This window comes from Physcomitrium patens, chromosome 10, assembly GCF_059467195.1.
Source record: "Physcomitrium patens ecotype Gransden chromosome 10, ASM5946719v1, whole genome shotgun sequence".
Lineage (NCBI taxonomy): Eukaryota > Viridiplantae > Streptophyta > Bryopsida > Funariales > Funariaceae > Physcomitrium > Physcomitrium patens.
The window spans coordinates 6,918,566-6,990,654 of record NC_143419.1 but is presented as its reverse complement, the minus strand read 5'-3'; the positions used below and the strand labels follow the sequence as shown (position 1 = coordinate 6,990,654).

The window sequence follows — 72,089 nt, the reverse complement described above, 5'->3', positions numbered from 1 at the left end:
AAGAATCATAACAAAATAATTGCTGTTGTTGAAGTATTTATTGAATGTATGATGATATGAATATATGACCAATGGATATAATCCAAATTAAAGACTTCTGTTATACATAAATTATGAGTTTCTATACATATTTCTCTATATATATACACACACACATGCACACACCCTCCCACCTACACTTTGTTTGAATGCTACAAATAAAATTGTCTTCCTACATGGGACATATAAACTCTAAAAATATTCAATTCCATGTGTTGCATATGTGTATGCATAACATCAGCACCAAACATACAAAAGATTCCAACTTTTATATAGATAGATAGATAGAGGGTTGTTGTTGTTGTTGTTTTTTCTGTTCTTTTTATTTTTAAATTTAATTTAATGTAACCAATTTAACCCCAAGTGATTGTTGTAAGTGAAATTGTTTCCAAGTATAAAATCAAATGTGGTCTGAAACAAAAGTGAAACAAAAAACAAGGAACATCTATGTGCAATTGAAACTTTTCTATGTTTCTATATATATTCCTTTATACATATAGAGAAATATATATAGAAACTATGTGCATGTGTGTGTGTATATATATAGAAAAAACAAGGAACATCTATGTGCAATTGAAACTTTTCTGCATAGGAAACAAAGCTGCAATATCTCTACACACAACCCAAGTACAAAATGTCATTAGTTTAATGTTTCTAAAGGTCACAACTAATGATGGAAAATTTAACATGTTTACATGTTTATTCAAAGACTCAACTGTAGACCAATTTGCAGTCAAGAACATCCAACACAAGTTTCAATTCCTCAAAACAAATTGGACAAGAAATTAGGTTATTTGGTCCTTGCAAACAGCCACAGACAAGTTCCATCCACAGGTGAGAAGCTGGTTAATCCTGCCCCAGCCAATGCTGCTTTCTTCTGTGTGCAGCTGCATAGGAAGTTGAGCCCACACTCTAAGAAATCAATGCCTGCTGCAATTACTGACTTTTAGACAAAGACTCTATTTACACCACAATCTAGCTCTATTCCACTGTCCAGATCTTCAACAATTAGCATGGCATCATATTATACCCTACTCTTTGCTTTGAATGAACATGGATAATGTGGGCCAATGTTGTAGATTTTGTTATGTTTTAATATGAGTTGGCAATTCACTTATTGAAAGCAAGGTGGGGAGGGAGAGACAAGGCACATTGTGTGATTCAGGCTTGTTACCTATTCTGTGTGGTAAAAATAGTTCAAATCATCAGATACTTTATTCTTTCCCTAAAAGAAAACAAGAAAAAATTATGAGCTATTTCTGGGGCTTTTTTTAAACTAAAATTTACACCAAGAATTGTGTGTTTGTGTGTGTGGAAGGCCTTGAGGTGGAGTATTCTGGAACCTATAATGGTGCTTGGAGTTTAACATACCCTTCTAAGAAGCACAATCCAAGGACAGGCATGTCAACAACATGAAGACTAAGCTTTGCTTTTATCTAGTCACCAAGAGGACCTTTCTAGAGCTCCTTTGCAGAGTCACATGGGAACACTGTTGCCATGACATAAAACATGATTTGAAAATGGCTTCCTATAGAAGTTTTTTTTTTTTTTTTTTTTTTTTTTTTTCCTATCATGAGGCTTTCTAGACAGCCACTTCCATTATGGTCAAATAGGTGCAATCGTGTTTGCTATCTGGGATTCCTTGAGATTATTTTTTCATGCATATTAATAATTAAATAAAAAATAGAGTATGGTTGGTATGGGGGACAGAGACCTACTGCTGGTTATGATGGTGGGGTCAAAATAACATCAAGTAAAGTTGATTTAATATTTTTCTTAATGTGTTGCAGAAGTTAATATGTATGGTTGAATATTTTAGATCTTTAAAATAAAAAATAAAAAATAAAAAATTGTAGATGCAATGGTGTACATCAAAGCATACCACTAATAATATTTGATATTACAAAAAACATGGTACAGTAACAAAATAATTCAGTAAAAATTAATAAAATAAAATAAAACCACAATAAATTAAAATGTAAATAATAATAGAACTTCATTAGATTGCTACAAATGAATATTTTTTAGAATCTTAGAAGGTTTCTATATTACTCGTAGTTTAAATGATATTAGTATTTCTTAAAAGATATATATTTGAAATAATATTTTAAAATTATTTTACTTATAAAATATAAAATATTTATATTTTAATATGCTTGGAACAGATTAAAAATTTAATTAATTAATTAATTAATTAATTAATTAATTATTTTAAAATTCAGTTTTTAAACCACAAAATATAAATAGCACAATTATAAATTTAAAAGACACAGCATTTTATTTAAAAACTCTATACATAAATATAGTTTTAGATTCATCTTAAATTTTATATTTAAATGATAATGGGTTTTCTTACAAGGATATCATTGTATCGATTTTAGTTTGACTTAATTATTTACAAATAACTTCACAAAACACTATCAAACAAGAATTCTACCATAAAGTCTCTTGAGTAGTCAAACATGCTTGTTTCCTAAAACAATTCCTTCTTAAATAAATATCAGAATGTTATACTGTTGCATCACTTATTTGGATAGGGTAAAGAATAATATTCAGTTTCTCTACGAGTTAAAAAATAATAATTTTTTCAACATGATTTCCTTTTATTTGAAATTTAATAATTTAGCATTATATTACAATACGTTTCTTATATATTTTTTTTCTAATTTTATTTTCTTTAAAAAATATAATAATTGATATAGGATTATTAAATTAATTATGGTAAAATTATAATTAAAAAATAATACCTAAATTTTAAGCTATTTAAATTATTTAAATTATTTAAATTCTTATCAGCTCATTTCTTGTTTCTAGTCTAATTTAAAGAGTCTCCAATTTATAATAACCATTATATTTATATTTATATTTTTTTAATATAATTATTTATTTATTTATTTATATTTATTTATTTTTAAAAAAATACTCATTTATTTACTTTTATTCTTTGAATTCTTATCCTTGATAATTAATAGATTAATAAGATTTAAATATATAATAAGATATTTTTATCTAAAAGCTTTCAACATAGATATCAAATTAATATTAAAAATATATAAAATCAATAAAGTTATCTTATTATATATATATTTTTTAATCTTATAATAAAATTAATGATTATATATATATATATATATATATATATATAAGATTTAATAAATTGTAGAAATTAAAAATATTATTAGTCAATGAATTAAATAAAAAACAATTTTAAATAGATTCAAGATTATCCTAATCATCATTAAAAAAAAAAAAAAAAAAAAAAAAAAACTCTAGATTTATCTTCTATTGCCAAATGTACAATCAATAAAAACCAACTACATTCATCATGATTACCATATTCTCCATTATAATTACAATTAATGTCACATGTCACAAATATGTATATTTACTTCAATAATTACATATATGATTAAATAGAAATAGATAAAAATTGATTAATTTCATAATATCTTTTAGAAAAGCTTTTTAGAAGCTTTATAGATACTACTTTGACTTTATACATGTTTGTAGTTAATTGATAGGTTAAAAATTTGATCAACAAATTAACTAAATATCATATATATTGATAGCTTATAGAACAAGCTAATTATGTGGCACACATATAGAAAACTTGCCTTGTAATTTAAAACATGTATATAGCAAAGTCAACATGTGTTAGAGCTCCTATAGAACATTGCTATATACTTCTTAGTTAAATAGTATATATGAAGGCAAGAGTGAAGCCTTCTTTACTTTTGTCAGCTCTTTTTTTGCTTCTAGTTTAGTTTTAAGAGTTTCTAATTTTTTAGCTTTTAATAAAAGTCATTGTAGTTTTTTATTTTATATATATATATATATATATATATATATAATTTATCATATTTTTTTGATTTATTTCTTAGTTTTTTAAGTATCTCTTTTGAGTTATTATCTTTGATAGATTGATAAGAATACTAATTCATTGTTCTTGCTTTGTGTTTTAAAAGTGAATGGATTACTCTACTTTCATTGTTGTATTTCAAAAGTTGTAGACTATATACTTTAAACTAATATTTAATTTTTCATATTAAATTTTTTTATAAAAATAACGGATTATTTTTCTTTGTAGAAATTTTTATTTAATATTAGATATTATAAACTATTGTATTCTAATTTGATTTGTAGTTTTATTAAGTTATTTGAAATAGAAGGAAAAAATCATTGATGCTACATTTGGTAAAAGTGAGAATAGATTTGAAATATTGAAGATCTTCATAAGATTGTTAACACTCTCAGGATAGAAATTTCATGCATCACCAATTTCAATTATAGAAACACTATTCCTATATATATGAAAGAAGTCTAGAGTCTACACTAAGAAGTTATGAATTGTAAAAAAATAAGTAGATTGACCTCACAACAAAATCTATAAGATATCATGGACATACACATGTAAACCAATAATTACCTATATGATTAGATAAAAGTAGATTAATTCCATAATATCTTTTATAGAAGATTTCTAAAAGCTTCATAGATAGTGCTTTGACTTTATACATATCTATAATTAAATTTTTAAATTAAAAACATGGTCAACAAGTTGGTTATGTACCATACATGTTGATAGCTTGAAGAAGAAGCTAACTATATAGCCCATATGTACAAAAATTGCATTATAAGCTAAAACATGTGTCCTGCAAAGTCAACACATATGAGAAGTCCCATAGAACATCACTATATAGTTCCTAATTAGATAGTATATATAGAGGCAAGAGAAAAATCTTATTCACTTCTATCAGCTTTTTTCTTGCTTCTAGTCCATATTTAAGAGTCTCTAGTTTCCTTGTCTTTTGGCAATAGCCATTCTAGTTTCTTTTCAATATACATACTACTTTATTGCTATTTTGTCACTTTTCTTTTAATATAGATTTTTTAGTTCATGTCCTTGACAGATTGATAAGAATACACTTATAATAATAGAGCTTTATTTTTTCTTAATTAAGAGTGGATTACTTCTTTTTCTTGATTAGACATAAGCATATTAGAAGTTGGAGATTATCCACTTTCAAACTAATATTGTTCTTAGTATCTTCTTTGTTCTTAAGTCCCCTCTTTTGCTTCTCTTGAGCAATATTAGACATTTATTTTTTAAATATTATCATGGCAGAGCTTGTTGAAATAAAGAATGCAATGGTCCAAATACAAGAACAATTGAGAAAGTTAATGCTTGGAATGCATCAACTTAGTTTACCACCACAAGGAGCAACAAGAATGGCAGGAAGTGAAGATGTAGATATGATTGAAGCTGCTTCAACATCTGCATCCAATCATATTCCTTTTATTATGATGGAACATCCTTCTGATACTAGAGAATCAAAAATTACCATGCTTAAGAAGTTTGATGGCGTAAGATCTAAGTTTTGAAGATTTATCAATCAAGTACAATTTATGATTGAACTTCAATCCCGAAGCTATCCAATTCCAAAATCAAAAATTAGATTCATTGGTACACTTCTTTCAAATTCAATATTATTACGATTTTTCATCTTTTTTTAAATAATAAAATCTAATATTAGATAATTTAGAAGTTTTTTTTAGAAAAGTTTTGATTAATGTATGAAAAACATGATGCAACTTGTGTTGCAACCAATAAGATCCATATATTACAATAAGATAATTGATCCATAATATTATATGCTTCACAATTTTAACAACTTGTAATTCATATCAAGTAGGATGATACTGCACTTATTAACCAATTTTTTTATGGATTATAATATAAAGTAAAGAAATTGATGCTCAACTTACTTGATCTTCAAATATTAAATAAAACAATTGACTTTGCTATGAAGTATGACAATTGACTTTTTAAATTTCAATCTGAGAGTCAAACAAGTAGGCCTCAATAATATTATATTTTAATGGCAACACCAATGCCTCTTCAGTATATATATTTAGAAGTAGAGGATATACAAATTGATGCAGTACATTTCAAACTTCTTACTAAGTAATAAAAGACTGGTCACTATTAAGAAGGATTTTTCTTATATTGTGTAGAAATTAAGTACACTACTCAATATTATCTAAAGAAGTGACACAATTATAAAATGAGAAATATAAATGTTAAAGAAGATAATATATCAAAAAATGAGTTTGTCCAGTTATAATAGAGATTGTACAATTAAAATCTTATACAATATCTAATGAAGGTCATATCATCTCTTCAGAACCATTTCTTTGTTTTATATTAAATATTATTTTAAGACCTAAACATTACAAAGCCTCTACTTTTTTTAGATTTAGGAGCCTCAATGTATCTCTTAGATAAAGAATTTGCTAAAAGACTTAACATAATTTTAGTAAAAAAAACTAAATTTATTCACGTAGAAGTCATAGATAGTCATCCATTATCTTTTGAAGATGCTACTTATGAAATCCTTCATATAAAAGTAATAACTAATGATCATGATAGCTTTGTGGTATTTAATATTATTAAATCTTACTCTAATCTAATCATTATAGGTTTATCGTGGCTAGTAAAATACAATCCTTGAGTAGATTGGATTTCTTGTATTTTTGACTTTCTTAAAAGTATAACTAAGAGTATAGTTAATCAAGTAAAAAATCACAAGTCTAGTACAATTAAACCTATGTTTGTAGATGCAAGAGTTTTCTTGCATGTTGAAAAAGAGGGATCACCTTGTGTCATTTATGCCACACCCATTTCTAATAGTATAAAGACTTCAAGTAGTATTCCAAGCTAATATCCAAATTTTTAAGATGTATTTGAAAAAAAAAATGTGGATACTCTTCTAGAATATTGTCCTTATGACTATTCAATTGACCTTCAAGAAGGAGCACAACCACCATTTGGACTAATTTATAATTTATCACAAAATGAATTGGTCAAATTCAAGGAGTATATTAAAGAAAATCTAGCTAAGAACTTCATATGCTATTCCAAATCTCCAATAGGAGTCCCAATTCTATTTGTGAAGAAAAAAGATGGATCATTGCAGATGTGTGTTGATTATCAAGGAACCAACAAGATCACCATCAAGACATGTACATACTACCTTTAATATCTAAACTTTTTGATCAGTTGAATCAAGCTAAGATCTATATAAAAATAGATCTATGAAGAACATATAACTTGGTACGCATTAAAAAAAGAGATGAATGGAAGACTATATTTTGAACCAAGTATAGACATTTTGAATATAATGTCATACTTTTTGGACTTACAAATGTACGAAGAACTTTTCAACATCTTATGAATGATTTTTTTTGAGAGTTTTTAGATGATTTTATTGTCTATTATTTAGACGATATCTTGAACTATTTCAAGAATATAAAAGAACATAAATTCCATGTTCATCATGTATTACAAAAGTTAAGAGATACAGGATTTTATTCCAAGTTAGAAAAGTATATATTTCATATTAGTCAAGTTGACTTTTTATGTTACATCATTTGAAATGATGGACTTATGATAAATCGTAAGAAAATTCAAACTATTATGGATTGGAAGATTTCAAAAACGATATGAGATGTATAATGTTTTTTAGAATTTACCAATTACTATTGGATCTTCATCAAGGACTTCTCTTAAATTGCAACTCTACTTATACGTTTGACTTGTAAAGACAAACTTCTATGAAATCAAGAAGTAGAAGTAGTATTTGAAGTTTTAAAGGCAGTCTTTCTTTTTGCATCAATCTTGTATTGTATTGACTTCTCCAAGGCATTCTTTATGGAAACAGATGCATCAGTCTTTACTTTGGGTGTCGTATTATCACAAATAGGAATAGATGATAAACTTCATATAATAGCTTTTCATTCTAGGAAACTTTTAGCAGCAAAGATTAACTATGAAGTCTACAACAAAGAACTTCTTACAATTGTAGATTCTTTTAAAAAATGATGACATTATTTAGAAGGCGCTTCCAATCCAGTCATTGTATATATGGATTATAAGAACCTTGAATATTTCATATCGGCTCGTGTTTTGAATTGTTGCCTAGTTTGTTGGAGCATGTCTTTGTCAAGATTTGAATTCAATATCATTTATCGATCAGTAAAATAATAAGATTTATCCTTTTTAGATAATGTCCTTTTTAAAATTTTTTATTTTGCATCTAAAGAAGGACATCCAACTTTGGATCAAGAAAGGATAATTTTATTGAAGCCAAAATAATTTCATCTTTGAGTAGTGAAATCAACATTGATTGTTGATTCAACTTTTTTCAAACAAATTCAATCAAATATGTCTTCTGATCTTCTTGTTCATGATATTAAGAATACTTCTTCTAAGTCTTTTCATATTTCTAAGTTTGAGTTCAAGAACAACCTACTTTATTTCAAAGGATGTTTATATGTGCCAAAAAAAAAACGTACATTTATGTGTTCTTCAACCATGTCACAACTTTCTAATAGTATGACATTTTGGATACAAGAAGACTCTAGAGCTAATATCTAGAGATTTTTGATGGCCGCAAATATAAAAGGATATAAAAGTCTTTGTTCAATCATAAGACATTTGTTCAAGATCATAACCTCTTCGACATTGACCTTATAGACTTCTTCAACCATTACCTATTTTAAAACAACCATGGTCTTTTATTTCTATGGATTTTATTACGGATCTTTCAATCTCAAGATTATATAATTCTATATTTGTGATGGTAGATTATTTCACCAAAATGGCACCTTTTGTACGATACATAAAATCTATCACAAGTGAAGAAATTGCTAAACTTTTTTTTTATAATATCTATCAATATCATGGATTGCCAAAAGATATTCTATCAGATAGGGTGATTCAATTTGTATCAAGATTTTGGAGAACTCTTTTTAAGATTTTAAAAGTGGACATTAAGCTTTCTTTGGCCTTTCATCCTCAAACTGATGGACAAACAAATCATGCTAACCAAGTTTTGGAGCAATACTTAAGATGTACCATCAATTATCAACAAGACGATTGGAGAACCCTCTTGCCATTGGAAAAGTTTTTTTTTATAATAATACAATGTGTTCTTCTATGCAAAAACACATTTTTATGCCAATTATGGTTACTATCCATGACTTTATACTTTTGAATTTTAAGAAGTTGATAATCTTGCTGCAAAAGGTTTGGTAAATCATTTGTCAAAACTACATGAAATAATAAAGGTGTAATTAAAGAAAATTCAAGAACGACAAAAGATCAATGTGGATGTCTATTGAAAGGAACAATTCAATGTAAGTGATAAAGTATGGTTGCTTAGTTATAATATCAAGACTACTAAACTTTGTGATAAGTTGGACTATTGTTACGGACATAGTTCTTAGAACCTTCTAGAGACAAGTTTCTAGAACCTTCTAGAAGCAAGTCTTTGGAACCTTCTAGAAGCTTCTTAGTTAATAAAAGATGTTAGGAACACAGTCCTTAGAACCTTCTAGAGATAAGTTTCTAGAACCTTCTAAAAGCAAGTCTCTAGAACCTTCTAGAAGCTTCCTAATTGGTAGAAGTTGCTTGAGAAGCTTCCTAAATAGGAGTATATATTGGAATCGAGGCTAAAGAGTTCTTCAGTTTCAACAACACATCTCTTGGAGCTCTAGCTCACCTCTTTGGTGTTATTCTTGTATTCATCTGATTAGTCTAGTTCTTGCCAGTTCTTCTTGAACTTCTTGTTAGATCTCGAGTCTGTATTTCTGTGTCCATGATAGTTTGTCGAGACTTCACTCACCTCAGATATCAGAGTTAGTTTCTTCCTCGTTAGAGTGCGGATTATTCCTCTGCTTGGAAGTGTACTAGCATTTTAGAGGTTGCGGATTACCCTCCTCTAAACTGATACTTCTTTTGTTACAATATTGGAGTCTTATTCTTCTTGGAGAGAGTGGATTATCCCTTTTTTTGAAGCTCTTAAGGCATTTTAGAGGTTGTGGAGTACCCTCCTCTAAACCAATATTGTCTTTTTGTAGAGTCATTTCTATCCTTCTCTTAGAATGGCCAGAGGCAAAGACATTAGTATGACGGAAAGTTCAGAGTCCAAGTTGGATGCTATCATGAATGCCCTCACTACGTTATTGCAAAGAACTGTAGAAATTGAAGGAGTCGTGGCAAGGCTTCATAATGATGGAGCATTTGGGATGGCACAATCTAGGTTGCACCAGCCTCAAACTTCTACACTTGGAGAAGTAACTTTGCCTCAAGTTCGACAAGCACAGCAGGTTATACAACATAAGGAGCCCCGAGTTAGCCTTCCGAACAAGTTTGATGGTACGCGTTCCAAGTTTCGAGGATTCTTCAATCAAATCAGGTTGATAACAGTTTTATAGCCCAAATGCTATCCAATGGAGGAGTCACGTGTTGAGCTTGTTGGAACCTTACTTATAGGGCAAGCTCTATCATGGTTTGCTCCTTTGTTTGAGAAACGATCGTCCATACTAAACAACTTTGAAACCTTTTTGGAGGTGTTTGCGGAAGCATTTGGTGAACACGACAAGGTTCGATTGGCTACAACAAAGATCGGATCACTACGACAAGAGATGCGCTCTACATCAGTCTATGCATTGGACTTCAGGTAATTAGCATGCGACATCAATTGGGACGAAGAAGCGTTGATGAGTCAATTCTATTGGAATTTAAGGGATGATATGAAGGATTTGCTGTTAATTCTTCTTGATCCACAAATGTTCAACGAAGCTATTAGCAAAGCTATGAAGTGCAATAATCGCTTATTCCAAAGCTGCTAAGACCAATGTTTAAGACAAAATACGATTCGTCACGTCCCAACTATGTTAGCAAGCAGCATGAATTCATATTCAGAGGTAGAAGATATGCAAATTGATGCGGTATGTGTCAAATCCCTTACCCTAGAAGAAAAAAAGCGGCGTATGGAAGAAGGTCTATGCTTGTATTATGATGAAGAAGGCCACAAAGTTAAAAACTGTCCCAAAAAATAAAATCGATGTATTGTCAAGACTAGGGGCACGTTTGTTCATGAAAACGAGGATGCCCAGCGACAATAGGAATCGTGCGACTGGACAGTGAAATATCGCAATAACAACCAGGTTCCTTTCTTTTCGCTTAACATGTCCTTTGCTTTACAATCCCTTTGCTTATTGGCCCTCAGAAACTGAGAACCTTAGCATTATTAGATTCAAGAGCATCTGCTTGTTTCTTAGACGAAGAATTTGCGAAGTGTCATAAGATCCCTTTAGTACAAAAATCCAAACCTGTTAACGTTGAGGTCATAGATGGGCGACCTTTATTATTTGGTAGTGTCACCCATGAATCAAAACCTATAGAAGTGACGTTTAAGGGCCATAGTAGTCATATTATTTTCAATATTATTAGAACCCCATCAAATCTTGTTATTCTTGATCTTTCTTGGTTGGAAAAGCATAATCCATCCATAGATTGGAAGTTGCGGAAGCTGACCTTTCCCACAAAACCACCCAAGAGCAAGCCTAGTAGAAAACTCCGAATAGAGAAATCCTTAATCATTGGAGCAAGAGCGTTTATAAGATTGTCCAAGGAAGGCACACCGTTTGTCATTTATGCGACTCCAACTACTAGAAAGAAGACCTCGACAATAAGTATACCTGGGCAGGATTTTAAAGACGTGTTTCAAAAGAAGAATGCCGACATGCTATCAGAACACTGACCATATGATTACGCCATAGACTTGTACAAAGGAGCACAACCGCCTTTTGGCCCAATTTATAATCTATCACAGACGGAGTTGGCAGAGTTGCGGAAGTACATCGACGAGAATCTAGCCAAAAACTTCATCCATCATTCAAAATCGTCAACTGGAGCACCCATCTTATTTGTGAAGAAGAAAGATGGCTCGTTGCAGATGTGCATCGACTATCGAGGCCTCAACAAGGTAACAAAGAAGAATCGTTATCCGTTACTCTTGATTTTTTGTCTCTTAGAACAACTTGGACGTGCAAGGATCTTTACAAAAATTGATCTAAGGGGAGCTTACAACCTCGTACGAATCAAGGAAGGAGATGAGTGGAAGACAGCGTTGTCATGTTGTAACACGAGTACACCGTGAAAATATAAAGAAAGGGGACTTTTATTAATGTTCACTTACCTCAAATATTGAGAAGAACGACCAATTCCAGTGCAAATACTGAGAGGCTAGGTTCAATCACCCCGTTACAGTCATCCGGGGATACTGAATTGCTCCGTTCGATTCCAATAACAGGAGTCAGCAGGAAGAGAAAGGACCCATTCAATGACGGGTGAGCCTGGTTTGAAGAGGCAATTGGATCCAATTTCAAGACATCCAATCCAGGTTTTATCCAATATGAGACCTGAATTGGTCGGGCAATCCAATGCGGTCCAACTACGGGAACATCTAAGTCTTACTACAGGCATCTTAGCCAGTATGAGACCTGAATTGGTCGGGCGACTCAATGTGGTCCCGATTACGGGGATTTTGATTCTGTTTTAGATTGTTCCGTCTTTTGTGCCATTTCGGGAACGTCCTTTCGGTAAAAGGATCTCTTAAAGGTAAAAACGGAGGAGAAAGCTCTGATGACGGAGCCAATTTTGGATCCAAGATGGAAGATTGAAGAAATTCAGAGGCTAGGGTTTGAAAGAGGAGAGAATTAGGCTTAAAGGGGAGGATAGGTTAAGAAATAGGAGGGGAGAGAGAATAAGTTTTTTTTTTTTTTTTTTTTTTTTTTTTTTTTTTTTTTTTTTTTTTTTTTTAAGAAGCATCAGAGAGTGAGCTTCATGCTTTGGGAAGGGGAAAAAAGATAGAGAATTGGGTTTTTTTTCATAGGGTTTTGGGAAGACTGAGGCAATCATTGCTGAAGTTAGTGTTGTAATGGTGAATCGGGATTTTTAATGAAGTGGGTGTGATTACTCTTGACTATTTTGTGAAATCAAAGTTACGTCTGTGATTGAAGAATTAAAAGGGTGTCTATAGGATTGAGTATGCAGAGTAAATGAAATTTGTTGGATTAATCTAACGAGACAGTCAGTGCATACAAGATCGTGAGTATAAAGCGATATCAAAGATTAGCAGTTTGGGATGTTCGGGGTTCTCTGTAATGTCTAGAGACCTACCGGCAGGTGCAAAAAGGACTTCGGCGAGCAGTTGAAGGGCATTCATATAGATTTACGGTGTATTCTTGCAGTCGTTTATATTCCAACAGTCAAAAACCGATAGACTGCTGGAATATTAGCGAATCTCCATACTACCTTCTATAGGTAGACGTCCGGCGCGTTCTCGAGCAGGAAAGCACGTAATACGACAAAAGTGGTGAACCCGACGAGAAAGCTTAAGGTGGAAAGTATTGGATTTCATTTGATTTTAGTTTTATTTTATGAAAAACGAAAATAAAAATTTTGAAGGATCTTCGGAAGGAGTTTCTGGTGGGGGTTCTTCTAAAGGACAAGGTATGCACATGGATCTGTCTATTGCTAGTATGTTTCAAGCCTTTTCATTATCAATGCAGCAACAGCAAAGCAATGATCGAAAGGAAGATTTGGCAACCAAAGCATTCCAAGTAGTGGTCAATAAAATTGATCAATTTGATGGGAGGAATATTTCAAGGTATTTAAGATGTTATGTTCGTGAAATGGAATTAAATCGGGTTTCTGAGAAGAAAATGGTTGAACTATTTGGACTTGCCACGATACCGGAGATAAGAGACCATATTACATCGATTACGGATCGTTATGGGAATTCATAGGAGGTTTTTTCACATGCATTGAAAGACGAATATTTCTTGCAAGATGCTAATCACGTTACTAAGAAGCTGTTTCTGGAATGGATTGAACGGTCCAATAAGAATTTGCAAGCAACAGAGCTACTAAGGAAATTTGAGAGGCAATACTCTTAATTGTCGAAGGTAGAAAAATTGACATTGGAGCCAAACAAAGTTGATCTATTTCTTCAAGCTGCTGATGGAGAATTGTAAGGGATATTAGAACTCCTTCTTGAAGACAAAGAAGAAGATGAAGGATTGACAACAAAGTGGAAGAACGTTGAAGATGCGATGGGGTTGCTTGCCAAAAGAAAAAGGAGGAAGGATAGGAGCAATATTCTGAAAACAGTACAAGCAACCAAAGCTCCAATACGTACAACACCACCAACAATGCCTAGAGTTCAACCTTTGACATCCTTATCAAAGAAAGTAGATATGGAGATGGAAGAAATTATACGAGGAATGCGAGATCTTCAAATCAAATTGGCAAGACTTGAAGAGAATACTTCTACAAATAATTTAAAGAAGGTTTCAAAACAAGGATATGTACAAAGATGCATTTGGTGTGATGATGCTTCACACACTAGAAAAGATTGCAATGAATTTAATAATATGATACAGCAAGGAATTATTTGCTGGAAAGATGAGAAGATAGCATTAAAAGATAGGAAGGATCTTCTTCAAACCAATTTTTGCAAGGGAGGAATGAGAGCATTGGTTCAAGATTACCTAAAAGAGCATGAAACAACAGCACGAGAAAGTGCAAGTTATGGTGCTAGAGTAGATGATGACCTTGGTAGAAGTACGGAAACTAGTGAGTTTTGGGCTTCTGTTGTTTCTACAATGAAAGAAGGAAAATTACCTCGAGAAGCATTATTGAGGACTGCAGCTACAATACGAGGTGCAACAGGTTGGAAGGATCCTGTTGAGTCTCTTTCAGTTCATGCATATATTGCTAAGAGCCAACATGAAGCTTTGATGGAAGAAAAGAGACGAGGAAATTTTGATGATACTAGAGAAGGGAATTCTTTTAAGAAACAAACTCGAGGAGACAAGGCTCAGGGGACAGCTTCACAAGAATTGCTTGTAAAAGATACCTCAGCATCATTGGAAGAAAAAACAAGGGAGACAAAAGATAAGGACAAATCAATTGCTTATAAGCTACTTTTTGACATTGAAGCGGCAACAAATTTGAAAGGGATGTTGGAAGAACATATATTAAACATTAAGGTAGAATTCACATTGAAAGAAGTTTTGGGAATTGCAAAGAAGGAGTTTCATGATGTTATCATTGACAACATTAAGCAAAAGAGGCAATTAATGGGCAAAACTGGAATGAGTCATGCTATTGATGCAAGAATATATAAAGATGAAGAAGAGGTTGATATTGGTTACAAGCAACCAACAAATGAAAAGAATGGGTATAATCAACGAGTACGTTTTGAAGATTATAGTGACAAGGAAATAGAAACTTTGAGCCATTATACTCGAAAGCATTGGGCAAGAGCAACTACTGAGGTATTGGTGAAAGTAGGAGATATAGAAGAACCAATTGTTGCTTTAGTCGACCATGGTTCTGAAATAAATCTCATCTCTAAGATCTTTATAAGAAGCAAAAATGGCCAATTGATATGGAACATGGATGGACAATTCGTGCAGCTAATAACACACGGGGCGAATTATATGGAGCTTGTCCAGATGTCTAAATTCGGATTGGGGATGTTGGGACGGAGCAACATTTCTTTATTCAAGTTACTATGTCTTATCCATTGATTTTAGGACAACCTTATATCACGGCAACATGGATGGAAACAAAAGTACTTGACGATGGTTCTGATTATGCAAGGAACGCTGTACAATTTCTAACAGTACTTCCTAACGATGAACGGAATTGAGATAAGTTGAAGGAGAAACCATTGCCAAAGATTGTTGAAGGATTTAAGGATTTTAGGGAGGTACCACTATAAAGCGAGATTATGGAGGTACAAAAGAAGAGGTACTCTCGCGAGATGAAGGTTCCTTTGATGCAAGTTTTATGGGTATTTTGGAGAATGGAAATATTATGTATAAGAAAGTTGATGATTTTAAAAGAAAAGAAAGAAAAAGATTATATAATATTGAAGGAGAATTACGCAAGTTAGGTACATTGCAAGATGATGAGAAGATTTTAGGTATTTATGAAGAAAATGGACTGGAAGATTCATTGGAATTGATTACATCTATTGAGTTAGGGGATAATGATAAGATTGTTGAGATTCATTCAAGAGAGGTTTATACCATACTTGAATCTTTTCAAGCATCAGAAGGCACTGTAGAGACGAGATATAAAATGGCAGATAAGAAGGTAAAGCCTGTTGCCGGACCAAAAGATTCTAAAGAACAAATGGGAGAAGCATCAAAAGAAGCAAGTTTAAGAGATCCAATGAGTATTGGACATCAATTTACTAAAGAGACTTGTGAAGAATTGATGATTGGTTCTAATGGTTCTTTATTGCCGGAGGAAATTACTTGCTTCTAAAAGATGTTGGCTAAACAAGGTAGATCGTTTACCTTCGAATCTCATGAAATTGGGTGTGTGGATCCAAATATTATAACACCTATGGTTATCTTCACTGTACTGCATGTACCTTGGATTCTAAGACCGATTCCACTATCGAAGGCACATTTACCTAAATTGGTGGAACTATTAAAAGAAAAGATGAAGATAAAAATATTGGAACCTTCATTTGCGCCGTATTCTAGTCGATGGTTTACGGTACCTAAGAAGAATGGGTCACTACGGTTTATTCAAGACATGCAATCGGTGAATGCATAACTGTCAAGAATGCAGGAATTGGACCTATTGTGGATGAATTTGTTGAGGCGTTTGCAGGAAGGGCGATCTATTCAATGGATGACTTGTATTCAGGTTATGATCAATTTCAACTTGCCAAAGGAAGTAGAGATATGACAACGATGAGGACACCACTTGGATTGGTTAGAATGTGCACTCTTCCTTAAGGCACGACCAACTCAGTTGTGCATATGATGAATGGGATGAATAAGGTATTGAGAGATTTTATTCAGGAAAAGACTATCCTTTTTTTGGATGATGTTCCTATAAAAAGGTATAGAGAAGGAGACAAGGATGAAACTTTAGATATAAAGGGGTGTCGTAAATATGTTGTTGATCATATACAAGATTGTGAAAAGATTTTAACTTGACTTCGAGAAGTTCATCTTACATTATCGGGTATGAAGTCCATATTTAGAATATAAGAGGTTGTGATTGTTGGACATTTATGTGGATCTTACGGAAGAAAACCAGATCCGACTAAAGTTGATGCAATTGGAAGGATGAAAGAGGATTGTGATTCTTTAATAGAGGTTCGCAGGTTTTTAGGTGCATGTGTATTTTATCGAATCTCGATCCCTCATTATGCTCACATAGCGGATCCATTATATGAACTGTTACGTAAGGGCTATCGATTTAAATGGGAAGAAAGGCATATTCAAGCAATGCAAAGTTTGAAGAAATTATTGATGTCACCTCCAATATTGAAGAAGGTTGATTATAAATACAATAGACTAGTGATTCTTACTGTGGACGGTAGTCCAATTGCCATTGGATGGGCTGTGGGTCAAGATGATTGAAGTGGGAATAGATTTTCAGTTCAATTTGGAGCTAAAGTTTTAAGTATTCGTCAGTGTCCATATTTGCAAGTGAAAAGAGAACCTTGGGGAGTTGTTTCGGCTATGAAAGCTGAAATATAGATTTTTGCTTCGAGATGGATTCTTATAGAAGAGACCGAAGAAAGGAATTGAGATGCCTCAACGAGTGATAGGCAAAAAGGAAGAAAAACTAAAATTATTAAAGGAGTTTCATGATAGTTTATGGACAAGGCATAGAGGAGTCTGGGCTACTTTTGCTAAACTCAAGGAACGATATTGGTGGAAAAATATGTATCGTTATATGCTCTCATTTGTAGAGTCATGTGAAATCTGTCAATCGTATTCTAATATCCGACATCGAGATAGTCTTCATCCTACGTATCCTCTCGCTATCATTTTAAATGGGTTGTTGATTTGGTTATTATGCCAGTTGGGTTATGGCAGATGAGATATTTGGTTTTAGCTCGTGAAGATTTATCAAATCAAGTAGAAGGAAGAGCATTGAGGACAAAATCTACAGAGGGGATTTGTAGGTTTTTTCTTGAAGATGTCATTTGCCGCTACAGATGCGTAGGAAAAATCACTGCTGATCTTGAAGAATTAAATGCACAAGAAGCTCGTAAGTTCTTTGAAAGATGTGGAGTCAAACTATCACTGACTACTGCTTATAATCTGAAAGGGAATGTAAAAAGCGAACGTGGTCATCCACCGATTGTGAAAGCATTAGTTAAAGCTTGTAATGAAAAAGTTAGAGAGTGGCCACGACTTTTGTCATTTGCATTATGGGCTGATCAAACAACACATAGTTCGGTGACAGGATATATGCTAGTAGAACTTATGACAGGTCGAAACCCAATTATGCCGATTGAAGAAAAGGTACTTACTTGGAGTATGCTACCGTGGGAAGATGGATTGACAAGAGAAGAACTTCTGGCTATTAGGATTTGACAATTGGAGCAAAGATCGGAAGATGTGTAGATAGCATTGGAAAGGTTAAAAAGAGCAAGGTTACAAAACAAGGCGCGATTCGATAAGCAACATCGATTGAGACCTAAAGCAATCAAGGAAGGTGACTAGGTACTTGTTTATGACAATAGTCTAGATAATTAACATAGTACTTTGCGGAAATTTTTAAAACGTTGGTTTGGACCATATGTAGTAACAACTCTTCACGATAATGCGACTTACTCATTACGGGAGTTAGATGGTACAAAATTGAAAATACCAATTGCAGGGAAGCGAGTAAAAATATTTAAACAAATATACGCGGAGATGAATATGGAAGACCTTAATGAAGGTATAGAAATTCCGCAGCAAGAAGATGAAAGTGATTTGGATAATGAAGGTGACGAAGACGAACTGGACAAAGACGTAGAGAATATATTCTAAATCAAACAGCAATTGGGTAAATTGGTACATACCGAAGGATGCATCGGTTCAGAGGGGGTGGATGTCATTTTGTAATACGAGTATACCGTGAAAATATAAAGAAAGGGGACTTTTATTAATGTTCACTTACCTCAAATATTAGGAAGAACGACCAATTCCAGTGCAAATACTGAGAGGCTAGGTTCAATCACCCCGTTACAGTCATCCGGGGATACTGAATTGCTCCGTTCGATTCCAATAACAGGAGTCAGCAGGAAGAGAAAGGACCCATTCAATGACGGGTGAGCCTGATTTGAAGAGGCAATTGGATCCAATTTCAAGACATCCAATCCAGGTTTTATCCAATATGAGACCTGAATTGGTCGGGCAATCCAATGCGGTCCAACTACGGGAACATCTAAGTCTTACTACAGGCATCTTAGCCAGTATGAGACCTGAATTGGTCGGGCGACTCAATGTGGTCCCGATTACGGGGATTTTGATTCTGTTTTAGATTGTTCCGTCTTTTGTGCCATTTCGGGAACGTCCTTTCGGTAAAAGGATCTCTTAAAGGTAAAAACGGAGGAGAAAGCTCTGATGACGGAGCCAATTTTGGATCCAAGACGGAAGATTGAAGAAATTCAGAGGCTAGGGTTTGAAAGAGGAGAGAATTAGGCTTAAAGGGGAGGATAGGTTAAGAAATGGGAGAGGGGAGAGAATAAGTTTTTTTTTTTTTTTTAATAAGAATCGGAGAGCGAGCTTCATGCTTTGGGAAGGGGAAAAAAGATAGAGAATTGGGTTTTTTTTCATAGGGTTTTGGGAAGACTGAGGCAATCATTGCTGAAGTTAGTGTTGTAATGGTGAATCGGGATTTTTAATGAAGTGGGTCTGATTACTCTTGACTGTTTTGTGAAATCGAAGTTACGTCTGTGATTGAAGAATTAAAAGGATGTCTATAGGATTGAGTATGTAGAGTGAATGAAATTTGTTGGGTTAATCTAATGAGATAGTGAGTGGATACAATATCGTGGGTATAAAGCGGTATCTAAGATTAGCAGTTTGGGATGTTCGGGGTTCTCTGTAACGTCTAGAGACCTACCGACTGGGATAAAAAGGACTTTAGTGAGTAGTTGAAGGGCATCCATATAGATTTACGGTGTATTCTTGTAATTGTTTTTATTCCAACAGTCAAAAATCGATAGACTGCTTGAATATTGGCGAATCTCCATACTACCTTCTACAGCTAGACGCCCAACACGTTTTCGAGCAGGAAAGCACGTAATACGACAGTGTTTCGTACAAGGTATGGCCATTTTGAGTATAATATCATGCCCTTTGGTCTTATCAATACTCCAGCGCTCTTTTAACATATGATGAATGACATTTTCTGAGAGCACCTTGACGATTTTGTTGTCAGCTATTTGGATGATATTTTGATATTCTCCAAAAATAAGGAAGAGCATGAAAAATATGTTTATTTGGTCTTGGAGAAATTATGCGAGTGAGGACTATATGCCAAGTTGGAGAAGTGTTTATTTTATCAAATAGAGATGGAGTTTCTAGGATTCGTTGCGACTTTGGAAGGCTTGAAGATGGATCCCAAAAAGATAGAAGCAATTGTGTCCTAGGAGGTTCCATAGACGGTTAGAGACGTACAATGCTTTCTTGATTTTACCAACTTCTATCTGATCTTCATCAATAATTACTCTCAAGTTGTTGCCCTTCTCACTCGCTTGACATGCAAGGATAAGCTGGAATGGGGACATCTAGCGGAGAAGGCGTTTCAAGACCTGAAGACCACATTTACTACGGCTCGAATCTTGGTACATCCAGACTTTACAAAGGCCTTTTATTTAGAAACTGATGCTTCAGATTTTGCTTTGGGAGCTGTATTTTTATAAATTGGAGAAGATAAGAAGCTCCATCCGGTTGCATTCTATTCTCAAAAGTTTTCTGTTGCGTAAATCAATTATGAGATCCACAATAAGGAACTTCTTGCTATAAGGGATTCTTTCCAAGAATGGCATCACTTTCTTGAAGGAGCTGTACACTCAGTGACCGTATACACAGATCATAAGAATTTGGAGTATTTCATGTCGGCTCGAGTTCTAAATTGACGTCAAGTTCGGTGGAGTATGTTGCTATCTAGGTTCGATTTTATTATCACTTATCGACGTAGAAAGCAGCAAGGACTATCTGATGCCTTATCGAGGAGATCGTATCTTACACCAAAGATTGAAGAAGCAGCGTTTCATCAACAATGTACGACATTGTTGAAGCCAAAGCAATTTCAGCTTTGGACTACTACTGTGCCAATTGATGCTGACTTCTTGAATCAGATACATGACATAACCATTGAAGATTCAGTAGCCATTGATATTAAGCAGCATGCCAATGACGACAAGTTCAAAGTGGAAGGAGATCTTTTATACTTTGAGGAGCGGTTATATATCCCAAAAAGACCAATACGACTCCGAATTCTTCAATCTCGCCATAATTTTTCAGCTGCGGGACATTTTGGATTCAATAAGACCTTGGAGTTTATTTCTCGAGATTTTTAGTGGCTCTAAATGTGGAAGGATGTGAAAGGTTTTGTCCTCTCCTGCGACATCTATTCAAGATTCAAGAATCTTCGGCATCGCCCTTATGAACTCCTATAGCCATTATCGATTCCACGTCGATCATGGTCTTCAATTTCCATGGACTTCATCACGGACCTGCCATCATCGAACTCATTTGATAACATCTTTGTAGTGGTAGATCGGCTTACAAAGATAGTGCACTTTGTCCCTTGCAAGAAGACATCGTCCAGTGAAGTCACAGCAAGGCTCTTTCTCGATAATGTGTATCGATATCATGGACTACTAGATGATATCGTATCAGATCGAGGAATCCAGTTCATATCGAAGTTTTGGAGATCTCTCTTTGAGATACTGAAGGTGGATATCAAGCTTTCTTCAGCTTTTCATCCTCAAACTAATGGTCAAACAAATCAGATGAACTAAGTCTTGGAACAATACTTACGATGCAGCATCAACTATCAGCAAGACGATTGGACTACATATCTGCCGCTAGCCGAGTTTGCATATAACAACATCCTCCATGCGTCGACTCAATACATACCATTCTTTTTCAACTATGGGTATCATCCAAAGCTTGATTTATTGAGTCCGTCAACAAATAATAATCCAACAGTTGAAGAATTTGCGAAACAACTATCAGAGCTTCAAAATACGTTGAAGCTTCAATTACAATCCGCTCAAGAATCCTACAAGGCGTCTGTAGATAGATTTCGGAATCAAGCACCTACTTTCAAAATTGGAGATAAAGCATGGCTTCTTCGACGGAATATCAAGACCAAGCGACCATGTGATAAGTTGGACTATCGAAGATTGGGACCATTTATCATCCAAAAGCAAATCAATCCAGTGGCGTACCATCTGGAATTACCGGCTTCTATGAAGGTACATCCACTCTTTCATGTTTCTTTGTTGGAGTCTTATCGAGAGTCATCTTTTCTTGGAAGAGTGCAATGTCTTCCACCTAGTATTGAGATCGAGAACCACGAGGAATACGAGGTTGAAAAGTTGCTGGATTCACGGCAAAGGTGGAGTAAGTTGGAGTATCTTGTTCATTGGTGCGACTACAACATTAATGAGCGAACGTGGGAGCCAGTTGAAAATCTCACCAATGCACCACAAAAGGTACAAGAGTTTCATCAACAACATCCTCATAAACCTAAGCCGGTTCGACGATAGCTTCCTTCTGAAGCTTGCTCACCCAAGAATATAAGAAAGGGAGAGAGCACCACCAAAATTCGTAGTTGATGTAGTTATTTTTTCCAAGATAAAATAGAATTTTTTCAGTAGCCATAGTTTGGTCTTCTGATATGAATAGCCAAGAGATAGATACTATGCCAGTCAGATTATGTCAACCGATTAGTTTACGAAGGCGACCTCGAGATGAAGAACTACCTACACCACGAAGACGACGGAGGATACCAAGTAACCGATCACTGGTGATTGTATTTCAGTCCGAGCCTACTTATGATGGTCAGCCAGAAGACCTGTTTGCAGGATAATTTCACAATGAGGACATGGAAGTTCATGCTTGGTCAGAAGTTGAAGGAGTAGGCCACTACCATTGGCTTCAAGGACCGATGAATCACTTGCCTCGTGAACAACAGTTAGAATTTATAGTAGATATTATGCAATAGATCTTCATTTTCTTGTGTTGGTACTGATTAACAACAACATTGCTTCTCAATAACCTCAAAGCTAAAAGAGGGGGTGATGTTAGGAACATAGTTTTTAGAACCTTCTAGAGACAAGTTTCTAGAACCCTCTAGAAGTAAGTCTTTGGAACCTTCTAGAAGCTTCTTAGATGGTAGAAGTTACTTGAGAAGCTTCCTAAATAGGAGTATATATTGGAATCGATGTTGAAGAGTTCTTCAGTTTCAACAACACATCTCTTGGAGATCTAGCTCACCTCTCTGGTGTTGTTCTTGTATTCATCTGATTAATCTAGTTCTTGCTAATTCTTCTTGAACTTCTTGTTAGATCTCGAGTCTGTATTTATGTGTTAGTGACAACTATCGTAAGCTTGGACCTTTTCTTATTTGTAGAAAAATCAATCTATTTGCTTATCGATTACATCTACCGAAAGCAATAAAGATCCATCCTATCTTTCATGTATCTCTTCTTGAACCATATAAGACTATGAACATATCAAGAAGAAGATAAGTTCGACTTCTTTCTAAAGAAGTGGAAAATAATGAAGAATTCAAAGTGGAAGAAGTTCTAGAATCAAAGCAATGCTGAAATAAATTAGAATATCTTGTCCATTGGTGCAGATATAATATTAGTGAATGCATATAAAAATCAGTGAAAAATCTTATAGATGTAGCAAATGTGATGGAGGCTTTTCATTGACAACATCCATCCAATTAAGATAAAGAATATTAAGTCTTTATTATAAAAGAAACAAGGTCCAGAAAAGATTGCATTCTATCTTCTATCTTTCTTTGTAGTTTTTGTGTATTTGTGATGCTAAAGAGATGGAGAACCAACAACCAAGAGATTTAATTCAAGCGCTTTAATTTGAGAACTTATCAAAGAAGATATTATGATTGTTACAATCTTCAAGACAACAAAATTGAAATGAAGATCCTCAAGAATGACATATCTTTCCTCAAATAGATGATAAGATACAACTTATTTGATATTAAGGCTTTAGAAGAGACTTTCAATGTTTGGTGATTTTATTAGATGTAGAAGAAATTCTTGATGATATTCTAAATATTTTATTTGAAAGAAGTTACGAAGGTCTCAACAATGATCAAATAACGAGATCATCTTCTTGCCTTGATATAGAATACTATCGATAGTTGAGAGGACCTATCAACTATCTTCAAAGAGAACAAAGATCAGAGTATGTGGCAAGTATAATTTGCCATATCTTAGATTTTTTCAACATATGAAGATTGTGTCTCATAGAGCTTATTTCTAGAAATGGAGGTAATATCATGGATATATACATATAAACTAATAATTACCTATATTATTAGATAAAAGTAAGTAAAAATAAATTAATTCCATAATATCTTCTATAAAAGCTTTATAGAAGCTTCATAAACATCACTTTGATTTTATAGGTCTATATAGTTGATTTTTTAGATTAAAAACGTGGTTAATAAGTTGGCCATGTACCATATATGTTGGTAGCTTGAAGAACAAGCTAACTATGTGGCCTCTATATAGAAAACTTGTCTTATAAGCTAAGGCATGTGTCCTACAAAGTCAACACATATTAGAGATCTTATAGAATATTATCATATAGCTTTTAGCTAGATGGTATATATAGAGGTAAGAGTGAAGCCCTCTGCACTCTTATCAATTCTTTTCTTGCTTCTAATTTAGATTTAAGAGTCTCTAGTTTCTTTGTCTTTTGGCAATAGCCATTCCAATTTCTTTTCAATATACATACTACTTTATTTCTATTTTATTACTTTTCTTTTAAGACATATTTTTCAGTTCATGTCCTTGACATACGCACAATAAAGGCAAGAATTAGTATGTTCAAAAAGTTTGATGGAATAAAATCAAAACTTTAAAGATTTTTGCAACAAATAAAGTTCTATCTAAGACTGTAACTTTTCTAATATGTTCATAGATTTATTCAATTTAGATTTATATTGCACTTCTATTTAAAAGTACTCTCTCTTGATTTATATCTTTGATAGAAAAATAATTCATAATTCTTTTATGATTTGAATTCATTCTTAGAAGTGTTTATAGCTACATTTAGAGAAAGTGATTGAAAAAGATAAGTAGAGACCAATCTCTTATCTTTACAATGAAGTTTACAATTAACTACTATATTTACTACTAAATTCTAAAACTTTGCTTATGATATGGATTGAAATGACAAATTCCTTATCAAACAATTTTGATATGGATTAAAAGATAATTTTAAAGATTTATTATTAACAATTCTAAAAGCAAATTCTTTGAAATAATTTATTACTCAAGTCATTGCATGCAAAAATTGACTATTTAAAAGACATCAAGAATATAGATTTGGCTAGAAAGAAATAAGTCAAGTAATGACATAAGCTCTTAAGTTTTCAAAAACTTATTTTTCAAGATCAAAATCAATGAAAATTAATATGATATATTTTAAATCTCTTATTAAATAAGAAAAGACTTGACATCATCAAGAAGAGTTCTACTCATATTATAGAAAAACTAAAAAAACTACTTAACATTATCTAAAGAAATAATTCAATTAAAAAATGAAGAACATGGTTGTTACTCAATATAATGTCTCAAAAAACTAATTTTTCCAACTACAATAGGAAATGTGCAGCTGAATTGAAGTGCAATATCTAATAAATGTCTTATTTTTTCTTCAAATCTTTCATTTTTTTTATATAATAGATGTATATTTAGAACCTAAAAATCACAAATTCTTTGTCTTATTGGATTCAAGAGTCTTAGCTTGTTTAATAGAAAAAAACTTTGTCAAAAAATAAAAAATATCTTTAATCAAGTAAACTAAATCGGTTCACGTAGAAGTTATAGATGGTCATTCATTGTCTTCTAGAGATGTTATCTATGAAATTGTTCTCTTAGATGTAGCAATTAAAGATCATAACAGCATAGGAATATTTAATGTGATAAGATCTTAGTCTAATCTAGTTATTTTTGAATTATCATAATTAAAAAAATATAATTTTAAATAGAATAGATTTTTTGAAATTTTAATTTTTTTTTTGTACTTTAATTTTAAATTTTATTACTCAAGTAGAAATACATAAGTTTAGTACATCTCAATTCTTACTAATAGATGCAATAGGTATTTATATATGCAACAAAAGAACGATCATCTTTTGTTATATATAACAAACGAACGATCATCTTTTGTTATATATAACAAAAGAACGATCATCTTTTGTTATCTATTTTTGATGGTAAAAAGATATCAAGTAGTATTCTTAGCTAATATCAAGATTTCAAGAATGAACTCAATTGCTATTTGGACCAATCTACAACTTATCACAGTATAAGTTGATTGCATTAAAAGAGTACATTGACAAAAAAATGGCTAAAAACTTTGTATGCCACTTAAAAATTTTAGCAAGAACTCTTATATTACTTGTAAAGAAAAAAGATGAATCTTTATAGATGTGCATAGACTATTGAGGACTTCACAAGATCACCATCAAGAATAAATATTCTTTAATTTTAGTTTTAGGACTTTTTCATCAATTCAACTAAACAAAGATCTACACAAAATAGACCTATGAAGAGCATACAACTTGGTATGCATTAAAGAAGGAGATGAATAAAAAATTACATTTCAAGCTATATATGGATATTTTTTAATATAATATTATGTTATTTGGATTCATAAATACACCAATTGTTTTTCAATATCTAATGAATGGTGTCTTTTGTGAGTTTTTTAATAACTTTTTTGTCTCTTATCTAGATGATATTTAAATCTATTCTAAGAATATTGAATAGCACAAATTTTACGTATTACAAAACTAAAAGATGTAAGATTATATATAAAGATGAAAAAATATATATTTTATACTATTCAAGTTGACTTCTTAAGATACACCATTTCAAATAATGTCTTTATCATGGATCCTATAAAAATCAAGACTATCATAGATTAGAAGATCTCAAAAAAAATTAAAAATATATAATGTTTTTTGAAATTAATCAATTATTATCAGAACTTTATTGAGAACTTTTTTTTAAGTTGTAGATCTTCTTATGTATCTAATATGTAAAGACAAACTAAAGTAGAGCAAAGAAGCTAAAGCATCTTTTGAAGCCTTTAAGACATCATTTATTTCTATACTAATCTTATATCATATCAAATTTTTTAAGGTATTTTTTTATAGAAATAAACATATCTAACTTTGCTATAGATATTATTTAGTCACAAATAAGAGTAGATGACAAGCTCTACCTAGTAGCTTTTTATTCCAATTTTTTTCCAATAGCCAAAATTAACTACAAGATCTATGATTTTTTTTTTTTTTTTTTTTTTTTTGTAATTGTGGATTTATTTCAAGAATGGTATCATTATTTAGAAGGTGCTTTTAGACTAGTCATTGTGTATACAAATCACAAGTACCTTAAGTATTTCAAGTTGGCATATATTTTGAATTATTAAAAAGCCACTTAAAGCATGTTCTTATTAAGATTACTTATCAACCTAGAAAATAATAAGACTTGTCAATCCTCCTTTCTAGATATTTTTATCTTTCACCAAAAGAAGGAGATTAAATTTTGATAAGAAAAAATGATTTTTTTGAAGCCAAAGCATTTTCAACTTTGTGCAATAAAATCAACATTGATTATTGATTCAACTTTTCTCAAGCAAATTCAATCAAGTATATCCTCTGATCTTCTTATTTATGATATCAAGAATACTTCTTCTAAGTCTTATATAACTTCTAAATTCAAGTTTAGGAACAATCTATTCTATTTCAAAGGTCGCTTATATATTCTAGAAGGACAAGCATATTTACATGTTCTTCTAGCATGTCACAACTTTCGAATGACACAATATTTTGGATACAATAAGAGTTTGGAGCTTATATCTAAAGATTTTTAGGCGCTGCAAATGTAAAAGACTATGAAAGACTTTGTACAATCATATAATATTTGTTCAAGATCAAAAATTCTTTATTATCAAACTTATGGGCTTTTTTAGCCATTGTCTATATTAAAGCAACCACAAACTTCTATTTCTATCGATTTTACCATAGATCTTTCAAGTTTAAATTTATATGATTCTATATTTATTATAATATATTAATTTATTAAGATAATATATTTTGTATTATATATAAAATCTATTTTTGATAAAAAATAGCTAAGTTTTTTCTTCAAAATATCTATTATTATTATAAATTATTAAAAGATATTATATCAGATAGAAGGATACTATTTGTATTAAGATTTTAGAGAAGTATTTTTAAAGTAATGAAGGTAGATATTAAATTGTCTCTAACTTTTTATTTTTAAATTGATAGATAAATGGAGCAGATAAATCAAGTTTTGGTATAGTATTTGAGGTGTACCATCAACTATAATCAAGATGATTAGAAAATTTTTTTACTATTAGTAAAATTTGTATATAATAATTTGATATGATCTTCTACTTAATAAATACCTTTGTTTATTGATTAGGATTATCATCTATAACTTGATATTTTTGAATTTTCAAAAGTTGATAATCTTGCAACAAAAGATTTGGTAGAGTTACATGCAACAATAAAAATACAGTTAAAGGAAGTTCAAAAATGACAAAAGAGCAATGTAGATGCCTATTGCAAGAAAAAATTATAACTTAATATGGGTGATAAAGTATGTTTACTTTGTCTCAATAACAAGACTACTTATTCTTGTAACAAGTTGGACTATCATAAGCTTAGACCTTTTTTATTTGTGAATAAGTGAATACTTTTGCTTATTGATTATATTTATCAGAGTTTATGAAAATTTATTATTTACTCCACATGTCTCTTTTTGAACTATTTAAGGCAAAGAATATCTCAAAAAGAAGACAAATGCTACTTCTTCATATAAAATTGAATAATAATCAAGAATTTGAAGTGGAAGAAGTCCTAGATTTAAGGCCACACCAAAATAAGTTAGATTATCTTGTTCATTAGTATAAATATGATATTAATAAATATATATAGAATATTATAAAGAATCTTACATATGCAATAAAGAAGATTGAGGCTTTTTATTAATGATATCCATGAAAATAAAGATGAAGAATAGTAAATCTTTGATATAAAAGAAACAAGATCTAGGAAAGATAAGACTCTATTTTTTACTCCTAATTATATTTTTTTTATATATTTGTAATATTAAAGAAATAAAAAATCAACAAATAGTAGATTCAAGTCAATAGCTATTATTTATTGTCTTACCAGATGAAACATTGCAATTATCACAACTTTCAAGATGGCATAATTAAGGTGAAGATCTTCAAGAACAACATATCCTTCCTTGAATACATGGTAATATATAACATGTTTGATATCTCGACTTTAAAAGAGACCCTTGATATTTGGTGATTTTATTAGAAGTAAGAATGATTCTTGGCGATGTTTCAAATATTTTATATGAAAGAAATTATGAAGGCCTCAATAATAATCAAATAATAAAGTGGTCTTCTCACCTTAATATGGGATATTATTAATAGCTAAGATCTATCAAGTATCTTTAAAGAATACAAAGAACTGAATATGTGACAAATACAATTTATTGCAACTTAGAATTTTTCAACATATGATAATTTCTCTTCGTAGAACTTGTTCTTAAAAGTAACAATAATTTTATGGAAATACATATTTATTTTAATAATTATCTATATAATTAAGTAGAAATAAGTGAAAATATGTTAATCTTATAATATCTTCTAAAAAAGCTTTTTAGAAGCTTTTTAGATATTTCTTTGACTTTATACGTATTTTTAGTTAATTGGTAGGTTAGAAATTTGGTCAAAAAATTAGCCACATGTCACATGTGTTGATAGCTTGTGGAATAAAATAATTATATGGCACACATATAGAAAACTTCCCTTGCAAGTTAAGACCTATGTATAAAAAAGTCAACACGAGTTGGAAGTCCTATAGAACATTGCTATGTAGCTCCTAGTTAGATAGTATATATGGAGGAAAGAATAAAGCCCTCTTCACTTTGGTCAATTTTTTTCTTGCTTTTCGTATAATTTTAAGAGTCTTTAGTTTTTTAGCCTTTAATAATAATTATTCTAGTTTCTTATTAAAGATATTTTTATTTTTATTTCTAATTTTTTATCTCTCTTTTATTTATTTTTCACTTCTTTAAATATCTTCTTTGAATTTTTATCCTTAAAATTTTTGCATTTGAATTTTTTTTTCTCCTTTACAAAAAAATCTAATTTTTTATTTGAACAAAATAAGTGATATATCCTAAAACACTCTTCTTGCCATGCCTCTCATTTCACTCTTGCTTTCCATCATGTTTCTTCCATCATTGATTCCTTGAACTTCTATTTTTTTATTTTTTTATTCTTCTATTATAGGGATTTTTAACAATTTGCTTTAATATTGTTGTTGTAAGCTTGCAATTAGATTTGATTTGCCTTAATTCCTAGTCTATCTATATTGAAGCAAAATTTTTTGAAAATCTATGATATATAGAATTGTGAAGCTTTAATTAGCATTTCAAAAGCCACTCAAGTGAAGGTAGTCACAAACCTCAATTCTTTGGTGTCTTTTTGTACTTTATGTATTTCTACTTGACGCTCTTGATAGATTAAGTAAGGAATTGCTAATCCAAAAAATGGAGACAATTTTGGTGTTTATGCCTCTTCTATGCTTGATTTGGTGTATATTATTAATATTTGTATTTTTATTAATTTACTATATTTATTTTAAAAATATTGAATATATGTAAAAAATTAAATTTAATAGTAAATTTTTGATTATGCTTTTGAAGATAACTTATTTATAATTTCAAGTAAGATTTATTTATTTTCTTTATAAGATGTATTTTTTTATTATTATGCCATTGAAATATGCTAGTATTGCACTGTTTATGATTTTTTGCAATGCTAAACTTACTAATACTCTTATTATCTTATTTCTTACTTTCATTCTATATAAATAATAAATATTGAATTTTCCTAGCTTTAAGTAGAGATTTATTATTATATTAAATTACTTTATTATGTTAAATATGATTGGACTTATAAAACAATTATTTTACAAGAATGACAACACAAAGTTTGTTGAATACTAGATGATACTTTATTTGTGTGAAAGTCATTTGATTCTTGTATTTCTTGCTAATACTTAAATAAGGTTTATTTACTCAAATTCTAATTTCTTATTTTTAAAAGATTTTTTGATCATCTTTCTTTTGAATTAGCTACATCTTTAAACTGCTATATTTTTGAAAAAAATAATTTATTCGATTAATGCATATAATTTCAGTAATTTATTTTTATCTTTGTTTATTATAATGGCTTAATTTAATTTTTAATCTTTTTCAATAATTAACTTGTTTTAAATTTGATTTAGAACATATTTGGTAGAAATAAGACCTATTAATAATAAATGCATCAAGTTTGAAATAGTTATAGATGATTTAAACATGAGTTAGTAGGATTATTACAACATTTAAAAAAAGTCAAAATATCTTAATTTTAAAATTTATTATAATCAACTATTTAAGTATAATAATGTGTAAAAAATAAAATAGAAAAAACATGATATAAAAGATCTTAATAATGATTTATCCAAATTTTTTTTTAATTCAAAGTTTCTTTCTATACTAAAAATTGAGATGTAGATAATAATTGTAGTTAATGCTTTATAATGCTTTATCAACTATCTTAATAATTTTTTAAATACTGAATTATCTTTTAAAAAACATATGTGTCATGGCCAAAAATTTGTATAAAAGTGATTGTGATTAATTTAATTTATATTTTTTTATTTTTCTAATCACATATAATTAATATTAAAAAAATGAACCATTTTCATAATCAATTTTACTAGCATTGATCCAACTTTTGTACTAAAAGCTAATAAGAAGGAGACTACGTAAGTTCGAGGTGTTAATACCTACTTAAGTTTCTAATTCATATTCATTTGTCAATAAACTTTTGTATTAGTCAAGTAACTAGAAGTTGGATAAATTATGTAGTTGTAACATATATTATCTTTTCATTTTTTTCATCTTTCTTGCTTTCTCTTCTGGCATCATATCTATAAAGAGTATAAATATATTATATGCATTACAAAGGTTTTTATAAGATAAATTTAGATTTTAGAATTTTATTTGAGAATGATCATGTGATTAATGTTAGTAGATGATTATCAAATTGTCTTTTCAAAAAATAAAAGAAGTAATCTTAATTTTTTTTTTTTTCAATTTATTTTTTATTATTTGAATTTAAAAAAAAATAATAAAATATGAGAATAATATAATCTTTTCATCTAAATTAAACATATTAATTTTTATCTTCTTAAATAATATTTCTTCTTATTCATCATCTTATTATTTCAATTTACATTTATTCAGCCAAAACATATTTTATATGTTATATAATGTAGTGGTTTCTTATCTCATAATCAAGTTACAATTTTGTCTCATATTTAATAAAAATTATTTTTTCATATGAAATAACTTAATTACTAAAGAATATTTTATATCTCAATCTTGTTCTTTCAAAAGAAAACTATCCCAAAGAGTAATTTTTTTAATACTTTTGTATTCTAAAGGTTTTAAAATATTCTTATTTTTATCAATTTATCTTGTGATTTGTCTCCAAATTACTAATATTGCATACAAAAAAAATTGGTGTAGAAGTATCTATTGACTATCTCTATTAAATCATATTATAAAAAACTTAGAATGAGATTCTATAAATGTTTGTATTTTTCATTGGATTCTTTAGAGTTATTATTTATTATCAAGTATTTTAATCTAGTTACTTATAGTCTCGTTGTAGATAATAACTTGCTCATCAATCTAAGAATTAAGGCAATTGTTAGTAGCTCAAGATGACAACAACTACTTGCAATAGTGTTGTCTATCTAAAGAATCTACATTTACTAGTAGATGATACTTGCCAAAGTATTTCAATGGCATGGCATCAAAAGAGCAATAAGCAAGGAAATAAGGTGTTATTATAAGGCCACCAAAATTAACAAGGAAGCAATAAGGAGTAGCACAACTATCAAGAAGTGGCACAATATTTAGAAGGTCTCAGGCAATAATGCCATATGTTACATATTATTGGGTTGGAAGATGTGTGATTTTGACTAAGTAATAAACTTGGCCTTGTTTCTTTTTTAATCATCATGTGTGTTAAGTTTGGTTTTGCAAGGTCTCTCCTATGCTTATTAATAACCTCAAACACTCTCGTATTACATATTGTCTTGCTCGGGAATGCACTAGGCACCTAGTTGTGGAAGGTGAGGATATGTTTCACAAGTATCCAAGAAATCCTAATAGGTTTCATCCATACGAGAAGAATATAATCTGAATTTCAATTCAAAAGTTCTAAAAACACTCTTCTTAGTAGCTTTAACTATACAAAAATCCCAATTACCTTGTAACTTTCATATTTAAGCAATTTTTAATTTTCTTATAAGCCCTAATTCTCATCAATGAGCTTTAACAAGCTATAACATCCAATCTGACCATCTACTTCATGTAAAATTTTGCATGAAATTGTCAATGTAAGTCTTCTATATGTACAAGAATTTTTAGTCCAATCCAACTAACAAATTGTGAGAAAACCCCAAAAAATTGCACTAATATCACTCGGCTACTAACTTGAAAAGTGAAGTAGAAATCCCAGCAGTGATTTCTCCCTTTCCAATTATTAACTTTTACTCAAAATTGATGTACAACTTCATCTTTAAGTCCTTCAATACCATGCCTAATTTCATCTTGATCCAACAAGTAGATCTTTAGATGTCATAAAAATCCTATCCAACCTCAAACTGCCAACTTCCAAAACCCTCTTGTGCTAAAAACCAGATACCTCTAAACCACGCCGTTAGATTATTATAAAATTTTGTATACACTTAGCACACCTAATAATCCAAACAATACCAAATTTTGAACTATAGATGTTACACCAATTGCACAAACTAGCTAAAATTGTTAGCCCTAATTATATTATATTAAATCCCAAATCACAAATACAAACCCTAACTTTGAACAAAAAATTTTAAGTCCTCAAATACCTTCCAAAAAGCACCCTTATGCTTTTAAATAGAGCTTCAAGCTAGCTCTTAAATCCTAACCTCCGATCTTCAAATGAATCCCTATTTTGCCCTAAGTTGTTGTTTTAGTGGCTAGAGGTCTGATTTTGACCCTGTCTCACAAATAGTCGATCCCATGGGTATCAATCTAATCTATCCTAAGGATTTTTTAGCCCAATCCTACTCTCAACTTAATCTTAGTACCAACTATACTAATTATTTACTTCTTTAACTTGATTTTATCAATTTATGGTCTTTCTAAGGTAGTAAAAGAGTCTCTACAACCTAGAAGGTAAAATTACTAATTAACCTTCAACTTTTAACTATTAAGATAAAAAAATGGCCTAAGAGGCTTTTATTAAAGCAATGTTTAGATATCTAAAATTATAATTAAACTAAGATAATTATATATTAATTAGAAATTCAATTTTGATTATAATTTCACTATATATTTGTATTACATCTCAACAATGCTTGAGTAATAGCAATTGAATCATTATTTTTTGTCTAAGCATTTATTAGAATCATTTCAAAATTAAAAAGAGTTAGAATATTATGGACTAATTTTTGGAGTTGATATTAGCTACTTTTACAATAAAAAAACATCAAAAATTAAGATATTTCTATTTTTTTTTTGGTCCAAAAATGACTATAGTAACCATAGAAGATTAAGATATAATTCCTATCCATCCATGCTATAACTATTTTTTCTACTTCAAATATCTTACCACCATTGTCCAATAGCAAAATCAAAATTTCTTAGCTTGATGTTACTACAAATTAAAATAATATTCACATCAAATTGCTATAGTAATATATCAAGCTCTAATTATATATACATTAGCTATTATAAATTATTATTATAAACTTGAATATCTAAAATCTTATTATAGATAGTTATAAAAAAAATTAGTTAGAACATTAATATTATATTGGATGCCTTTGCAATTCTTCCAAAGACGTAAATTTATTGTTACTTCAAAAAATAATATTAGATAGATGCTTCTACATGTGTACCAAACTATTTTAAATAATTTAATGTTCTATGTGGCTTGCTTTTTGGACAACTAGCTTTTAGATTTTATAACCTTATAGTCATTGATGCAAGCTCCAACAACTATTTAAAAATCTTTTCTTATTGGTAAGACAATAGTAGTTCAAAGGTACAATCAATAACATTAAAGATATAAATAAGATCTTTGGAAGAAGAAAATTAATTTTGTAATAGTAATGCAACTAAAAAAATAACATTATTTACTAAATGATACTAAAGATAAAAATCTTCAACCATCAAAATATCAATGTTGTATAGTATTCTTTGGATCTAATGTTTATATAGAGAGTTTTAATGTATTTATCAATGTCTATATGTAGAGAAAGTTTTTAACATCTAATAGAGCTTCTATCTATTTGATTTGCTCAAATATAAGATTAAAAGCATATATAGATACAGGTTTTATAATATTTATAAAAAAAAAAAATATTATATTGATAACAAATATGAGCTTGTTCTAAACTCTCATGTGCATTGATTTCTCATTTTTTTTTCTCAAAAAAATAAAAGAGATAAATTTACACTTTTTAAAGATCTTTAGTAGACACTTATAAATACAACTTCAATGCCAAATATTGATCCTTGGCTTGCAACATAGTTGCACTTTCAAGGTGAAGACAAGTATATGTTTAAGCTTTAAAAAATGTTTCTTGTATGATATCCATGTATTTTGTAAGTATTCAACAATTACATAGACAACTATGGGAATATATTTAGTAGAAAGAATAGATCATTTTATATTATAAAGCTTCTCAAAAGTAGCAGTCATAATACTGATTTAATCTACAAAAAATAACAATCAACCTACTTCCAATTCAATTATAAAATATTTCTTACAGTTGGTTAACATTTTTTTTGAAAGTGCCAAATATAAAGTAATACAACTACCATAAAATATAAAAAAAAATAAAAAAAAATAAAATATTAATACCAAATTTTAATTAATATCAATAAAAATAGATAAAATATTTTTATATAATTGAATTATTTGAAATAATATCCAAAAAAAGAAGGATTTTATTTTTTTTCAAAAAAAAGTAACTGCAAGAAAATTTGATACTTCCAAATTATATATATATATATATATATATATATATATCTTATTTTTTTATTGCATTCATAGGTAATATGATAATTAGTGGCATGCAAGACTTTTATAAAGAAAAAAATAGAAAAATGACTATTAAGGGCAATATGATGTAGTTATTAGAAATCAAAATAAATAATATAAGTAATTATATAAGTAATTATATAATCAATTATAATTTCTTTCATCTAATATAGTCACTACATTTTTTTGGCCACATTCTTGCAGTAAACATTCAGCTTGTCATCTCTTTCTTTACTAATTGAAGTTAGTAAGTACTAAAATGATTTATGAATAATTTGAGGCCCATGATTATAGTGACTATTTTGTACTATCAAGTCCTATTATATACTACTATGTAATCAACCTGTAAGCAATTCAAATAGGCACCTAATCAATTTGCTTCTTTTGTTTTGTTAGCAAATAAAGTCATTTTTCTTACTATAATTTTTTTTTGTCAAATTTAAAATCTATGCAATGCTTGTGAAGATGTCATTTACAAACTACATATCCTTGAGTATGTACAAAATTATTGTTAAGGACATGAATCTTGAAGAAAAAAAATCCTCAAAAAATATCTCTTATATCACTAAAGAGAAGTAGAAAGTCACTCAAAAGGTGATGTAATATTAAACTAGAGTAGCTATTACCAAAAAAAAGAAGAAGACTAGAAAGTCTCAAAATAAGACTAAGGACCAAAAAGACGTTGACAAGAGTGAAGAAGGCTTCACTCTTGCCTCCATATATACTCTTAACTAGGAGCTACATGGCAATATCTTATAGGACCTCTAAAACGAGTTGACTTTGTTAGCCACACATCTTAACTTGCAAGGCAAGTTATCTATGTATGTGCCACATAATTAGCTTGTTTCATAAGCTAATACATAGAGTTAACTTGCTCTATAAGCCACCAATACTTAGTTAACTTGTTGGCCAAGTTCTTATCCTACAAATACATCTAAAGTCAAAACTGCAACTGTGAAGCTTCTAAGAAGTTAATCTAGAAGACTTTTTGAAATTAATCTATATTCACCTACTTCTACCTAATCATATAAATAACTATTGGGATAAATATATATGTCCATTGTCGTATAGTATGATTTGCTATCTAGATATACATTTGTTATCTAGTTGTAGAGAGTGTAGCTTAAACCTTTATATGAATCTTATGTTAGCCTCCCAAAACTCCTTTATTTTGCATAAAACTCAAAATATAACAAAATCCCTTCAAAACATATTTCTCTTGCGAAGGGTTTTCTTATCCCAAACTTTAGAAAATCAAAACTCTTGATCGAACTATTCAGTTTGTCTCAACTTTACAAGATAGGTAGAAGTCACCCTTAACTTTTATCACAAAAAAAACCAACTACAAATTCACTTCCGATCTTTTGGCATCTAAGAAACCCTAGCAGATGCTATAAACCCTAATTTACAAGCATCTGAGCACTATTTTCTTAATATCTCAAGAATCCAATACTCAAATATTATAAAACTTATGCACAAAGTTTACTTATATGAAATTACACATTCTTTGAAATTTTGAGCCAAGACCTTGTCAAATTGCTCAAGATATAGCTCAAGAGACAACCACTAGTAAATCGGGTTATTTACTACCCTTAGATTGCATGCACTGACTTCAAAATCCAATAACTCCTTCTCTTTAATTTAGAATCTAGTAAGTAGTATGTGAAAAGTGTAGCTGCAAAAGTGCTCTCTCTAGTTGCGATCGCTGATCCTCAATTGCTATTTGTACACGTACGTTATGCCAAAAAGAGTGACAGTAGTTCCCAAACCAATACCTTACCTTTGAGCGCTTGTATCTCCTTCATATAAACTCCAAACCATACAAAAATTGCATCAAAACCATAGCCAAAAATCTGAACCTTTTGACCTTAGCCTTCAAAACTCGAATGGCTTCGAGAAACTAACCCTAATCCCTAATATGGCCTCAGGCAGCCTCCTTAAAGCCCATTGGTCATGATTTTTGACCAATAGGAATAAAGGTTTTCATCATTCATCTCCATTCATCTATATTGGTGCTTTATTTACTCCCTTTGCTACCAAAACCCTTCTTCAATCCTTTTTCTTATAAGATTTTCATAATTTATGCTCTAAACACCAAATAAAAGAACCAAAATAAGTTTTCAAATATCACCAATGTCTAACAAAGGTGACTCTAAATATTTAGAAGTTACTATCAACCAAAACCAATCTTAAAAGCCACTATCAAAAGAAAATTAAAGTTATACAAATTCTATAGTAATCTTTTTAAACAACCTCTTCTCAAGGTAATAATCAAATTATATTCTACAACCAACTAAAATCTATTAACATGGCTCTCATCATATTACTTAGTAAATTATATATTAAATACATAATTACATTATTTTCATATAATAGCCAAACTACAATACGACATAGTGACCCTTATTCATATTTTTTTTTTATTTCTTCAAAACATTCAAAATATCTCTTTGATATGTGCATTATATTTTTTGAAGAGTAGATAGACTTTGTTTTCTCTCTTTGGATAGTATGCACAATATCTAAAAAATTGTAAGACTACAATGCAGGGTGAGAAGAAAGATAATTGAATATATAAAAAATTATAGATTAAATAAGGCAAGGCAAAGAAAAGAAATAATTTAATATATCTATTGATTGTTAATTATTGTTATAGGTAAAATCTTCATAATTGTACAAACTTCATTTAAAAAATCATGATTGAATTAATTCAAATATAGATGATGGTTATAATGATAAAGATGATCTAAACAATCAATGTGTTGATTTTTAATAATGGATGGATTGATATACTAAAACCTTAGGTTGATTTAATAGTCTCCTTAAATAAATAAAAGGAAAAACTTACTACCATAGAAATCTTAAAACTTTTTTTCTATATTAAAATTAATGCTTAAAGTCTTTTAAGGTTTGGCATAAAACTATAAAGTTGTTTCAAATGACATAGTTCTTGTATTATATGTGCAATAATTAAAATATATATTTTTTTATTTTGATGAATTATATATAATTATTTTACAAATACTTCTTAAAAAAATTACATAATATGATGTATATTGCTAAAATTTATAAAATAAATATATAAATATATGAATTTATAATTTTAATTATTTTAAAGCTATAATTTATTCCAATATTATTAATAAATATCAAATATATTTTAATAATTTATAAAAAAATATTAATAAGATATTTGAAATCTTACTTATATTTTATGGTAATTTATTTAAAGCTAATATAAAATATAATTTTATAATTAATATTTAAAATTAATTAAAAATTAAAAATTAAAAATATTGATTTAAAATAAAATACTTTAAAAACTAAATAAAAATCACATAAGTTATTTAATAGTATATGTAACTACTTTTTAAAAATTATTTAAATTATATTTTTTTAAAACCATATTCATAAGTTATTTATTTAGATACATAATATTAAATAATTAGATCAAAATGTATCGTGATTGCTTACTAAATAGAACAAATATTATGTTGCAAGCTAGTATTAAATAGCAAGAGAATCCATTGTGATCCATCTATATTAAGTAGAGAAAAATACAAGACATAACCACAACATATAACAATAAATTAAGTAATAAAATTTTAAAACTCATAGATTTCTTTAAAATATCTTAATATTTGTAATTTTTGTAGTAAACAATACATTTAAATTTTGAATTTTAGTTTTGAAAACAAAATTTAATAACATGTAATATAAATAAGTATATAAAAATATAAAATACTCATATACATATACATATACATATATATTATTATGAAGTTCTTAAAAGTATTAAATATAATTAGTACAAATGCAAGGCCTCCCATGATGAGTTCAAAGATAGCTTAATGTAATAAACTTCATATTTTTATCAATTTAACATACAAAGGGTATATAGAGGTTTTCCAAACAATTTAAGGTGCTTCATGATATACAATTAGATTACAACCAGAATACACAAATTCACTCTTCATTCTTTTTGCATTGTAAATGTAGTCAATTCTTGTTGAAAAATATAATCTCCACACGTTTTTTTTAATACGAATATTAAAATTAGGCTATGCTTATAAAATTTGAGGGGAGTTGAACATTGTTGATTTTCACCCAAAATTTGAATGCAAGTTTGCACTTCATTTCAAATTCAGGTACTAAATCTATGGATTTGAAAGCCAATGAAAGAGGTATGAGAAGGGTTATCCATATATCTATTCCTGGAAAATTTTAGAGTTCTTTTGTATTTTGTATTTTTAACTCAAAATGAAATAAAATATAATAAAAAAATACATACATGTATTCAAGAAAATAGAACAAATTTTATGGGACATGTATACTATTGGCTTCTTGTTATTTTCAAACATGATACACATTAACTATATACATATATATATATATATATATATATATATACTCATATTTACTTAAGCAGCATGAAACAAATACTTGATACTTGGATTGGGGATTAAGGCAATTATATGTATAGCAAAATAATATCCAAATTACTGTGATCTTTAAATACCAGCACACATGTAACATATTCTTCAACATTCATCATTTTATGATAGGCATTTAGAAAGACATTCTATAAAATGCAGCCATCTGATGATTTTCTCAAGGTTAATAAAAATTCTTACCATATAGTCTCAATACTATCTCAGATAATTTTAAGAATTTTAACAAATGACAACAGTACTTAATATTAAGTAATATTGAATTTTCAATATATCACTCTGTTTAAAATTTCATAGAAACGATGTAGAATAGAAAGCACATAATTTTTTCATTTGACAAAAATAAGAGATGTATTTTGAATGGCATGAAATTTGAGATTCCATCAAGTTATTGGAAATTATTTCTGAGTTTGTACAAAAAGTTTACTTTGTCACAAACATTAAATAAAATTTAAACATTCTCAACCAGAAAGGAAGAAGATTAATTAGATTCAATAGGGGCCAAGATTTTACCAAATGTAAAAATCCATTCGATTAATAAATTTCTGTTCTTTTCTGTTTTTCCTTTTTCCTTTTTCCTTTCTATCAGAGTTACATTCTGTTTTGCACCAAGTTTTGGATTGCTTCAAATATAGTAATTACGTGGGTAAAAAAATGGGGGGGGACATAATAAATATTACAAAAATCTGCAGGTCATGTGTTTCTGGAAACAAAAAAAATTGAAAAATATAAAATTGAAAAGAAATTTTTGAGAAATTAAGTACTAATCTTAAACAAAAATGAATAAAATAAATAAAATGAAGTTGATTATTGGAGTACTCACACTTTTTGGTACACATGCACACATGATTACTCTGTCTACATCTTTACACTTGTAATGAAAATGTTGTTTCTAATCTTTTAAGTTACGTTACTTTGGTTTTTTAAAATCACAATGGCCCACAGTAGTGTGAAGACAAAGCTTGCTACTTTCTAAGCACAAACTCCAAAGTTGATGAAGTTGTTCCAGCAAAGGTTTGTCATAACTGAATCACAATTCTATAGCCTCAGAATTTGAACCTATTTGCCTATTCTTTTAGCACACTAATGTAACTTTGAGAATTTTTCTTTGTCAACAAAATTTCTAGTTTTCATGCTTAAATTGGACTAGAGTATGTAGATACAAGCATTGAGGCCCTTTGGTTTGGGAGTAGCAATCCATCTCAGATGTATTTGGAAGATGGAAATTAATTAATTATATATATATATATATATATATAGTTAAAAATAGCATAAAAAGAAAGAAAGAAATGTCACATGGGGTGTGACTCAACTCATAATACAATTGAGGTCCATAAGGTGTGGTTCTTGGTATGAAACTTGGATGTTGGATCTATTTCAACTATTAGGTACTTAAATGTGGTTAGAATTGGCTAATAGTTTTAGAGAAAAATTTGGATGAATTTATGAATGGATGGACGAATAAAAAATGATAAAAACTTAAATAGAAGCACACAAACAAAGACCATTGTCTTTAGTATATGAGATATATGAAAAACAAATAGGTAACATTTGTGATGCTTAAAATAATAAGTTAGTCAAAAGAGTTATGTGGTTGTTAACTTTTTTTTTGAAGTCAATGTTTATTATGCAATAATATATATATATATATATATATATATTATTGCATAGATTTGATGACAATTTGAGTTCATGGGAATTTAATACTAAAAAGAAATATTGTCATATTCAAATATCTTTCAGGCAAAGTTTCATATAGATACTATCAAGAAAGTGCGATTAAGCCTTATGCTCCTGAAATGTAAGAAAATTTCCATGAAATAGCTTTGCACTTCACTTAGAAATTTTTAATAAAACATTTTTCTCTTTTAGTATGTATGGATATACATGTGTATATATATATTTATATATACATACACTCACACACATAGATATGAAAAAATTGTAGGTCTTGGACTTGTTTTTTTGTGCAATAATAAGTTTAAAAAAACATACTGTTTAGTTAAGGTCTGAAGTAACAAAGAAGAACTCAAAGTTTATAGACCACTAAAACAACTTGTTTAGTGATATGAATGACTTCCAATCCTTCACAGAAGTTTCAAAATCCAAACACATCCAAATTGCAGGAGGTTTTGTATGAAACACCTGCTTTGTGTGATTGTGAATCATGCTTAATTATTCAAATGTTAGGTGTGTTTACAAACATCAATTTTTTGTTGAAGCACATTCTTGGAAAATAAAAACTTTTTTTTTTTTTTTTTTTCATATGTGTGTATATGTATGTATGTATATATATATATATATATATAAATGGTTGTGTGTTTATGTATAAATGTTCTGGGAGTGCATGTATGTATACCATAGTCAAATATTTGAGGTGACCATAAGGAGTATTGCTTTGGAACAAAACAATCATGCAATGTTTTGCTTGTGTGCCAAAGAGGATAACCCAAATACCTTATATATATATATATATATATATATACATATATAAACATGTATATAATTGCATAAATAAATTCTAAAAAATAAGTGAGATTGGGGTTTTCAACTGCTCCTCCCTTGATAGCCAGTGATTTGCTCACATTCATCAAACTCCCAGAGGGAATCACACCATCATCTCATCCACATGACCAACCCCACATAAGGGCACATTCTCCAGGTCATCAGGGCTGCTGCTGACTCAGCCCAGCCCCCCCTCCTTTTGGATGAGGTCCCAATTGCCCTATCTCCAACATTGGTTAGACCCAAGGGGACACTCATTCACAAAACAGAAAGACTGGTTTTGAACAGTGCTGCATAGATTATTATGCAGCAAATATATATATATATATATATATATAAGACACAATCCCATGCTGTGGTGTGAATAATGAATGCCCCCCCCTCCAGCTGACTTCAAAGATTTTTTTTGGGGGATTCTTGGTTGTTGCACCAAGTGGTAGACTAGCAGAGAACTCATCCACTTAATGAATTGTTCAGTATTCTTCTTGGGTGCTTACCATTGACTCTCTTTTTGGGTTTATGGGTGGTTTGTTTGTATATGTGTTTATGTGTGTGTGAATATATATTTGATTACATGTAAATATATGAGTGATGACTTCCTAGACCATTATGGGGCCCAACATCCATACATGAAACTGTGTTCCAGCCAGTGATATGCTGATTAGTATGTTTATGGTTGTCTATTCATCCAGAGGAGTTTGACCATACCACTTGAATTGTATTTTTTATTTTTTTTTATTTTTTATTTTTTATTTTTTTTCATGTTTGCATTGTATAGTGTGTCGAACATGAGGTTGCATTCCTTCCAATTTTCACAAGGTCAAACTAAATTGTTAACACATATTTGTTTTGAACAACAAGACATTTATCAGAATACATGTATCACAAAATTTCAGGCAATGAAAAAGGGCATTCAATAGGGGAAACAAAATAAAATAAAAGATGTTTTCATGTCTGTATTGAGGGAGAGAATTCCAGCAGTTATTGGTGAGGTATGCTTCAAAGAAATTCCATGTAAAATAAAACTTGATTAAATTGATGAACAGTCGATAATTAGAAATAAATTTAAGGCATGAAATATAGTAATGGATTGTCTCAACAAAATTTACTGATACTTTTACATGAAAAGGAAATGAAGGAAAAAGAAAAAAAATGTGACTGATGCCAAATAGCCTAATTGCCTCCCTTGTTTTGTTGTAAATATATTCCATATGCAGCAAAACCTTCTCAGGTGCAATCACAAATGCTTCCTCTGCACTTTCTTCAGAATGTAATCAATTTAGTTTTAATTAATTTCATAAATTTAATCTACAACTACTTTTCATTCTTGATAACATATTCTTCTTAAGACAGGATCAAGGTAGCATTAGAAGGGAAAACACATGATGGAATATAGAAGAAGGAAAAGAATAAAGAAGAATGGAGAAATAAGGAACGAAGACAAAGAGAGAATATAATTGGATAAGAAGCGAAAAGATAAGCGGAAGTAAAGACGCTGGAAGAAGGAATGAAAAGGAAGAGAGAAAGAAAAGAAAGAAAGAAGAGAAAGAGAAAGAGGAAGGGGAAGCGGAAAAGGGAAGGTGCGCCTCACAACACTAATAAATCACAGGGGATGCTCGGGAGACTGGGTAGACCAGGGCCGCGATATCAAATTTAGTCTGAACACTTTTTTCATAGACTGGGTTCGGGCTTGTGATTGGGGCATTTGAGGACTCATACAGGCGTAAGGCGCACTGCACGGGCACCAGCTGACATGGCACTTCGGAATTCAGCTCACGTGGCAGCTGATGTGGCGCACTAAGAAAGGTCGATCCGACTACGACCCTGCGCCGAGCACAAGCCACGGTGTAGGGGTGGGAGACGAACGAGCGACGATTATCAAGGACAGTTAATTTTTCCTCTTCTTTAGATCGGGGGTGTTTTGGGAGCAGTTGGTGTGGCGTTGCGGTCCTTGGATCGCCATAGCCAGTTAGGGGAAACAGGAAGTTTGTTTCCCTCTCGTGGCGCCAGAAGGATAGTCCGGAGAGACGGAAAAGAGAGTTTTCTGCATGCAGCTTTCGCTCTACTCTAAGTTGTTCGCTTCTCTGGATGCTCCCTTTCATGTCTAGCTCCCGTTCGCTGCCACAGGATCCAGCGTCTCGCATCGTCAGTGTCGGACATTTTGATGAGCCTGGTAAGGAAGGGGATCTAACCTGCGTGTTTTTCATAGCAGGAATGTTCCTTTGGATATATGTGAGAGGCGGAGCGTGATCGATTGGAGTATGGGACATGACGTCCGTTGCTTGAGGGAGGAGAGGAGGGTTAGAGATTGTGGAGTAGTGGAGACCGGACCGGGGTGGTGAGTGGCTATGGTGGATTGATTAGGTTGTTGATGACGCAGTGCGAGTGAGTTGTGATGTAAGACAAAAGGTTGAGGCGAGACGAGGCGAGGTGAGGTAAGGCAGTGAGTCTGGTGCGAGTTATGCCTAGTTTCGAGTTTGTTACGTAGGATTGCTTTACTCCACACCAAGGAGTGCCGCGAAGTGTTGATCGTAGTGTTGCTGAGACCCTAGTTTTGAGAGGATCGGTGTAATGGTCGTGCTGAGTTTTTAGTCTTGGTAGCCTTCTGCTTGAGTGTTCGTAGAGGGCGTGTAGGTAATCCCTGCGATCGGGACTATGTTTGGAACTTTCCTCTTGACTTATTACTCTGTTTCTCTGTTTATAACTTATTCTACGGTTTTCTTGAGGTGATCGGTGAAAACAATTACTGCAAGCGAGTTGTGGTTCGGAGACAGGCTTTGTCATCGGAGATGTTCAAGTTGAGGTTAATGTAGCAGAATATTTATATAACGTCGTAAACATTTTCCGAGGGCTCTATCTGTTCAGTGTGTCAGAAGTTCTCTCGAAATACAACTTGCTACGTGCAGAATTTCCTCTCAAAAGTTTCAATGTAGGAGAAAACTGACTGCATTTGAGATGTCAGAACTTGAACCAAGGGTGTATGTCTCTTCTCGCTCTCCCACTTAATCGGGGATGTAGTTGTATTTATAGTGTGATCCGTATGGTTAGGCATCTCCAGTCGCTATCACTGTCTTCTTTCCTATCAAAGATTGTTTCGACGCACAGGAGCCGTTTGTTTGACTTTTCGTTCTTTTACAGACATATACCGGGTATTTATGCAATGCTGTAATTCATTAATTGAATACATGGGGTTTGAATGTAGGACTTCCTTGGATGACCACAATTTTCTATTGCATCCATATTGAAACATATGATTCTTCCCTGCAGGAAAATTGCGATGCAAGAAGACTGCGTATGAAGACATTTGGAAGCTGTGACCTGTCACTTACACCCTCAGGTGTGTTTGTCGTGCACTCTGCGTTCTCGCTGAATATTTCATCTACTCTCATCCAGTCACTTATAGAACTTTCGGCGTTTTGTCGACTACGTTCCTTCTATTTGCGGCTCGGCGTTACTTCGTCTCGTCCTCTGTCCATTATGCGCGGAGCTCCTGGCACTTTAGTTTTTGTTCTTTGAGAGGATCGCCTTGATTCCACCTGTATCTTAGCATCCAAGCGCGTTTTAGTCAAGAAGGAGTTGATTTCGTCATGCTTGTATCATCGTTTTCGGTTAAGATGACTTGGAGGGGACGAAGCTGATGTATGACGGTGTTGCAGGATGTTTTCTTTAATTCTTAGGTTTTTAATAGCTGATACGCTTATCTGTCTGATAAATCGAAGCGTGGCTGGCAGTTAGATCTCTCTACCATACTCAATTGGTGGTTTTGTAACTGTTTTTTTTTCCTCCCCCCCCCCTTTTGTCTAGTGTGATCTCAAATATAGGGTTTTCCTATTTGCAAGTGGGAAGCCTAATTGTTGCGACACTTGATCCTATGAGTGTGGAGTTGGTTGTCGTGCTGATCGTTGTGATGGAAAGTAGTGTACGCCTGATGTATTGCTCTGAGTCAGCCTCTTTCTGTTTCAGTTAATTCAAGGATAACTGGGAATCCTCCTGTCCGGTTTGTACTGGTTCCAAGTTGGAAGTAAGACTTCAAAATTTCTGAAGTCTCCGTTTACAAATCATATTCGCGATGGAGAGCTTTGCAACACCGTATCCAGTGGTCTTTTGCGACGGAGACCAAGAGCATGATAAAGGTGTCGTGGGAGTGCACTCTGTGCTATCTTTCAAACGGTTTCAAGCTTTGATGAGTCAGAAAACAGGAATTCCTGCCAATCAGCTTTCAGCGGTATTTGTTTGTCGCAGAACACTGAAGGATACAGATAAGCGCCAGAAACTTCCCATCAACGAAAACACAAATTTCAACATTATCTTAAACCAGCATAATCCAAGCAGAGAGAAGGACTGTCATTTTCTTGTTTCGATCAAGAAGTCGAAGAAGGAAAGGAAAGGCACCAGGAAGCGCAATGCAGAAGCAGAGAACGCAGATGATGAGGATTCGAATTCCTCGAGAGGAGATTCCTCGCCTTCAGATGAACGGCCTAAACCTGGTTGTGGCACGGAAGAGCCCTTTTCTCCCCATTCGACGTTGCCACCAGCATACTTACAGAGGTCGTCCTCACCACCTGCTACCCCGTCACCAAATGCAAATGGACAGAGGATAAGCAACAGTTCACCGAATGGTAAAGTTACCATGACAGCAGCTGAAGGGAAAGTGGAGCGGACTCTACTGAGACGGGAAGGGAAGGGACAGAATGGTTTCGCCAGTCCACGTGCAGGATGGCAGAATGGAGGTATGCTGAACCAGCGAGTGGAAGGTTTCTGTCTTCCTCCAGCTGGGAAAGGGGAGAGTCCTCAATCTTCACATGGTCAAAATATTGAGGAACGACGCAAAATGGAGAATAAGGCGTGGGGGGCGCAGGAAGATGCTGCTGACCCTAGTAGACAGTCGGTGAGAATGAACGGTCATGGAGCTGCTCAACAACCGAAGCACTTTCTGCAAGGTCCTCTGGTGGACCTATTCCTCCAAGAAAGGTTAAATGATTCTATGCCTCACAGTCCTAGTGTGAGACCTGGTTTCAATGGAATGACAAGGAACAGCATCATGCAGAGCAATGCTCCTCCTATGACCTCCCGCTCCTCAACATTTTCATCAACCCCTATGTCAAGCGCCTCTCCATCCCCCACGAGGGGTGCAATTGGCAGTTTTCTACCTCGAATGGTAACGGGCCAGAGTAATTCGTTGATGCTGCAGCAGGCCCAAGCACACATGTCTCATTTGCAGCAACAACATCAACATCACCAGTCGGTTGCGATGTCTCCTTTGGAATTTTCAAAACTAAGTGGGGTCTTCCGAAGTCTGGTGGGAAGGGAAAGTAGAGGAGACACTCAGAATATATGTAAACTCTGCTGTATCTGGCAGGAAAGGAATGCTGCAGAGCCCCCTTTTCACTGGTGTGTGAACGACACCATTACCATGGGATTCAGGGGTCCTTCCCCAGCCGGACCTATAGGTAGGCCAGGCAGACGGCCTGTTGAAGCGGCAACTTAGATGAAGATGGAATCTGTGAATATTTTTGAGTGGATCTATGATGCACTCCATGTTCGTGTAGAGTGTAAAGGGTTCACGACAAGGTCTGTAGGAGTGGACCTCTCTTAAAAACTTGTGAACAGTTAGCAGTAAAGTAGGATATTGACGATAAAATTCGGGGAGTCTAGGCTTCAAAAGACATTTGCCAAGATGCGCATGCGGCGAGCTTCCCATAGTTGGGGCTTTCTTAGTACCCCTCTCATCCCAGCCTGCCTTTTTGCTGTGTGCGTTCACCAACCCTGTAGCATGGCTGTATCAAAGACTTAAAACCCTAATATAGTGAGACAATTCTTTCCTGATTATGTACTCGTTCTGATGCCTTCTGTTTGTTACAATTACATACATTTGCACATGCAAGACATGTTTCTAGGTGCAAGAGATTCAAACTAACACTGAAACAACCACTTTGTGTTGTAACCATCTAATTCAATTTGAATTAGATTTAAGCTTTCAGATGTATTACCACCTCACTTTAAAGACATCATTTTGTGCAGAATAACATGTAAAAGACACATAGTTATCAGCTCTATGCCAAATGCCAAATGTTAAAGAAGTGAGCTCATAGCTCCAACTCTTATGTAGTGTTGTGGAGGTTGCAACCGATCTTAGTATTGTCATTCCGATACTCAGACCATCGGATGTCCATGATTACATTTGCTAGGAGGGAACTTGCAATCATTACATGTTGTGAACTTGACGCAAAAGTAGATAAATTAAATAGGCTAATGCTGCACAAAATAGAGCTGTCAAAGAGGCCTAATTGGTGGTGAGGGGTGTGCAAGAGTCTCGGAAAGAGGCCTCAATGAATTGGAATACTTTGCCAAGTCTATCAGATTCTCTAGCTACAGTCTAAGTTCGAAATTTATTTAGTAGTATATTAGGAGGCTCAGTGAAGAAAACTTTAATTGAAGACTGAGTAGGAAGTTGAATTGATCTTCTTTGGAGAGTTGAATATGTGAGTTGATCTACATGCATAACCAAGGTTTAACATTCACCAACATTAATGAAAACATGTTTGACATGTGACATAGCAAACATAGACATATGTAATCAACTAACAACAATTTTTTTCCACATATAGTATAATGGAATGAAATAATGAAGTTCAAAGCAGAAGCATACCAATTACTCCTATCTTGTACAATGGTTTATGTATGTTTGAATAGCAGCTACACTTGAATTATAATTGATACATAGTTCTATACTTGAATGAGGTGAATAGGATCAAATTACATCTTCAAAGCAAAAAAAAAACCTCATATGGTGTAGTGAAAATTGGTAAAAAAGTTGCCAATTCAAGGTGTAAATTTCAAATTTTCTTTCAAAGGCTCTACTTGGAAGATCCAGTCTTCAATTAAAGTTTATGACTTTTTTGACTACATTTTCTTGATTATTATCTACTTCTATTAGAAGAGGTGTCATTTGTCTTCTTTTTAATATATCTATTATCTTATATGGCCCAAGGAGAGAGATATAAAACATGAGATGGATCTTTATAAAATTTGAGAGATATAATTAATAAGCAACTAGATTGATTTGTTCACAAATAAGAAATGGTAAAAGTGTAAGTCATCAAATTGACTCAATGGTATTTTTAGAACAAAAATTGCACTTGTAGTGCCCAAATCACTAGTCTTAGGTGAATATTAGCTTAGGAAGTCTAGATAAAATAAAATGTTAATGCAAAAATCAAATACAATTCAATTGTAGGAATTTTAGGATAAAATCTCAAATTCAAAGGAGTATCTTTTAGGCGACTTGGGCATCTTTTGGAGTATCTTTTTGGTATCCATATGATTTTGGAAAGATGTAGTTAATGTATATGGACCGGATACAGTACGGTACTGAGTACATACTCTATTGGGTACTGGTCAAAGGAGGTTCCTGGATTTTTTTACGTTATTGGCCGTCGACATGGGTCTGGAGCGCTCCGGATTGTCTCTCTCTTTCTTTTGTTTTGTGTTTTTTAATCAGAAGAGCTCCGAAATTTCCAGTCTGTTGCGGCTGGAGGAATTCCCCCTCCCTTCGTTTGTGGTTTGCGGCGGCTCGGTGAGCTGAAGCAAAGTTGTATTGCTCTCCCTTCCGTTTGTTTTCTGGCTCGGATCTTCACTGGGTTCTGCGGCGGTGGGAGAGCGCCCCAGTAGTCCTATTATTGGTGACTCGTGCTGAGGTGGCGTCGACGGCATAGGCGGAAGAGTGGTGCTACCGGTTTGGAACTGATACTACTATTGCTGAATCTGTTCAGTAGTGTGGTTGTCGACAACGCATGTTGCTTCTCTCATCCTACGACCCTCGTTTGTGGGATCGGCGGAAAGTAGGTTGCAGTAGAGTTGGTATCGATTTGGCTACCGGTGGGTCGGCTAGGCTATTCCGTGGAGGTGCTTAGTCAACTACTTGTTGTCAACCGAAAGCGGCGGCAAATCGTGAGTGCTCTATTTTCTCTTGTTCCCTTTTTGTTGCTGTTTTCTTTTTGTGTTTTTACTGCGACGTTAAGGCTGCAATCACAAAGCCTGAATTTTTTTAAAGCTGAGAAGTTGTTCTGGCCCTCGTCGACTTGTGTTGTTGTTCCTTGATCCTTCTATAACTGTTGCAGTTCAATTGAGATTACGGTGGAAGCGGCTGGTCTTGGCAACGAATTGCACTATGTGTGAAGGCGGAGAGACTACTTGATACTTGGGAGCTGTCATAGGCTTCCTCGATTTGGTGTGCAGTCAGATGCTACGGGAGGGTTTGGTGACTGATCCACTACGATAAACAGGTCCTCATCGTGCTGTTAAATCTGGCTCGCGAGTTACAAGGAGGGATTCCGGATTGAAGCTCCACCGACTCCTGATCAACGAGACTCGTTCCGGTTCTGTCTCTTTGACGGGGTAGGGCAATCAATTCTCAACTCTCTCTTCTTGCAACACTCGCCGACAGCAATCTTAGGTTGCTGTCGTTGCTGCCAACAGCAACGCCACAGCTCCTCGTCACGCCCTTGTTCTCCTCAAATTCTCTGTTCGTCCAAGAAGAGCTTTGGCGCGTGTCGTCATCGTGCTTTAGCTGCTGATCCATCAGCATTCCGGTGGCTGTTAGTCATAGTGTGCTGGTTTTAACTAGGTTTTTGACGTCTAGAGTGACTTTTATTGGGGTGTCGATTCGATTGGTTCAAGGCAAGTTAATCTGGTGGCTTTAGGACGTTGTTGATAGCGAATTCTTGAATCACGTGTTATTGATCGTAGTGGATTGGGAGCCTCTTTTTAATTATATTCAGCCCCCTTCCATGTTCTCTCGTCCAATGTGAACTTCTTGGAACACTTAATGCTGCGCTTGTGGTGACTCATAGAACTGGTAACAGAAGTCTACAGCTGCATCGTTGTTGAAGTACGAGCATCACCGGCAATAGAAGAGGATCATTCCCATCAAATGCACTTTCCGCTTTAAACTAGAGGGTCACAAGTTCTGCCCACACTTCTTCCTTCGATGCAATCTAGAGCCGTGGTGCCAATAGGGTGGAAGTCGAATGAAAAAAAACAAAAAAAAAGAAAAAAGAAACTTCAGATCACAGTAGTGGCTGTCGGTTTCTGCTAGTAGTTGGTCGCAAAATAATTGGTGCCTGGACGGTAGCTACAACATCGATCGATCCACAGATGGCTGGGAGCGATTTCAGCTGAAGAAGTGTTGGTTATAAGAATTTGGAATCCTTGTTGAGCAGTGAGGTGCAATTAGATCAATAAAACCATTTGGACTTTATTTTTTTTCTTTGAACCATGCTTGGGTCTTAGAGCAACGAACATAGGTTATTCATGGATGGAATCATTGACTTAGATGAATAATTCATGAACAAAGTTTGGTCAAGAGAATGGATGAATTTGTGGTAAGGATGAATTCTTAATTATGGATGAAATATATCCTTTGATTTTTAGATAGGATTTTTTTTTTTTTTTTTTTTTTTTTTTTTTTAAATAAGGAAAAAAAAATCTTATAATTGTATAGGAGTGTTAGAATTGATTGATTGATTCATGTGTAGAATGGTTGTCAAGTGTTTTAAGGATTAATAAGGTTATGTAAAGTGCTTGAAGGAATCTTTTAAGAAGGATTTAGAATATTATTTACTTATAATTGAAACTTAGGATAATTAATTGTTGTAGACTAGATAAATTTTTAAGTAGTGAGGATTTATTTTAATTTATATCAAGTCTTTGGTAATCCAACTTATTATAAGGACAAACAGTCTTGATATTAGAACAAAATAACCATACTTTGTTGCCCATGTGGAATTGAGATTGTTGCTTATAATGGGCATTTGCATTAATCTTTTGACATTCTTAATTTTTTTTAATTGTACCTTTATTATTGCATATAGTTTTAATAAATATTTTGTCAAATCTTTTGTTTGAAGATTATCAACTTTTAAGAAGTCAAAAGCAAGAAGTCATAGATGATAATCATAATTGATAAAAAAAGATATTTTTTGAATTAAAGAATATATTATATTATTATAAGCAAATTCTATCAATGGCAATCAAGTTGTCCATTCACCTTAATGGTAATTGATGGCATACCTCAAATATTACTTCAAAATTTAATTTACTTGTTTCATTTGTCCACCAATGAAAAATCAAAGATAGTTTTATGTCCACCTTGAATATCTTGAAAATGATTCTTAAAATTCTTGTTATAAATTATATCTTTCTATCTAATTTAATATTCCTTGGCAATCTATATTTATAATAAATAGGATCAATTTTTTTTTGACATTTCTTTACTAATGATAGATTTTTTACATAATATAAATTATATCATTTTAATGAAATAATCTACAATCATGAAAATAAAATTATATAAACTTGAAATTAAAAGATCCTTAATAAAATCTATAGAAATAGAAGGCTATGATTAATTTGATTTAAGTAATAGCTAAAGAAGTCTATAAGGTCAATGATAAGAAATTTTTGATCTTATACAAAGTTTTTAATTGCCTTCTATATATGAAGCCACTAAAAAACTTTAGATATTAGGTCCTAAGTCTTATTGTATTTAAAATGGCTTGAATTGGAGAAGTCATGACAAGCTTAAAGAATATATAATTGAGCTTCATTTGCTAGAACATATAAGCAACCTTTGAAATAAAATAATTATTTTTAAACTCTAACATAGAAATATCATAAGCCTTAAAAAAATTGTTCTTAATATTATGAACAAGAAGATTCAAGGACATACTTGATTGAAGTTGTTTAAAAAACGTTGAATCAATAGCCAATATTGATTTCATGCTTAAAGATAAAATTTTATTGGCTTCAAAATAATGGTTTGTTGTTGATCAAAACCTATATTTCATTATTTTGATATAAGATAAGAATATTTAAAAAGAGTGTTTTTTTTTTTTTTTTTTTTTTTTTTTTTTTATTTTGCCAATAAATGATCTTGAAATCAAATTATGTCAAAAATATGCTTCAACAAGCATGGTGCCAAGGACATAAATCTCAAAAAAAAAAAAAATCTGAATACACTCTCATATCACTCAAAAAGACTAAAAAATCATTCAAAGATAATAATATATTGAACTAGAATAGCTACTGCCAAAGTTAAGAAGACTGAAAAGTTTTGAAATAAGACTAAGAATTAAAAAAGTATTGATAAGAGTGAAGAAGGCTTCATTCTTGCCTCTATATATACTATCCAATTAAAAATTATGTAGTAACGTTGTCATATTGTAATTACTTATAGTATGTAAAAATTAGTTAGAACATATGATATGTTTATAAGTCTTGGTATATGTTAGAATGGTTAATAGATTAATTTAAAGAAAGTAAATATAAGAAACTTTATTTTAAATTTTATCTATTTTGATTATGACATTTTAAAAATTATAGGACTTAAATGTTTAGTATGAAGCCTTGAGAGGAGATTAGAGCCTAAAGATGAAAATCTAAACTAATAAGAGGCTTATTGGAAGGGATGAAAGTAAAATATGGTCAAATGAAGGCAAGGAATGGGGATCTTTATCCTTATTGGTCGAAGGCCATACCCAATGGGCTTCAAGGAGGTTGCCCAAGGCCTTATTAGGAATTAGGGTTTTTTTTTTGAAGTCATTTGAACTTTAGAGACTAGAATCAATAATTTTAGATTTTTAGATACGGATTGGGTGCAAATTTTGTGTGATTTGGAGTTTTTATGAAGGAGTTATTGGCACTCAAAGTTATAGTATCAATTTCATACCTACTGTCATTCTTTGGGGCATAACATACGTTTACGGAAAGCAATGAAGGATCGGCGATTGGAGTTGAAGAGAATACTTCTTTGACTACAATTTTCATATATTTTTTGATGAATTTGAAGTTTGGATGAAGAAGTTGTAGAAAGTTGAAGTAAGTACATCCAAATCAAAGGCAATAAGTAAGTGATTTTGTTCATAGTAATGGTTGGAACCATATCTTAAGTTTTTGGACGAAATTTTAGCTCAAACCTTTTGGAAAAGGTAGATTATTATATTAAGAATCTATATATACATATTTTGTGGAATTTGAATGCTTAGTTTGAGAGATATGAAGAAAATTGAATGTAGATGTAGATATGAAGAAATTTGTTGTGGTAGTTGTTAGAAGTATATCAGTACTTCATATAAAATCAGAGTGTGTTTGAACGGTCCAATTAGAAGATATGAGTTGTTGAAGTTCAAAAATAATATCTTATAAGGATATATAAGGATTTAGAGTTTTTTTATATTATATTTTACATATTTTTGGGAACTAAAGACTTATATGTTTAGTGTAATTTTTTCTAAAAGTGATATATATATATATATATATAAACTTGGTCTTTCTTATCTCAAGACTTGATTGAACAATTAGTGACAATCAAGAGTCCAATGTATTCTTGACACAAACTCTCTCTACTATGACAATATCTTATAGGACTTCTAATATGTGTCCAATTTTCTAGACATGTGTCTTAACTTACAAGATAAGTTTCTTATATGTATGCCATATTATTAACTTGTATCACAAACTACTTATATTTGCAACACATAGCTAATTTATTGGCTAGGTTTTTAACCTATCAATCAACTATAAATATGTATAAAATCAAATATGCATCTATGAAGCTCGTAAGAAGCTTTGCCAGAAGTTAATATCAAATTTATATATATTTATCTTCTACCTAGCACTTCTTATCTAGATAAGTATGTATGTCCGTGAAACTACCTCTCTTTTTAGAAATGAGTTCTACGAGGAGTGATCATCATATGTTAAAGAAGTCGAAGATATAGCAAATTATATTTGTTACATACTTTGGTCTTCGTTCTTTTCAAAGGTGGTTGATAGGTCTTTTTAACCATTAATAATGTCCCATTCTAAAATAAAAAGACTATCCTATTATTTGGCCATTATTAAGGCCTTCATACTTCTATCAAACAAAACATTTGTAAGACCATCAAGAATTGTTCCTATTTCCAATAAAATCACCAAACATCAAGATTTTTTTCTAAGATTATAATACCAAATGCATTGTATCTTACCATCTATTTAAGAAAGAACTTGTCATTCTTATATCAAGGATAAGAACTCGATGAAAGCAAATAAATAAGTGAGACTCTCTCAAAAAAATATAAAAAATAGAAATAAAGAAATATGTATAATAAAGAGGAAATTAGAATGACTATTACCAAAAGACAAAGAAACTAGAGACTTTTGAAACTAGATTAGAAGCAAGAAAAGAATTTATAAGAATGAAGAAGGTTTCACTCTTGCTTCTATATATACTATCTATTTAAGATCTATGTAGCAATGTTCTATAGGAGGTTCGATTTCAGGGCAAAAAGACCACCATATTATTTGATTATTGTTGAAACCTTTGTAACTTTCTTCAAACAAAACATTTGTAATACCATCAAGAGTCGTTCCTACCTCCAATAAAATCACCAAATATCTAAATTCTCTTTCCAAGTCATCATATCAAAAGCATTGTATCTCAATATCTATTTGAAGAAGAACATGTTTTTTTTGAAGGTCTTCATTTCTATTATATCATCTTGAAGGCTATAATAATTGTAATGTTTTGTTTAATAAATCAATAAATGATGGCTTTTGAATTGAATCTACTAGCTATTGATTTTCCATCTCTTTAATGCCATAATTATACAAAAATTATAAACAAGCATTGAAGGTAGAATGAAATCTTTCTTAAATTATGTTTCTTTTATAGTAAAGGTTTGATATCATTTATCTTGATTTTGATAGATGTTGTTGATGAATTTTTTTGACATTTTTTTTAATATTTGTAAGATTTTTTGCTGGCTCTTATGTGTATTCATTAATATCATATCTATGCCAATGAATAAGATATTTCAACCTATGTCGATGCTACCTTAAGTCTAAGACTTCTTCTACTTTAAATTCTTGATTATTACCTACTTTTATAGTAGGTGGTGGTATTTATCTTCTTCTTAAGATATTCAATGTCTAATATGGCTCTAAAAAAGATACATAAAATAAAAGATAGATTTTCATAGACTTCGGTACATGTAATTGCTAAGTGAGTGGATTGATTTGTTTATAAATAAGAAATGGTCTAAGTTTATGATAATCCAACTTATTATAAGGACAAATAGTTTTAATATTATAACAAAGAAACCATATCTTATCACCAATGTCGAAATGAGATTGTTCCTTATGATAAGCATCTGTGTTGCTTTTTTGTTGTTTTTGAGCCTCTTTTAATCATGCCTTTATTGTTGCATGTAGCTTAGATAAATAATTTTCCAAATCTTCCACCATAAGATTATTAACTTTTAAAAAATTAAAAGTATTAATTATAGATGATAATCATAATTAGTAAATATATATATATATATATATATATATATATATATATAAAAAAATGTACCATATTATTATAACCAAATTCTACCAATGATAAAATAATTTTTTAATTATCTTGTTGATAATTGATGGTACACCTTAAATAATGCTTCAAAACTTTATTTAAATATTCAGTATGTCCATCAATTTGAGAATAGAAAGTTGAAGATAGTTTTATGTCTACTTTTAGAATCTTGAAAAGGATTCTTTAAAATCTTAATACAAACTGAGTTCTCCTATCCAATATAATATCTTTAGGTAATCCATAATATTGATAGATATTATTAAGGAAAAACTTGGCTATTTCTTTACATATGATAGCTTTTGTACATAATACAAAAATGGCATCTTCGTGAAACAATCTACTATCACAAATATAGAGTCTTAAGAACCAAAGATTAGAAGATTTGTGATAAAATCTATAGAAATAAAAGACCATGGTTGTTCTAGACTAGATAATGGTTGCAAAAGTCCATAGGATTGATGACAAGGAGTTTTTGACCTTGAATAAATGTTACATGATTGAATAAAGTTTTTTACTATCTTCCACATCTGTAGCCACTAAAAATCTTCAAATATAAGTTCTAAAGTCTTATTGTATTCAAAATATTCGGCAGCTGAAAAATCATGATATACTTGAAGAGTATGTAAACATATTTTTTCTTGTGGAATATATAGGCATCCTTCAAAATATAGTAGGTTGTTATTGAACTTGAACTTAGAAGCATCATGAGACTTAAAAGAAAGATTCTTAATATCTTGAATAAGAGGATTATTGAACATACTTGATTGAATTTATTTGATAAAGATTCAATCAATATTCAATTTTGATTTTATTGCTCAAAGATAAAAATGCTCCAACTTCAAGAAAATTCTTTCTTAATTAAAAGATGTATCTTCGTCTTTTGATTGAAGATAAAAAAGTTTTAAATGGATGTATAACAAACCTTGTTATTTTTTAGGTTGATAAGTGATCTTAAAATCGAATTTCGATAAAAACATGCTTCAATAAACTTGGTAATGATTCAAAACATATGTTGATATAGAATACATAAGATTTTTGTAGTTGATATAAACAGTGACTGGATTACAAGCACCTTCTAAATAATGGCACCATTCTCAAAACAAATCCACAATTAGAAGAAGTTCTTTATGATGAATCTTGTAATTGATCTTGGCTACTAAAAATTTTCTTGAATTAAAAGCTATTGGATGAAGTTTATTATCTGTTTGTATTTTTGATAATATGACATCCAAAGAAAAATTTGATGTATTTGTTTCTATAAAAAATAGCTTAAAAAAGTTGACACAATATAAGATTGGTGTAGAAATAAAGGTTATCTTCAAAGCTTTAAATATTGCTTCTGTTTCTTCATTCCATTAAATTTTGTCTTTAAAAGTTAAATGTATAAGTGGAGTTGCAATTTGAAAGAAGTTCTTGATGAAGATCTGATAATAGTTGACAAATCTTAAAAAACATTGGACATCTCTTACCAATTTTGAGATCTTGTAATCTATAATAGTTTGAATTTTTTTAAGATCTATCATAAGTCTATCATTTGAAATGATGTATCTTAAAAAGTCGACTTGAGTAATGTGAAATATATACTTTTCTATTTTAGTATAGAATCCTGCATCTCTTAGTTTTTGTAACATACAACAAATATGAAGTTCATCTTTTTCTATGTTCTTAGAATAGATTAAAATGTCATCTAGATAATAGACAACAAATTTATCTAAAAACTCTTAAAAATAACATTCATTAAATGTTGAAAAGCTGTTAGTACATTTATAAGTCCAAAAGACATGATATTTTATTCAAAATGTCTATAATTTATTCAAAACATAGTCTTTCATTTATTTCTTTTTTTGATGCATACCAAATTGTATGTTTCTTATAGATCTATTTTTGTATAGATTTTAGCTTCATTCAATTGATCAAAAAATCTAAATATCAAAGGTAGTAGGTACTTATTTTTGATGGTGATTTTGCTAAGTCCTTGATAATTAATATACATCCTCAATGATCTATCATTTTTCTTTACAAATAAAATTAAAGTTCTTACTAGAAATTTGGAATAGCATATGAAATTTTTGGCTAGATTTTTTTCAATATAGTCCTTAAATTCAGTTAACTCATTTTGTGATAAAATATAAATTGGTCCAAATGGCGATTGAGTTCCTTCTATCAAGGACACAAACTAGAAGAAGATTCATGAAGTCATGGAATTTGTTTCAAAAAGAAAGTAAAAAAATAGAAGAAAGTATGTATATTCAAGGAAAAATTGGAATGACTATTGTCAAAGACTAGAAAATATAAGACTCTTGAAACTAGACTAAAAAATAAGAAAGAAGTTGACAAGAGTGAGGAAGGCCTCACTCTTGCCTCTATATATACTACTTAACTATAGAATACGTGGCAACATGCTATAAGACCTCTAATACGCATCCAAATTCCAAGACACATGTCTAATTTGCAAGGTAAGTTTTCTAGATGTGTACCATGTGTCCAATTTATACTACAAGTGGTCAATATGTTGACATGTGGCCTTCTTCTTGGCCAAGTTTTTAACCTACCAATCACCTATAGATATGTATAAAGGCAAAACAGTGTCTATAAAGCTTCTAAGAAGTTATCTACAAGATATTATCATGTTTATTTACTTTGACTTATTTCTATCTATTCTTATTATCTAGATAATTATCAGGATAAATATGTATGTCCATGACATTATCTCCCCTTCTAGAGACAAGTTCCACGAGGAGAAGTAATTACATTTAGATGAAGTCCAAAATACATCAAATTATATTTGCTACGTACTCTAATCTTTGTCCCCTTTGAAGCTAGTTGATAGGTCCTTTCAATCATCGATAATGTCCCATACTACGACAAAAAGACCACCCTTATATTTGATCATTATTGAAGCCTTGATAACTTCCTTCAAATAAAATATTAGTAATACCATCAAGAATGGTTCATACCTTCATTTGCATTTGTTAGATTCCTGGATGGCTCCCATGTGCATTCATTAATGTCATATCCATGCTAATGTACTAAATATTCTAACCTATTTTGATGTTGCTTTGAATCTAAGACTTCTTCTACCTCAAATTCTTCATTATTGTTTACTTCTATAAGAAGTGGTGGCATTTGTCTCCTTCCTTGTATATCCATTGTCTTGTATGGCTCAAGTAAAGACACATGGAACACATGATGGATTTTCATAGACTCCAATAGGTGTAATCGATAAGCAATTGGATTGATCTCTTTACAAATGAAAAATAATTCAAGCCTATAATAATCCAACTTATCTGAAGGAAGAATAGTTTTAATATTATGACAAAGCAACCATACTTTATTTCCTACATTGAATTGAGGTTGTTCCTTGTGATAGACATCTGCATTGCCTTTTTGTCATTCTTGAGCTTCTTTTAATTGTGCCTTCATTATTGTATATAGTTCTAACAATCAATTTGCCACATCTTCTGCCACAGAATTATCAACTTTTGAAAAGTCAAAAGTATCAAATCATGGATGATAATCATAATTGGCAAAGAAAGGTGTTTGTTGAATAGAAGAATGTATCAAATTATTATAAGCAAACTCTATCAATAGCAAAAGAGTTGTCTAATCAACTTGTTGATAGTTGATGGTACATCTCAAATACTGCTCTAAAACTTGATTTACTCATTCTCTTTGTCCATCAGTTTGAGGGTGGAAAGTTGAAGATAGTTTTATATCCACCTTCAATATCTTAAAAAGAGTTCTCCAAAATCTCAATAAAAATTGTATTCTTCTATCTGATATAATATCCCTTGGTAATCCATGATAGCAATAGATGTTGTCAAAGAACAGTTTAGCTATTCCTTTATCTATGATAGATTTTGTATATAGTAAAAAATGTGCCATCTTGGTGAAATAATCTATAATCATGAATATGAAATGATATGAACTTGAAATTGAAAGATCCGTGATAAAATCCATAGAAACAGAATACCATAGTTGTTTTGGCATAGATAATAGTTGGAGGAATCCATAAGGTCGATGACAAGGAATTTTTGATCTTGAACAAATAGCACATGTCCGCACGAATTCTTTAACAGCCTTCTACATTTGAGGCCACTAAAATTCTCTAGATATAAGCTCCAAAGTCTTATTATAACCAAAATATCTTGCTGTAGGAAAATTATGACAAGCTTCAAAAGTACATAATTATACTTTTCCTTTTGGAATATATAAGCATCCTTCAAAATAGAGTAGGTTCTCTTTAAAGTCAAATTTGGAAGTATCTTGAGACTTAGAAGAATTATTTTTAATATCATGAACAAGAAGGTCTGAGGACATACTTACTTGGATCTGCTTGAAAAAAGTCAAATCAATAGTCAATGTTGATTTCATTGCTCAAAGATGAAATTATTTTGGCTTCAATAAAATTAACTTTTATTAGTGAAAAGCTACTTCTTCTTCTTTTGGTATAAGATAAGAACATCTAGAAAGGGCATCAAATAAACCTTGTTGTTTTTTTGGCTGATAAGTGATATTGAATTTAAATCTTAACTAAGACATACTCCAACGAACTTGGCAACAATTCAAAATACGTGTTGACATGAAATACTCGAGATTCTTGTGATCTGTATATATGGTGATTGGATTTAAAGTGCCTTTTAAATGATGATGCCATTCTTGAAAAGAATCCATAATTGTAAGAAGCTCTTTGTTGTGGATGTTATAATTAATCTCGGCTACTAAAAATTTCTTAAATGAAAAGCTACTGGATGAAGTTTGCTATTTGCTCATCTTTATAATAAGATTGCATCCAAAGCAAAGTCAGATATATTTTTCTCTATAAAAAATGCTTTGAAAAAGTCGACATGATATAGAATTGATGCAGAAGTAAAAGCTTTCTTCAAAACTTTAAATGGTGCTTCTGCTTCTTTACTCCACTTGAGCTTGTTTTTACAAGTTAAGCATGTAAGTGGTGCTACAACTTGAAAAAAGTTCTTGATGAAGATTCAATAGTAATTGTTAAATCTCAAAAAGCATTATATATTTCTTACTCTTTTGGAGTCTTTAAGTCAATAATTGTGTGAAATTATTTGGGATTCATCATTAGACCATTGTTTGAAATGATATATCCTAAGAAATCAACTTGAGTAGTATAAAATACACACTTTTCCATCTTGGTGTACAATCCCCCATCTTTAAGTTTTTGTAATACACGACAAACATGAACTTCATATTCTTTTGCATCCTAAGAGTAGATTAAAATGTCATCTAAATAATAGATAAAAAAATCATCTAAAAACTCACAAAAAACATCATTCATAAGATGTTGAAAAGCAACTGGTGCATTCGTGAGTCCAAAAAGTATGACATTATATTCAAAGTGCCCATACCTTGTTCAAAATGTAGTCTTCTATTCATCTCTTTTTTTAATGTAGACTAGATTATATGCTCTTTGTAGATCTATTTTTGTATAGATCTTAGCTTGAATTAATTGATTAAGAATTCCAGATATCAAAAGTAGAGGATATCTATATTTGATGGTAATCTTATTATATCCTCGATAATCCATGCACATTTGTAATGATCCATCTTTTTTCTTTACAAATAAGATAGAAGCTCCTGCATGAGATTTTGAATGGCATATGAAATTCTTGGCCAAGTTCTCATCAATGTATTTCTTGAGTTCAGCCAACTCATTTTGCGATAAACTATAGATTGGACCAAATGGCAGCTAAGTCTTTTTTTTAAGATTGATTGAGCAATCATATGGATGATGCTCTAGGAAAATATCTACATTCTTCTTTTCAAAAACATCTTGAAAAGCTTGATATTGATTTAGAATCTCACTTGAAATCTTTCCATCATTTAAAATGGATGTGGCATAAATAACAAAAGACGATTCTTCTTTTACAACATGCAAAAAAGCTTTTGCACCTACAAGTACAGATTTGGCTATATTAGACTCATGACTTTTTATTGGATTAGAAAAATTCTTAATGATATTTGAATAAAAGTCGAGTTTATGAGAAATCCAATCTATCACAGGATTATAGTTTTCTAGCCACAATAAACCTAAAATAACTGGATTAGAATGAGATCTAATTATGTTAAAAATTATACAACTATTATGACCATTTATTACTACATCTATAAGAAGTATTTTATGAGTAACATCTCTTGAAGATAGCGGACAATCATCTATAATTTCTACGTGTATGGATTTAGTTTTTTATACTAATTGTATATTATGACTTTTAACAAATTCTTCATCTAAAAAACAAGTAGAGGCTCTTGAATCTATCAAAGTAGAGGCTTTGTGGTTATTAGATCCTAAAGGTATATCTATTATAAAGCAAAAAAAAGGTTTTGAGGAAAGAAGAGGACCTTCATTAGAAATTGTACAAGATTCTAGCCGCACTGTTCCTATTGAATCTCGATAAATTTATTTTTCGACATGTTTTCATCTTTGATAGCAGTACCCTTCATTTTGTAGTTACATTATTTCTTTGGATAATATTAAATAGTGTGCTTAGTTTTTCTGTAATATAAATATAGTCTTTCTTGATGACAATGAGTCTTTTCTTGTTCGGTAAGAGGTTTAAAATGTACTGCGTCAATTTGAATGTCTTCTACTTCCAAATACTTAGATTGAAAAGTCGTTGGTGTTGTCATTGAATTATAATAACGTTGAGGTTTTCTTGTGCAATTCTTAGATTGAAATTCAAAAAGCCGATTGTCACATTTCACAGCAAAGTCAATTGCTTAACTCAATGTTTGAGGATCAGGTAAATTGAGCATTAATTTCTTTACTTTATATTATAATCTGTAGAAAAATTGGCTGATGAGTGCTGCATCATCTCACTTGATATTTGTCACTAATTATTAAAATTGAAAAGTATATAATGTCATTAATCAATTTTCTTGTCTCAAGATAAAAATCTTGTTGATTGCAACATAGATTGCATCATGTTCTCCATACATAGAATGAAACTCTACTAAAAATGCTTCCAAATTATTCAATATTAGATCACATCGTTTAAGAAATGATGAAAACCATGATAAAGCAGAGCCTAAAAGTAGTGTTCTAATAAACTTGACTTGTGATCCTTGAGTTGAATAACTTTGAAGTTGTAATTCAATCACCAATTGTACATGATTGATGAATCCTCAAAAATTTAGATCTTGTATCATCAAACTTTTCAAGTAATCCAATTTTTGGTTCCTTGAAACTTGAATGATGTTCTGTTGTAGGAGCAGTACTTTGGCTTGGTTTAGATATTGAAGCAACTCCAATCATCTCTATATCTTCATTGCCCGATAATCTTATTTTTTCTTGTGGTGGTAGAGTGAGTTGATGTATTGCAAGCATTAATTCTTTCATTTGCTCTTGCATTTGAGCCATTGCACTCTTCATTTGAGCAAGCTCTTCCATGCTAGCACAATAAAAGACAGGTCTCTATTCTCATAGATTACAATACTCAAGAATCAAAAAAAAAAAAATCTAGAAATAATATCAGTTTAGAAGAGGGTAATTTGTAACTTCTAATATGCTTATGTCTTGTTAAGAGAAAGGGATAATCTACTCTTAATCAAGAAAAGACAAAGCTTTGATATTATATGTACACTCTTCTCAATCTGTCAATGACACAAACTGAAAGAAGATGCATAAAGTCATGGAATCTATATAAAAAAGAAAGTAACAAAATAAAAGAAAGTATGTATATTCAAGGAAGAACTAGAATGGCTATTGCCAAAGATTAGAAAACATAAGATTCTTGAAAATAGACTAAAAAACAAGAAAGGAGTTGATAAGAGTGAAGAAGGCCTGAATTTTACTTCTATATATACTACTTAATTGAAGAATACATGGCAACATGCTATAAGACCTCTAATACACATCCAACTTACAAGATACATGTCTAATTTGCAAGGCAAGTTTCCTAGGTGTGTACCATATGTCCAACTTGTACTACAAGTGGTCAATATGTCGACACATGGCGTCCTTGTTGGCCAAGTTTTCAACCTACCAATCACCTATAGACATGTATAAAGGAAAAGTAGCATCTATAAAGCTTTTAGGAAGCTTTCTATAAGATATTATCATATTTATCTAATTTGATTTATTTCTATCTATTCTTATTATCTAGATAATTATTAAGATAAATATGCATGTCCATAAAACCTTCTTGAGGGTTAATTAAGCAGTCATAGAAATAATATTTTGATAGAATATTTACATTCTTCTTCTCAAATACATCTTTAAAATCTTAATATTGGCTTGGAATTCCACTTGAAGTCTTTCTACCATTAAAAATAAGTATAGCATAAATAACACAAGATAATCATTTATTTTTAGAATTTAAAAAATTTCTTGTACTTATAAATATAAGTTTAATTATATTATACTTATGAATTTCTACTTCATCATCTATATACTTAGTTATACTTTTAAAAAAGTCAAGACTATAAGAAATCTAATTTATTTTTAAATTATATTTTTTTAACCATGGTAAATCTAAAATGATTAGATTAGATGGAGATCTAATGATATTAAATATTATAAAGCTACTATGACTATTACTTCTTATTTCAATGGGAAGGATTTTAAGAGTAATATTTCTTAAAGACAATGGACGACCATCTATATCTTTTACATGAACATATTTAGTTTTCTTCACTAAAGGTATGGTATATCTTTTAGCAAATTCTTCATCTAAAAAACATGTTAAGACTCTTGAATTTCATAAAGTAGAGGCTTTATAATGTTTAGGTTTTAAAATAATATTTATTATAAAATATGGAGAGGGTTTTGAGGAGAGAATAGAACCTTCACTAGGTGTTGTATAAGATTCTACTCACACAGTCTCTATTGTAGTTAGACAAACTAGTTTTTTATCATACTATCTTTTTTGATGGTTGTACTTATTTTGTGGTTGTAATACTTCTTTGGACAATGTTGAGCAGTGTATATTGAAAAGATATTGGTATTATCATTGACTTATAATAATATTAAGATATACTTGTGTAATTTTTAGATCAAAATTTAAAAAGTTGATCGTCACACCGCACAATAAAATTAATTGTTTGACTCAATATTTAAAGATCAAGTAAGTTGAGGATCAATTTTTTTATTTTATATTGTAATCTATAAAAAAATTGACTAATAAGTGCAATATCATCCTACTTGATTTCAGTTGTAAGTTGTCAAAAATATGAAGCATATAATATTATGAATATCGCCTTATCACAAAATATAAATCTTATTGGTTACAACACAAATTGTATTATGTTCTCCATACATAGTTTGAAACTTCACCAAAAAAGCCTTTAGATTATCCAATATTAGATCTTGTTGTTCAAGAAAAGATAAAAACTATGATAATGCTAAATCTAAAAGTCATGTATCTAAGAATCTAACTTATGATCCTAAAGTTGGATAGCTTTAGAGTTGAAGTTCAATCACAAGTTTTACTTGATTGATAAATCCTCAAAACTTGGATTTTGTACCATCAAACTTCTTAAACAGTGCAACTTTTGATTCACTAATATTGGAAAGGTGTTCGACCATAAAAAAGGGACATAATTTGGTGCAAATGTTGAAGCAGCTTCAATCATCTCTATATCTTTGTTCCCTACCATTTTTTATTTTTCTTGTGGTGATAAATTGAATTGATGCATTGCAAGAATTAATTCTCTCAATTGTTCTTGCATTTGTACCATCACACTCTTTATTTCAAGAAGCGTTGCCATGACAATATTTAAAGAAGAGAAGATGTTTAAAATCACTCAAGACAAATAGAAGAGAATACTTAAAAACAAGAAAAAAAATACTAAGGACAATATTAATTTAGAAGAGGATAATCTGAAATTCCTAATATAATTAAGTCTTATCAAGAAAAAGAAATAATCTATTCTTAAACAAAAAAAGACAAAGCTCTAATATTATAAGTATACTCTTGTCAATTTTTTAAAGATAAGAACTTGATGAAAGCAAATAAATAAGTGAGACTCTCTTAAAAAATATAAGAAAATAGAAATAGAGAAGTATATATATATTAAAAAAAAAATAGATTGGCTATTGCTAAAAGACAAAGAAACTAGAGACTCTTAAAACTAGACTAGAAATAAGAAAGGAGTTGAGAAGAGTGAAGAAGGCTTCACTTTTGCCTCTATATATATTATCTATCTAAAATTTATGTAGCAACATTCTACAGGACCTCCAAAAACGTGTTGACTTTGCATGACACATATCTTAACTTGCAAGGCAAGTTTTTTATATAAGTGCCACATAATTAGCTTGTTTTACAAGCTACCAATACATGTGGTACATGGATAATTTTTTGACCAAGTTTCCAATCTATTAATCAACTACAAATATATGTAAAGTCAAATCAACATATAGGAAGTTTTTAAAAAGCTTTTCTAGAAGGTATTATGAAATTAATGTATTTTTATTTATTTCTAACTATTCATATTATCTAAATAATAATTATAGTAGATATATATATTTGTGACATTTTAAGAATCTTCATCTCAAATATATTGTCTTGAAGGTTGTGACAATTACATTATCTTATTTAGTAAATTAATAAACAATAGTTTTTGAATTGAATATGTTGGTTGTTGATTTTTTATTTCTTTAATACCACAAATATATATATATATATATAAATTAAAAAATAAATATTAAAAATTAAATTAAAATTTTTTAAGCAATATTTCTTTTATGGCAAAGATTTTTATTTTTTATTTTAGTTTTGATAGATGTTGTTGATAAAAATCATCAACCTTCTTAGCTACATATGCAAGATTCTTAGTTGACTTCTATGTACATTCACTAATATTTTATTTGTGCTAATAAACATGATATTCTAACCTATTTCAATGCCACCTTGAGTTTAAGTCTCCTTCTACCTTGAAATCACTAACAAACCTTCATTTGAAATCACCAACTTCAAGCAATTGTTGCTCTTCTAAATTAATTCCAAAATTATTTATTTTTTATATGAAAATTTTATTTTTTTAAATCAACTTTTCAATCATATAATCCGATCTTCAAAAGCTTTTTAAATGCATGTGTTATACTCTAAAGAGTGATAGTAGATACAAAATCAGCACCTTGACTTTGAGTACCTATATCTTGTTCATAAAAACTCCAAATCACACAAAATTTTAACCAAAATCATATCCAAAATCCTAAACTTAATGAATTTAACCTCCAATATTCAAACTTTTTAGAAGCAGTAACTGTCAAGGACAAAGACTCGATGAGGGAAAATATACACAAAAAGGCTATCTCGATATAATAAGTCAAAATATAAACAAGTATATATATTAAAAGGAAACTGGAATGGCTATTGCCACAAGACAAGAAACTAAAGACTCTTGAACCTGGACTAGGAGCAAGAAAGGAGTTGACAAGAGTGAAGAAGCCTTCACTCTTGTCTCTATATATACTATCTAACTAGGGGCTACGTGGCGATGTTCTATAGGACCTCCAATATGTGTTGACTTTGTAGGACACATGCCTTAACTTACAAGGCAAGTTTTTCTACGTGTGGGCCACATAGTTAGCTTGATCTTCAAGCTAACAAGATGTGTGGCACATGGCCAACTTGTTGACCACGTTTCTAATCCAAAAAGTCAATTAAAGACACCTATGAAGTCAAAGCAGCATCTATGAAGTTTTTAGGAAGCTTCCATATTAAATATTATAGAATTAATTTACTTTTATCTACTTTTACTTACTTCTACCTATTTCTATATGTAATTATTAGCTTACATGATTATGGCCATGATATTACCCCCCCTTCTAGAGACGAGTTCCACGAAGAGCGGTCATCATATGTTGAGGAAATCTATGATGCGACGAATTGTATTCGCCACATACTCTGATCTCTGTTTTCTTCGAAGATGATTGATAGGGCCTCTCAACCATCGGTAGTGTCCCATACCAGGGCAGGAAGACCACCCAGTTATTTGATCATTGTTGAGGCCTTCGTAACTTCCTTCGAATAGAATATTTGAAACACCATCAGGAGTTGTTCCTACCTCTAGCAAAATCACCAAACATCGGGAGTCCCTTCCCAAATTGTGATACCAAATGCATTGTATCTCACCATCTATTGAAGGAAGAACATGCCGTTCTTGAAGATCTTCATCTCGATTGCGTCGTCTTGAAGGTTGTGACAATCGTAATGTCTCGTCCGGCAGGTCAGCAAACGAAGGTTCTTGAGTTGAATCCGCTGGTTGTTGGCTCTCCATCTAATTAGCGTCACAAATGCAAAGAAGTTACAAACAAGGATAGAAAATTGAATGTTATCTTCCCTCAATCTTGTCTCTTTTATAAGAGAGATTTTCATCTTGGTTTTGATGGATGTCGTTGATGAAAAAATTTGACTTTAGCTGATGCATTTGTTAGATTCTTGGTTGGCTCCCATGTGCGTTCACTAATATCATATCCGTGCCAATGAACAAGATATTCAAGCTTATTTTGGTGCCGCCTTGAGTCTAATATCTCTTCCACCTCAAATTCTTCATTATTATCTACTTCTGTAGGAGGCCGTGGCATTTGTCTTCTTCCTTGTATATCCACTGTCTTATATGGTTCAAGAAGAGACACGTGGAATACAGGATGGATCTTCATTGACTCCGGTAGATGTAACCGATATGCAACTCTTGATATGAGTTCCAAAGTCTTATTATATCCAAAGTGTCCTGCTGCTGGAAAGTCATGACGTGCTTGAAGAACACGTAAACGTGCTTCTCCTTCTAGAACATATAGGCATCCTTCAAAATATAATAGATTATTCTTGAACTCAAACTTAGAAGGATCATGAGACTTGGAAGAATTATTCTCGATATCATAAACAAGAGGGTCTGAGGACACACTAGACTGGATTTGCTTGAAAAAAGTTGAATCAACAGTCAATGTTGATTTCATTGCTTGGAGATGAAATTGCTCCGGTTTCAAGGGGACCGTTCTTTGTTGCTCAAAAGCTGCATCTCCTTCTTTTGGTGCAAAATAAGAACGTCTAGATAGGGCATCAGACAAACCTTGTTGTTTTTCTGGCCGATAAGTGATAATGAACTCGAATCTTGACAAAGACATACTCCAACGAGCTTGACGATGATTCAACACGCGTGCTGACATGAAATACTCGAGGTTCTTGTGATCTGTATACACAATGACTGGACTAGAAGCGCCTTCTAGATAATGACGCCATTCTTGAAAGGAATCCACGATCGCAAGAAGTTCTTTATCGTGGATCTCATAATTGATCTCGGCTGCTGAGAATTTTTTTGAATGAAAAGCTATCGGATGAAGTTTGTCATCTGTTCCCATTTGTGATAAAATTGCACCCAAGGCAAAATCTGATGCATCTGTTTCCATAAAAAATGCCTTGGAAAAGTCAACACGATATAAGACTGGTGCAGAGACAAACGATGTCTTCAAGGCTTCAAATGCTGCTTCCGCTTCTTGATTCCATTGGAATTTATCTTTACTAGTCAAGCGTGTAAGTGGAGCTGCAACTCATGAGAAATCTTTGATGAAGATCCGATAGTAATTGGCAAATCCCAAGAAACATTGGACATCTCTTATTGTCCTTGGAATCTTCCAATCCATGATTGTTTGGACTTTCTTAGAATCCATCATGAGACCATCATTTGAAATGATGTATCCTAAAAAGTCAACTTGAGTAGTGTGAAATACACACTTTTCCATCTTGGCGTACAATCCTGCATCTCTAAGTTTTTGTAATACTTGACGAACATGTATTTCATGTTCTTCGACGTTCTTAGAATAGATCAGGATATCGTCTAGATAGCAGACGATAAAATTGTCTAAGAATTCACGAAATACATCATTCATGAGATGTTGAAAAGCAGCTGGTGCATTTGTGAGTCCAAAGGGCATGACATTATATTCAAAATGTCCATACCTGGTTCGAAACGCAGTCTTCCATTCATCTCCTTTTTTGATCCGTACTAGATTATATGCTCCTCTTAGATCTATTTTTGTATAGATCTTAGCTTGATTCAACTGGTCAAGGAGTCCTAATATCAAAGGTAATGGATACCTATTCTTGATTGTGATCTTGTTGAGTCCTTGATAATCAACACACATTCGTAAAGATCCATCTTTTTTCTTTACGAATAGAATTGGAGCTCCTGCTGGAGATTTTGAATGGCGTATGAAATTCTTCGCTAAATTCTCGTCAATATATGTCTTGAGTTCAGCCATCTCATCTTGCGATAAACTGTAAATTGGTCCAAATAGTGGCTGAGTTCCGTCCTTGAGGTCGATTGAACAATCATATGGGCGATGCTCAGGAAGAATATCTGCATTCTTTTTCTCAAAAACGTCTTGATACTCCTGATATTGACTTGGAATGCCAATTGAAGTCTTTACGTTTTCAGAAATAGGTGCAGCATAAATAGCAAAAGTTGATCCTTCTTTTGCTGCGTGTATAAATGCTTTTGCACCTATCAGTACGGATTTTACTATACTAGACTTATAATTTTTTACTTGGTTGGTAGAACTATTAATAACG

The 72,089-nt window shown here is 31.3% G+C and overlaps 1 protein-coding gene and 1 long non-coding RNA gene across 2 annotated transcripts; both read left to right on the top strand.

Moving 5' to 3' along the window:
• The first annotated feature begins 45,046 nt into the window (after positions 1 to 45,046).
• LOC112287180 (uncharacterized) lies at positions 45,047 to 48,984 on the top strand. The gene is made up of 3 exons (XM_024529931.3): positions 45,047 to 45,330; positions 46,425 to 46,494; positions 47,121 to 48,984. Exon 3 carries the CDS (start codon positions 47,227 to 47,229, stop codon positions 48,643 to 48,645), a length of 1,419 nt encoding a protein of 472 aa, XP_024385699.1. The 5' UTR covers positions 45,047 to 45,330; positions 46,425 to 46,494; positions 47,121 to 47,226; the 3' UTR covers positions 48,646 to 48,984.
• Positions 48,985 to 50,963: 1,979 nt separating this feature from the next.
• On the top strand, positions 50,964 to 52,431 carry LOC149988242 (uncharacterized). Its single transcript, XR_016505087.1, has 2 exons — positions 50,964 to 51,107; positions 51,278 to 52,431. It is a non-coding gene; the product is annotated as an uncharacterized LOC149988242 (long non-coding RNA).
• Positions 52,432 to 72,089: the final 19,658 nt, after the last annotated feature.

Coding starts and splice junctions, on each gene's coding strand:
- LOC112287180 (XM_024529931.3), top strand. CDS start 47,227: ATGGAGAGCTTTGCAACACCGTATCCAGTGGTCTTTTGCGACGGAGAC.